Consider the following 72,089-nt stretch of genomic DNA (forward strand, 5'->3'; position numbering starts at 1 on the left):
AACAGATTAAAATTAAATACAACAAAAACTGAATTAATTTAATTATCCACAGTACCAGACTCCACTCACCAACCTCCCAAAACGTTCACATTCGACGGTCAATGTATATCCATAAAACCCCATGCAAGAAACCTAGGTATAACTATTGATTCAAAGCTATCACTGTCCAAACACATTTCAGAAATTGTCAAGAAATCTTTCTTTAAACTATATATGCTCAAAAATCTTAAACCATTACTACTATCATCCGATTTTTGAACAGTCACACAAGCTTTAATACTATCGAACTTAGATTACTGTAACGCACTATATATAGGACTACCTTTATCCACATTACACCCGTTACAACTTATCCAAAATACAACTGCAAGAATGATTTTTAACTTACCACGAAAAGAACATATCACCCCCATACTGCAACACCTTCACTGGCTTCCCATAACTCATAGCATTAGATATAAAATCCTGTCTAATATTTACAACCTACTGTACAATCCCAACTCTGTATGGCTTTGTTCCATGTTGAAAATATATAAACCTTCAAGACAACTCCGATCCATGGACAAATGTTTACTAGAAATCCCATCAGTCAGAATTGCCAGTCTAGCTTTAACAAGAAAAAGAACCTTTTCTATTGCAGGTCCGACATTATGGAACTCCCTCCCTGAATATATATGACTAATATCTAACCGTAAAGAATTCAAAAAAATGTTAAAAACTTACTTGTTCAACGACGCTTACAGAATACAATAATCAGTATTACTACTCGTATCACTCTGAAGATAAACCCTTTACACATTTTTATTATTTGTCTTACTAAATTTGTTTTAAATTATGCCTGTATGATTGTAAACTGCCTAGATGGACATGTAAATGCCTTAATGTGCGGTATATAAAAACGTTTAAATAAATAAATAAATAAATAAATAAATAAATAAAATTGCTCCAGATATGGCATGGCTCCTGGTCAGTAGGAGACTACACAGTCCACTTTTACATGCTGGCATTAGCACCCCAATGGAGTGATGACAGTTTGATCACCATTTTCAAGATGAGTGATGGTGGTCATTGCCCCTCTTTTAATGCAAACTGGCCTTATCCACAATGAATAGATCAGCCTTTATGTTCTACCGGTACGATAAGACCTGGTCTTGAGCATCGGTATATTAAAAGAATTTAAATAAATAAATACCCAAGACTGTTAATGAGGCTATTCTAGGCCTACAGTGGCTCATGCAGCATCAACTTTTCTGAGATGCTTATTAGACACGAACAAAGGTGGATTTTTTCCCCCTTCAGAGAATGTATCCTCAAGGCCTCAACAAGGAAATCAAATTAGCTTACTTTTATTAGGTCATCTTTTGGCTAATTTTTACTTTTACTTCATTTCCAATCAGTGCTTTAAGTCACTGGACCCATTATATAAAAAGTCTATTGTATTTTTCATGACATTTTGTCACACTTTCTTTTACTTATTATTAAACATTTTTCACCTTCACAGTCTAATTTAAGTAGGGCTGTCATCCTGGTCAACGATTTTGAGTTTTTTTGGCTCTTATGCGGTTGATCATGCGGTAGTGATACTTACCTGCAGCCTACGTGATACGATCCATGTAGATCATCAATGGTGCTTCAACTCCGCACTGCTATCTGATTCAGACTTTTTAGATCTGCTTAAACTTAAAATTTTGGAATGCTTCCAATTTAATATCACCTCTGACATTACAGCCCCTACTCTCTGGGCGGCTTTTAAAGCTACAATTTGGGGTAAAGTGATCAGTTACTCTATCCGTCAGGTTTCAGTTCAGTTAGAGTCAAGATTTTTATTATTATTATTATTATTATTATTATTTGTTACACCCATATCACCCTTTGGTTCATGTTGTTCTAGGCATTTGTCTATTTTACTAAATTGAAATTTAATTAATTGAAATGTTTTAACTCTTGTTGTTATATTTTTGCTCCTGAGTTCGTGAAAACATTGTGTTTCTAACATTTTATCTGCTCCAAGATGACTCCATTGCAGACATATTATTAGTTCTGGCTGTGATCAGCCTTTGTATAGTTCCTTGTCATGTCCTCTTTTCCATTTACAGTCTATGCTGTATTTTTTCTCATTGTCAATTTTCTCTTTCAAGTCCTATTCTTCCTAAAGCTTTTGACTGGTTACTCATTGTAACTTACTGTGCTGTTTTGATTGGTTAGTCCTTTTGGCGCCTTTTTTGACTTTAAATGTTGGCAAGAATAGTCAGTTTGCTTGCACTCCATGTTATAATGCCTTCATCCAGTTGAAGAAGTGTGTCATATTTCTGTTTAGTAGTAATTTTCACGTGTCATGCTTCTTATTTTGTAATATTGTTTCCTCTTATTTGTAGTGTTCACTATTAATGGTGCTATCCCTCCCAACGCAGTCTTCGGGTGAAACACGGGGTCCATGACAGGGGACCTTGGCAAGAGACTGTTAACCTTGTTTGTTTGTACATAAGGAGCTGCCTATTTAATACATTGATTAGAAATATCTTCCAAGTGGGGGGCGCTCTTGAGCAGCGACCAAGATGGCTGCCTGAACTCCTAGCCCCGTGAGACCTTCTCTTCCATTTAATTAAAAAAAAACCTATTGGTGGATGTCTATCGTGGGGAAAATCATCTGAACTTCTCTTATTATTGCTACTTCCAAATCCAGGAAAATTAAAGCCGCTTTCGCAGCCACTGCTGGCATAAAAAGAGCGAAACAAGATCCTCCCTCGCCGGACAAGGCCCCGTTGCCGAAATCGATGGCGTCGGCAGAATTAGTTCTGACTGAGCTGAAGCAGCTGAAAGAAATGATTCAGCTAAATATAGATGCTACTGCCGCTATTCGGGGAGACCTACAGTCTATGGCTACTCAAATGAGCAACTTTCAAACAAGACTTGATGACATGGAAAATCAAACTTCCTCTTTATTAATAGCAACTGTGCCACTTCCCCGCTTAGCTAGAGAGGTTGAAAAGTTACAGCAAGATGTAGAGGATATCTCAAATAGGAACTACTGGATTAACATCAGGATCCTAGGCATCCTGGAAGGAGCAGAGGGATCTGATATCCTGGACTTTGTATTTAAGCTAATTCTCTCCAGTTTGCAGGTAACTTTTGATCAACCTTTTGAGGTGGAAAGGACTCACAGGGTCCCCTCTAAGCCTCGCCGTAATCCCAAATTTCCTCGGCCTATAATATTTAAAGTTTTACATTATCCTCAAGCTCTTATGATCTTGGCGACAGCTTGGAGCAAAGACCCAGTTCACTATCAGGGCCACTCGATTCTCTTCATTCTGGACTTAGCAAAAATGATGGTGGACAGACAGAAGGCTTTTTTAGTGCTGCGGCCCCAGTAGCAGGCCCTAGAACCGAAATACGGTAGCCTTTACCCTGCTCAGATGAAGGTGACCTGCCACAACCAGATCAAACTCTTTTAATATCCGAAGGACTTGGAGGAATTTTTGCTTGGAGGAATGATTACTTGAGTGGCACTTCGTTCGGATAGCAATCTCATTACCCTCCACAATGCCGGAGCTTCTCATTACTGAATGAGTGTTACTTACAGAATTGATGATAATTCCTATCTTTTTTGCATTTTTTTCTACCAGGAAGTAATTCACACACCGCGATGGCTTCTTTTTTTTTTTTTTGCCAGCTTTTACCTCTGCTAAACTAAACTAACTTTCAAATTCAGTAAATTTATCTGATAATTACGATGGGTTTTTTTTTTCTATTGTCAGGTTTACCAGCACATAATTCTCATGGAAGCTGAGAGTTAGGAGCCACTGGTCCGCCTTGATGCTCTTTATTTTTTCTTCTGACCTATAGGGCTTGCACTACTTGGTCTTGGTATCTTCAAGCTTTTTTATCTACTTGACCCTGAACTCTGACATGTATGTTTATGGTTTATTCTTTCTCTCCTTCCCCCTCCTGAGTTCCCCTGAATTTCCCCTGGGCATCAACATCTCTGCTGGAGAATGAGACTCATCTATGAACAACAATATCTTCTACGACTTTCTTATGGCGGCCACCATCTCTACTTTTACATTAGTCTCTCTAAATGTTAATGGGTTTTCACACCCCATCAAATGGAAGAAAGTGCTGATGTATTTGCAATCCCTGCATGCAGATATTGCTCTTCTCCAAGAGACCCACTTGAGTGCCCCAAAGTCATTAAAACTGCAACAATGGGTTAGTCAGGTTTTCTTCAGTTCAGCAGTACAGAAAAAGAGAGGAACAGCTATTTTACTACACAAACATTTAGGAGCGCAGATTCTACAGCAATTGGCAGGTGTTGATGGCCGCTGGAATCTTATACTGCTTCTTATACATAACAAAAAGTTCACTATTCATAACTTGTATGCAACGAATCAAGATGAGCCATTCAGCATTTGCACAATTGCTATCTCTAGATTCCTCAAAATGCATTATAGGGGGTGACTTTAATCAACCTTTGGACCCTATCTTAGACAAGAAGTCTTCCGCTAAACCCACTATTTCTAAATCTACTACAGCTTTGTGACATCTCACCACTACTGTTGGGCTCTCGGACCCTTGGAGATTATTATATCCTACTGACCTGGACTATACTTTTTACTCTTTTCCTCATTCTTCGTATTCTCAGATTGACTACTTCCTAACATCAAATAATCTGATCCCCAGGATATAGTCAGCAAAGATCTGCCCAATTTTACTCTCGGATCAGGCAAAAGTGATACTTACCTGCAGGCTACGTGATATGATCCCTGTAGGTCATCAATGGTGCTTCAACTCCACACTACTATCTGATTCAGCCTTTTTAGATCTGCTTAAACTTAAAATTTTGGAATACTTCCAATTTAATACATAGAAACACAGAAACATAGAAATGACGGCAGAAGAAGACTAAACGACCCATCCAGTCTGCCCAGCAAGTTTTGCACTTTTTTTTTCTCATACTTATCTGTTACTCTTGGCTCTTAGTAACCTTTTGATTCTATTTCCCTTCCACCCCCACCATTAATGTAGAGAGCAGTGTTGGAACTGCCTCTAAGTGAAATATCTAGCTTAATTAGTTTGGGGTAGTAACCACCGCAATAAGCAAGCATTACCCATGCTTATTAGTTTACCCAGTCTAAATAATTCAGACCTTGTTGGTTGTTGTCTGTATCTAGATCCACTTTTCTTCATTCCCCCTGCCGTTGAAGCAGAGAGTTATGCTGAATATGCATTGAAAGTGAAGTATCAGACTTTCTCCCCTGCCGTTGAAGCAGAGAGCTATGCTGGATATGTGTGAAGTATCTGACTTTCTCCTCTGCCGTTGAAGCAGAGAGTTATGCTGAATATGCATTGAAAGTGAAGTATCAGACTTTCTCCCCTGCCGTTGAAGCAGAGAGCTATGCTGGATATGTGTGAAGTATCTGACTTTCTCCCCTGCTGTAGAAGCAGAGAGTTATGCTGGATATGCATTGAAAGTTAACTATGAGACTTTCTTCCCTGCCGTTGAAGCAGAGAGCTATACTGGATATGCGTGATGTATCAGTCTCTCCCCTGCCGTTGAAGCAGAGAGCTATGCTGGATATGCATTGAAAGTGAAGTATCAGGCTTATTTGATTTGGGGTAGTAACTGCCGTAACAAGCAAGCTACTCCCCGCTTTTTTGTGAATGCAAATCTTTTTCCATGTTTCTTCTTGCCGTTGAAGTTTAGAGCAATGTTGGAGTTGCATTAACCGTGTGTATGTTTATTGAATAAAGGTATTATCTCCAGGCAGTAGCCGTTATTCCCGCGAGCCACCCACTACTACCTCTGACATTACAACCCCTACTCTCTGGGCAACCTTTAAAGCTATAATTCGGGGTGAAGTGATCAGTTACTCTATCCGGTACAAGACTTAGATTGTAAGCCCTCTGGGGATAGGGAAATACCTGCAGTACCTGAATGTAAACCGATGTGATATCTCAGATCGAATGTTGATATATAAAAAAAATAATAAATAAAATAAATAAAATCTGTCAGAAGAAATCCCAAAGGGTGACATTACAAGCGTTTCATCAAGACGATTCCTTGGAACAAGCACACATCTGTGTTCCCACTTCTTTGTCTTTCAATGCTCTATTAAAAGATCGTGTTATCAATATAACACCTGTTAAGTTCCCAAGTGAAGCTGAATCTCTTCTGGACCAAAGCTCTTTACTACGCAGAAAACAATAAATGTGGTCATTTGTTGTCCTCTTTACTCAAGAAGAAAGTGGAAAAGATATGAATTGTAAAAGTTCATTACTCTTCCAATCATGCGTTGACATCGGATGCCAAGATTCTGCAAGTGTTTCGGGATTTCTATGCTTCTCTCTACAAATCTGAAACTTCCCTATCATCAGATGAGATTCAATGTTATTTGTCTACTTTGCCCCATGTTACCCTTTTGGCTGCCCAGGCGGCCCAGTTGGACAACCCAATCACAGCAACTGAACTTACCTCAGCTATATCCTCTCTTCCTTCTGGTAAAGCTCCTGGACCTGATGAATATACAACTGATTTTTACCAAACCTTTAAGAAGGGCCTTATTCCCCATCTCCAGGACTACTACTCGTCCTTTCTTCAGCAACCTGATGCTTCTTCTGCTTTCACGGAGGCTTGTATAGTGGTGATTCCAAAGCCAGGTAGAGATGACACTCATATTGCAAATTATCATCCTATATCTCTCCTTAACATAGATTATAAGATGTTTGCAAAAATCTTGGCCACTAGATTATCTCGCCTTATGCCCCTCTTATACATCTAGATCAATCCGGTTTTATTAAGAATCGGCTAATTACCAATAATCCCCGTCTCTTTTTTCATATCCATAATATAATGTTTTCTGCTCATTCTCCAGCAATAGCAGTATCATTAGACGTGGAGAAGGCCTTCGACCGTGTTGAATGGTCCTTCTTATTTAGTGTACTACAATGGTTTGGAATTGGTCCTACATTTTTATCATGGATATAGCACTTATATCACTCCCCATCCGCCTTTCTTTACATTGATAATCAGATCTCCACACACTTTCCCTTGTTTAGAGGTACCCGTCAAGGATGTCCTCTCTCCATGCTACTTTTTAACCTCGCTCTGGAATCACTACTGTCTACCATGCAGAATGATTCCTCTATTGAAGGTATTACTATTGGCTCTGACATGTTCAAACTGTCTACATATGCTGATGATGTTCTCCTTTTCCTTTTGAATCTTGATACCTCCCTCCCAAACCTTTTCTCACTGATCTCAACTAATTCCTCCCTTTCCGGATACAAAATTAACTGGCTCAAAACGGAACTCATTCCCTTAAACTATCTTGGATCTATGGTTGATCTCTCCCATTTTCAGATACAAAAGGTTCTCGAAGGACTTAAATATTTAGGTATATATTTTTATATAAGCCCAAATGATACAATAACATGCAGTGAATTAGTGATCTTGCATCAACATTAAGATGGTCCCCACTACATCTTACATGGTGGGGAAGGCTAGAAACTATTATAATGGTTCTAGCTCCTAAGATTACTTATATTCTTTCTATGATTCCCATTTTTTTCTCAACAGATTTTTATACTCACGTGGACACATTGTTAATGAGAATCCTTTGGCACAACAAAGATCCCAAGATAGTGCTAAAGAAATTGAAAGCCAGTAAACAACATGGGGGAGTTAATTTTCCAGATTTTTATGCATACCATCAGGCTTTCATTTTGCAGCAAGGATATCAATACTTTGCTCCCAAGGAAGTAGTAATAGACCAACTGAGGTGTTTATGCATAGAACGGAGCCTTTTATCCCCTTATCCTTTGGAAGGTTTTCCAGGTATGTCTGTACTATCCAAACATGCTTCTAACCTGATTCTCCACTCTCTTCACCGAGCTTTTTTGGAATTGAAAGCCTCAAAAGTGGGCCCCTTATGGCATAATCCCTTAATTAGTATTGGAGATCAGCCCTTTAATTGGCCTATTTGGTAGACCAAGAATATCTGGCTAGTATCTTCCATACTTCATAATAATACTTTACTACCTTTTCCTTTGCTACAAAAACAATTTGACTTACCCCACTCTCAGTTCTATGCCTGGTTACAACTTCGCAATGCTTTCAATTCCTCTGTGGACCACAAACCTTTCCCTGCTAAATCCCCATATCTTTTAACTTTATATTTAGAATATGGGACCAAGGGCCATATAACATCCCGCCTATACAAACTTCTTAAACATCTATCTCAAGGTGCCACTTTACAATCATTATATCAAATTTGGTCCTCTGATATAGCAGAAACACCATCCATAGAGGAATGGGCTTATGTCTGGAACACTTCTGTGCGTATATCCCTAACTTCTAGTTTAACACAGATGCCCTTCTTTATTATACAAAGAGTGTTGTAGACCCCATGGAAACTGCACAGAGCAGGTCTAATCCAGTCACATGCTTGCTGGTCATGTTCCTCCGCTAATGCTACCTTACACCACATGTTATATTCCTGCCCTTATACACGCATCTTTTGGCAACAAGTTTGGTCGACTATTTCTGATATTTAATCTCATACTCCATAGTTATTCTTAAAGGGGCTTATACCCCAGTAACGCTTTCCATTCCTCAATGTAAATTGTTGGATTTTTTTTTTCAATTTTTTATTTATGCTTATTCAAAACCAAATACAACTATTTGTTTACAACATACAGATGTGCTTATTATAAACTAATACAGAGTAAGACAAAATTAATAGGAAAATAATATACATCTGATACTTTCCCTAAACATTCTGCTTTAAAGTCCTCGTATTAAGGGAGAGAGTCCTTTACTCAACCTCATGAATAATCATTTTACAATACTGAATTACGGGATTCCATATACAGGAGAATTCCTTATTGCGGGTCCAACTGAGGGATAATAGTACTTAGCCTTCCATTACAGGAGAGGAGGTTGTATTTCTAAGGAATACTTTTCAGAAAATTCTCCAGCTGCTCTGGTTGAAAACATATACGAAATATTTTTATATTTTACATAACATTTACACGGATATTTAAGGATATACATAGCCCCCATTTTTTGTACTAGTGGTCTCAAACTCAAAAATAATTTTCTCCCGGAGCTGAGTACTTCTCGCTAAATCAGGGAATATACCAACATTCAAACCTAGAAAAGTCTCAGTCCTATGTCGAAAGTATGATCTCCAAATCCAATCTCTATCCGATTCAAGTAAAAACGTCACTATAAGAGTAGCGGGCTTTACTTGTTCACTCTGTGTTGTTTCCAATAAATTGTTATATCCAAAGCTGGTGTTTCCCTTTTATTTGATATCATAGGAGTTATAATTTGAAATTCTTTTTCTCCTTCCTTCTCCACTTTTTTAAATGGTGGTATGTAATACATCTTAGCTGTAGGAGGAATCATTTCCTCTGAAATCTTCAATACTGAAGCAAATATTTCCTCCAACATATCACGTGGGGTCACCATCGGGTCTCTAGAAAGTTATTAAACGTAAGTTTCTCCCCTTTATTTGATTTTCCATGTTTCTAAACGATTCGTTAACACACAATTTCTTTTATAACATACATTGAAGTTTTTTCATGTCTTTAAATTCTTTCTCGATTTTTTCAGATTTTTCCTTTTGCCAGTCATATCTTTTTCTAGTCTTCCCATTCTCTCCATTGTTGTATTTACCACAGTAACTAAAGGATTTATCTGACTAAAAAGATATCGTTTACAATTTGTATTGCCTCCCAGATTTTCTCCAAAGAGAAGGTATCTGGTTTAGTTAATTCTTTCTTTTTAGGTAAAGAAAAAACTACTTCCCTCTCTGTTGGAGGCTGTATCGTACAGCCCTCAGCGTCTCCCAAGGCGTTCTCTTCGGGAAACAATGATCTCTGTATTTCCTCTTCCCCACCGTCTTTATCGTGCAGCCACGAGTCTCCGGTGGTTTCGCTGGCGCCATTGAGATCGCTCCCGTTTGCCCCTCGCAGGGTTGCAGGGTTTCTTGGGGGAATCCGCATTACCGGGGATAAGGTCGTCTGGAGCTCTTGTGATATTAGGAAAATCAGAAGGATAATAACGAAATTAATGAGCGGAAACAAGGAAAACAAAGAAGGTATTTATTTCCTCCTTTAAACAATTGAAAAAAAGAGTGTCATCTAGATTTCTCTACTTGCATCAAGCCCTATTGCTGCGGATTTTAGGGGATGGGATTCAAGAAAAGCTCTAAGTTGTGATGTTTCAAAAAATATATACTTTTGATTATTATAGAATATTTCACACCTACAAGGAAATTTAAGCAAACTTTTTCCATCCTTGGATTCTACCTCAACTCTCATATCGAGAAATTTTCTTCTTCTATCTTGTGTCATTCTACTAAAATCTGGATAAATTCATATTTTATCACTGTGGAACATAACAAAGTGATTTCTCATATATAGCCTTAATACTGTCTCTCTGTCTGAAGCAAAGGTAAATGTTACATGTAAAGTAGATCTATTCAATATTAATGTTTCAACAGAGGATTCTATTAATTCAGATAAATTTAACTGTCCTTCAACTGATTTACTCTTATCAACTATCCTATCTCTTGGCAATACATAATACATTTTTGATAAGACAGGCAATGATTGTTCTGGCATTTTCAATATTTGTACAAGATATTCTTTAAACATATCATATGCTGAGATCATATCATGTCTTGGAAAATTAAGAATTCTTAAATTTAAATATTTTAATGCGTTCTCAATGCCCTCAAATTTCTTATCATATGTTATCTCTGCTTTGGCAAATTTTTGCTGCCAAGTTTCTAATTTTTCCATTTTGATCCCCATTTGGTTAATCTTATCTTCATTTTTACCAAGAGATACTTCAATGTTTTTAAAACGTTGATTGGAATCAACAGTTAATTTAGTTAAATTCATAATAGCTCCTTCTAATGATTTTATGGCAGTCCAAAGTGAATCCATCGTGATTTCAGTGGGTTTGTCCAAGGGGAGTATAAAACCTTGAGCAAATCCTGTGTCCAACTTCCCCTCTGCCACACTAGTTTCCTCTACCACTCCTCCGGGTTGTGGTCTTAATTTAAGGAAGTCCTCTTGTAATATTTGAGGGGGATGAGGAGTGCTTGGTGCCCCAGGACTCAAAGATATTTCGGCCATGGGGTCTGATACCCGCTCCATGTCAAGACCCCCAGCGGCCATCTCCTTTGGTGTTTTTCCAGATGCAGGGTGAAAAAAGTTGATATCTGCGTTTGCGCAGGCTCTAACAAGGGAGAGGATGAAGCCATCTCCCTTATTTTTGCCTTGCGTTTTGTGTGGGGCATTCATTTATAACACAAACTTCCCACTCCTCACTCTTAGATTTTTTTTTGTTCTTTTATCCTTCTGAATGAAGGCCGAAGGACATTAAAAGAGGATAAATTTTAAATTTTACTCACAATCAACAGGAGGTCCCGAAATAGTAAATTTTCCGACCGGCTTTTAAAACACCGGCGGGTCCCTCCCCTATGACGTGGCCCAATCAGGAAGCGTTATCGCCAGAGTCCACCGGGGCAGGCGAAACTCCACCTTACCCCGATTTTCCAGGTAATTAAAAAAACGCTGTTGACCAGATCCGCCGGGCCAGGCAAGACTCCACCTTACCCCGATACAGGTAATTTGTAGAAGAAAATAGTCTCTCACGCGTCCCTCAGCCTCCAAATTGTTGGATTTTTTACTTATTGTCACACAACATAATATTCTGTCCAACTGGAAGCATAGTGATATGCTCTCGGAGCATTTATGGTGGAATTCTGTTTGTCTGTATTGCAAATATGAAAAGGCTATGGCTATAAAATTTAACAGATTAGCTACTTGGTTACAGGTGTGGAAGCCATTAGACACCTATCTTACTTCTAAATAACTAAATGATTTGTGTAGCTGACCTCTCTCTGTGTGTGCTAGCTAGGTATCCCCCCCCCCCCATCCTCCTCCCCTTTCTACCCCCTCCTTTCCTTCCTTCCTCTCCCTTTCCTTTTTTTCCTTCCACGCCCTTCTTTCAGCTTTTTCCTCTCTCTTCCTCTTTCTCCTTTTCGTCTTCTACTCTCTCTTTTCATACTGCAAAAGTGCTTAGTTGTATCATGTTTTATCTGCTGGTTGTTAACTTGGACGGTTGTTCAAATCTACTGTAATTTATGTTTCTAGTTAAACCGATGTTAATGTTCCTGTATTTTCTTGACTTTCTCAATAAAAAGATTTAAATACACACACACACACACACAAATAAATATCTTCCAAGTGTTGAAGAACCTTCATTCTTTCCATACTTCTCCACTCCAATTACTGTGTCATGCAACATCATGCCAGCATCGATTGGGGAACATTAAAAATCCCCCAGTGGGCCTCCCACTGCCATGAACAGTGCCTTTCACCTGAGCCATAATCTCAGAATTGACTGGTCTGCCGCCACAATACACTGACTATGCAGATTAGGAGTCATACATTTTTTTTTTTATTTTGTTTCAGGTAGGGTCATTTTGGTGCCCATTTTGTGGCTACAGTGGGTCAGGAGGGGGTTTTTCCCCCAAAATGTTGTTGTTTCACATTCATTCAAACAACATCGTACCGATGCCTTCTTATAAACAGGTTGCCTGGGATGCCAACTCAACAGCGGCCGTGTTTCGCAAGCCTGCCGGCTGCTTCTCAGGAGTCTAATTTCTAAACGATAAATAACCATAACAAAAAATCAGCATGTATAACTTCGTAAAGCTAGTACTTAACTGACAACGGTTGCGGTCACCTATTAGAAGTAGGACCGGAAGTCTCAAGTCATCCTCCCAACAAAAACGCCGAGCTAGAGACCGCATCCAACTAGTCTGACTAATTAAATAGCCCGCTCTTTAGCGGACGTCATGACGTCATACAAGACGTGTGCGATCGTCAGAACTGGGATGTGAAGGCGAGGAACTCATCATAAAAAGACATTCAACTCCAATTGCATTATTGAGACCCTGAGGATGGACAGTGTTTTAATCGGTGAATCCATTTTTGTTCAGCTTGAAGCAGCTTCTTGTCAAAGTCTCCGCCTCGCAGGAGGGAATCAAGCTCGTTGTCCATACATGTGTGGCAGGGCTATTTTATTCCATGTGCACATGTATGTATGAATGTTATAAAATGGACACTTCTCTTGATGCAAACTGGCATATTTGCGCATATGTGCACCCATGTACAGCCCTTCCCACCCTTTCCCACCCTGGTAACCCTTCCAGCACACCCCTGCCTCCCCCTTAACTCCCCCCCCTCCACTCCCCACCCCCCCCCCCCCCGCCTCTTAGCCTCTTCAGCCTCCCCCCCCCGCCTTCTTTACCATATCAATCTCTCCTTTACCTTTACCTCCCCTCTCGCATATTTTCTCCCCCCCTTTCCCTCTCCCCTCACCCCTCCCCCCAACGTTGTAAATAAGTTCACATATGTAATATGTAATTTTAAACCCATATCTTTCCAATTAAGTTATCCATACAATTAAGTTAACCATCCAATTAAGTTAACCATCCAATTAATCCATCCAATTAAGTTAACCTCCATACAGCCCTTCCCACCTTTCCCACCCTGGTAACCCTTCCAGCACACCCCATGCTCCCCCTAACTCCCCCCCTCCACTCCCCCCCCCCCCGCCTCTTAGCCTCTTCAGCCTCCCCCCCCCCCCGCCTTCTTTACCATATCAATCTCTCCTTTACCTTTACCTCCCCTCTCGCATATTTTCTCCCCCCTTTCCCTCTCCCCTCACCCCTCCCCCCAACGTTGTAAATAAGTTCACATATGTAATATGTAATTTTAAACCCATATCTTTCCAATTAAGTTATCCATGCTTGCTTTCTCTTTTCTCTCGTTCTTCGCTTTTTACCTTGTTCCTTTTATCCAATTATTATCCAATTCTCCCAGTTAAACCCCCCTTGTTCAATGTAATTTCCTTTCTCAGTTAATTGTGAACCGACATGATGTGTCCTACAAATGCCGGTATATAAAAATGTCAAATAAATAAATAAATAAATGTACCAATATTAAAATTACCGTCATTATGTGCAAAATACCAGGGCCCCTTTCCTAAAATTAACTTAGATTGGCGAATTTAAAAAATGTACTTGCGGAGCTTGTTTTTACTTATGCTGCTGCTGACTTCTTGACCTTATTATGTATTATCCCTTGTAAACATTAATGAGGCAATGCGACACGTAGCTCTCCATCCCCCAACACATACCACCTTGCCATTTTGGCAACACAAAACCATATTTAAGGAGACAGCCAATGGGAATGCCAAATCTTAGCCTAGCTAATGAACTGATCCCCAATATGACACCTTTTAACCTAAATTCTAAAATGTACTGTTTCTGTGTGGTAATTCCCATTACCCCACAATATCACAAGGCATCAGTTACGGCGCGGTTATAGTGTTTCTGCACAGTAATATGAAATATGGATTTATAATGAACGTTCAGAGATTTTTCCTTCATTTTCTGGGTCCCCTGAAATGAGACAAAATAGACAATTTTGTTGCAATTATCTATTCATAAAATAAAACTGCCCATACCTAATGCAGATGTCTTTAGCAATGTGCAGAAACCCTTCCTCCGCATCACTCCTATGACTTCCCTATTGATCTTCTCCTGGGGAAGATGCTCCCCAAGGGTAGGATTTACCCTCTTTCAACCTCAGAAACCAAGGCAATGTCAAAGTACATAACAGAGAATCTAGAAAAAGGGTCCATCATCTTCCCTCTCCGGGGCTGATTTCTTTCTTTGTCGGGAAAAAAGATAGCTCACTCCTCCATTGCATTGATTATAGAGGACTCAATGAAATCACAAAGAAAAATTGATACCCTCTACCTATCATCAAAGAACTCTTTGATTGCCTTAGAAAAGCCCAAATATTCACAAAACTGAATCTCCATGAGGTATATAACCTGATCCAAATAAGAGAGAGTGATGAGTGGAAGAACACTTTTAACAACTTTGGCTTCTACAATTCCCCTATGGTCTTTCATTTTACAGTCAATGAAATTTTCCACAACTTCCTCTATTCTCATATTGTGGTTTATATTGCGTAACATTTTATAAATGGATACTAAAGTTAGGTGTATGACTGTTCCTAAACATGTGAGGTGTCTCTTCACCTATTAAAAGGTAACACATTCTTCAATTTACCAAAAGAAACATGATTGATATTTTGGTTTTGCAGGAGCTCCACCTATTAGCCGTTGATCATGGAAAGTAGTGAAGGGGATGGGTGGGTCAGGTACATTATTCCACATACAATACAAAAAGCAGGGGATCCCAAAGGGAGGTATGCTTTTCTGGATTTCTCCCTTTATCAGCAGACCTTTGTTTTGGGTAATGTTTATGGTCCCAACTAAGATCAGTGTGAGTTTTACAGTATGCTCAGAACTACTCTGGTAAACTGGGGGACTAATCATGTACGTATTGGGGGAGGGGGATATTGGAACATTTTCCCTGATCACCAATTGTATAAAACCTCTTCTTCAAAACAGCACATTGGAAAGGTCTAGGGAAATACAAGATTTAGTGGCAACTTTCAATTTGGTCGATGTGTGCAGACAAAGCCGCCCCAATGACAGAGACCTTACACTTTATTCACCAAGACATGCTATGACAGTAGGTTGGATATTTTCTGTGTACACCTCAATTTTCATCGCAGGTAATCAGTAGCAGGATCATGGAAAGTGCTGTGTCAGACCACCACTCAGTGGAGCTGGTTCTGGATTTTGCTCACAGCAGGCCACAGTGCTCTGCCTGGAGACTTAATGTTTCCCTGTTGGGAGACAAGTGTTTCTCTGATTTATTGAAGGAAATGTTGGAGGAGTTTAATGCCAATAACCCAGTAGCTGATTATGCGCCAATATTGAGATGGGAAATCTTTAAGGGATTTTTGCAGGGTAAAATAATTTCCTATGCTAGCCACTTGCAAAGAGTGCTCAGGTGAGAAATTGAGGACCTCTGGCTGCAAATTCATGAGTTGGAAGTAAAGCACAAAAAAGACTGCTTCTAAAGAGCTTTAAAGGAGCTAGAGAAATGCAGAAAGGACTTGCAGATGCTCAAAACAGGGAAAGTTGAGAGTAGAGATGTGAATCATGTGCTGGATCATCTTAACGATCAGATTCGGCTGGGGGGGGGGAAATCTGATCGTTAAGATATGTGAATTGGAATCATTTCCGATTCCAATTCACATCGCTAATTTTTTTTTTAGGGAGGCCCGTGCCGCTAAAAAAAACAAACCCACCCGACCCTTTAAATCTACCCCCCCTCCCGACCCCCCCAAAACCTTTTAAAATTACCTGGTGGTCCAGGGGGGCCTCGGGGGGCCTCGGGGAGAGATCCAGGGGGGCCTCGGGGAGAGGAGAGATCCAGGGGGGCCTTGGGGATAGATTTCCCGTTCCCAGGCATCAGCTGTTCTAAAAAAAAAAATGGCGCCGATGCCCCTTTGCCCTTACCATGTGACAGGGTATCCGTGCCATTGGCCGGCCCCTGTCACATGGTAGGAGCACTGGCGCCGGCCATCCAGTGCTCCCTAAAAAAAAAGGGTCGGGAGGGTGGGGAGGCTAAAGGGGGGCTCGATTTAAAGGGTCGGGTTGTTTTTTTTTTTCTATCGGGCCATCGGCGCCATTTTAATTAGTGGCAGCCAAAATGGCGCTGATGGCCCGAGAGCGGGAGATCGCGCCAGGACACCCCCCTACTGGACCACCAGGTAACTTAACATTTTGGGGGGGTTCGAAGGGTGGGGGAGGGTAAGGAATTGGTTTTAAAGGGTCGGGGTGGGTTTAGGGGTTGTTTTGGTGTGCCGGTTTTCCCGCCCTCCCCCAAATAATTCCCGTGCCCTATTTAACGATACAATACAAATGCCCCTGACGATAAATCGGGGGCATTTGTATTGTATCGTGCACTCTAACGACTTAGAATGATTTTAAAATTATCTGACGATAATTTTAATCGTTCAAAAACGATTCACATCCCTAGTTGAGAGGGCCATGAAATATCTTAAAGCAAAATCTATTGAGCACGGTGATAAACCTAGCTCTTATTTGGGGAGGATGGTTAAAAAGCAGGTTAGTAAGGCGATGAATATCACAGTTAGGGAACCTGCTGGGGGAACTTCCCATGACTTTAAAGAAATAGGGGAGCAATTTCTCAGTTACATGCTGGGCTTTATAGGAAGGATCCTGCAATAAGTTGGGATGATATTAGTGGTTTTCTAAACTCCCTGCATTTGCCTAAGCTCAATGGGGTACAGTGAGGTCAGCTAGACACTCCTATTTCTTGTTTAGAGGTTCAGGAGGCGGTTAAGGTGCTGTCGGGGGTAAATGCCCTGGTCCAGAAGTATATCTTTTTGTGAAAAATTATACCCCTGTGATAGAAAAAATCAGGCAACATTTCAAAGATTAGGCTGATATACTGGTGTCCTGGACTGGTCACATTAATTTGGTTAAAATGGTGATACTCCCAAAGTTGGGTTGGTCCTTGTGGCGCAGTTGTGGGATGAGGAGGGATTTCTGTCTTATCAGGATTTAGTGGAAGAATATGAGTTGGATGATGAGTCACAAACTGCTTATTTTCAGTTCAATTGAGCATTGGGAGGTAGATTGAATTTATTAGCTCCCTTATGTCAGCTTAATAGAATGGAAAATTATGTGTATGCTTTAAAAGTGCGGTCCAAAGGAATAACAAATAGGTATTGGGGAATTTTGTTGCACATGTTTGGAGCTGAGACTTTGGCCCTGTTCATAACTGGAAGGATGATTGAGGGATGGAACTTGACACAAAAGCATGGAAAATGATTTGTGCTGAGATGCATCAGATTTCCATATGTGGCAGAAGGGTTGCGTTGACGAATAGACTCCTCCACCAGACATACCGGACTCAGTATATTATACAAAGATGTTTTCAATATATATGATACCTATTGCTGGAGTGGCTGAGGGTAACAGAGCACTTAAGTTCATATGTGGTGGCACTTCCCTAGGATATTCTGGTTTGGGGGGGAGGTTCCACAGGAGATGTCTAATATTTTGGACAACCTAGTTAATGTATGTCCAATTTGGGGTCTGTTGAGTGTCTGGCAGGAGTTGCTTATCCCTTGGTTTCTCTGACCATTAGTGAGTCAATTAATTTTGGCTGCTGGATTCACCATTGCCCATTTTTGGAAGTCACATCCATCCATGGACCACTGTGTGGGGCAAGTGGCAAATATAGCAGCCATAGAAAAGCTACAATATAAATTGATAAATAAGGGCTTCAAGTATCAACAGAATGGGGTAGATATCTTCACTTTATTGATGCAAAATGTAAGATGTAAGAATTATTGGTTTGCCTGAACTATTTTGTTTAATTGCGGTAGCATTTCCAATTGTATTACAAGATCGTATGCCAAGAATGTACACTTTCATTGCACGTATAGTTGTATATTTTGATGTTTTGACTTTCTTGTATGCCTGAAAATTGTTAAATAAACGGTGTAAAAAAAAAGCATCAAGGCTTATTTGTTAAAGGCAGCCTTGATGCTGCCTTTAACTCCCGTTAGTGCACACTGACCCAAAAACCAAATTTTCCCGAAATTTTGGGAAAATTTGGTTTAGTTTTCAGGTTCCCCGAATCAGGCCGCATTAGGCAATTTCATTGAGATTGCCTAATTCGTCCTAAACGATTGCACATCCCTATTATTCACTGCCCTTCCCCTCTCTTGTGCCAGTCACCGGCATCTCTGTCATGTCATGGCTCTCATGATGAAGGCAATTCTCTCCCTCTTCCTTCCCCTTGTATTGGGGATGTCAGATTGGCATAGCATTGCTGGTTTGATATGTTTCTTCGCATTGTGGCTGCCTTTTTTTTTTTAATCGCAGCTCTCTTATCACAGCCTCAGAGGTTTGGTCAGCTGTCTACTTCTTTGTTTTGTGTTTGGTTACCTTAGGATTTTCTTTCAGATTACATTCAATGTTTATTGCTCCTCTCTTCTTGCTCTGGGAGTTTCTTTGATTTGTAATTTTTTTAATAGTCTTTGTTTTTAATTCTTTGTCTTTTCATTTCATTTGCAGGTTTCTGTGCTTCATTAGAATAGCTCTGTGTCCGTCCCCCCCCCCTGCTCTGGCAGTCCCTCACAGAATAGAAGAGCACTGCCTTCAGCCCCTGCTCTGCTTCTGTCACTGCCCCTTGCTCTCTCAATGCAACCACCTTGGATCCCTCTGTTCCTCACAGCAGACCTCCAGGATTAAGTAAGTCTTTATTTAAAAAAAATATATATAGGTACCCCCTTTACACTTGCGTCATCCTAGCCTTGTCCAGTCTAGTCTGGACCTTGTCTTGCCCTCACTTGTCATCTCTTCAGCTTGATCTTCTAGTGTTGACCTCTTGGATCTGACCATGCTTGCCTGCTGCCTGGACATGACCTCAGCCTTGGACCTGAACACGCTCGCTTGCCACCTGCCCTGCCCTTTAGCCTATTTCCAGTAACTCTGGTCTGCTGTCTGCCCTGATCCCAGCTTGTTCCTGGACCCTAACTTACCGACTGGCCTTGGGACCATCCTGCCACCCATCAGAACCCAAGGGCTCTACCTGTGGGGGAGGAAGCTGGTATAGGTGAATCTCCAGCCTTTCCCACTCTAGGTCATGTTCTCCATCTGTCAGCTTGGGCATCATATGTCCGCCTAGGAGGGGCTCACCACACTCATCACACCCCTCCATATATCATATCAATTGAACACTTGGCACTATGACTATCTCCCTCTTTTTTCAAACACATTGTGTTCACAGTGCTCCATAAAAAAAACATTTAGTGGATGCAAACAGCCCTGCTTTTGACCCATCTCCCTCCTCCCTTTCACATTCAAACTGCTTGAACATGCTGTTCATATTCACTGTCTTGACTTGCTTTCATTTTAAGCCACTCTGGATCCACTTCAACTTAGATTTCACACTCTACATTCCACAGATATTGTTCTTGCCAGAGTCTCCAATGTCTTCTTTTTGGCCAAGACCAAGGGCCTTTACTCTATCCTCATCCTCCTCTACTTATCCACTGTATTTTAACACCATTGATCACTATGTACTCTTTGATATGCTTTACGTGATTAGATTTAATGACTTTGCTCTATCATATTACCTCTCCCATCATACTTTTCTTGTTTTCTCTGGTGGTTCTTCCTCCACCACTATTCTGCTATCAATCTGTTTACCTTAAAGCTCTTCCCTTTTCCTTTTTTTCTCTATACTTCTTCACTCATTGCTCTGATCTCCTTCCATGGCTTTCAAAACCGCTTTTATGCTGATTACTCTCAGATCTACCTCTCTACACCAGAAATTACAAGGAGAATCCAGTCCCAAATCTCAGTCTTGCTACAACCTTAAATGTAACATAGTAACATACTAATGACTGCTGAAAAAGACCAAATAGTCCATCCAGTCTGCCCAGCAAGTTTCTTATGGTAGTAACCATGGCATCATTCAGGTTATCTCATCATTCTGTTAAAGCTAGTAGCTGCTACGGATGTGCATTTGTTTAAAATGAAAATGCAAAACGTAACAAATAAGGCAAATTTGTTTCATTTGGGGGGCCCCAAACAGAATCAGAGGCCCCACAAATGAAATGAATCTTATTAATTTGTTTCATTTAAAACAAATGCATCACACCTAGGATTAGGCCCGAAGCTGGGGTCCACACCTAGGGCATAGGCCAAGACCCAAAGCAGGGAACATGGCCTATGCCCTAGGTGAGGCCCTGTCTTTGGGCCTAAGTTGTGGCACCAGCTGCGTGCTCAGGCATAAGCTGAGGCCCAAAGTAGGGACTGTAGCCAAGGCCCGAGCACAATGCTGGGGTCTCAGCAGAGGCACGGACTAATGACAGGGCCTCATCCAAGACTGCCGAAAAGTAAAAAAAATCCCAAACTTACCTGATTCATCAGGGATCTGTCAAAAGCCGTATCCTAATGCCGGGGCCCAGGCTGGATGCAGGGATCTGACCTGGAAGATGGGTCCTGACCCTGGATCCTCAGCCTGACCCACACCCGATGTTGTGACCTTACCCAGAGGCCAAATCCAAATGCAGGACCTTGACCCAGACCCCAGCCTGACACTGGGACCTGATGAAGAGGCTAGGTCCTGATGCCTGGGCCTCGGCCTAGGCCGGTGCTAAGCCGAGGCCTGATGTCATGACCCAACTGGGAGACTAGGTTCCAACACCTAGGTCTTGTCCTAGGCCAGGGCCTGAGCCTAGGCCTGATGCTGTGACCTGACCCAGAGAACGGGTCTTTATGCCAGGGCTTCAGCCCAGACCCAGGCCTGATGCCAAAATGTGGTCAGGAGGCCAGATTTCAATGCCAGAACCTTGGCTTGGACTCAGGCCGAATGCTGGGGCCCTTGGCCAGGAGGCTGGTTCCTGATGCCTATGCCTTGGGACAGGGTCAGAACCTGGCCACAGAGTCCATGCCTGGGAGCTCTGAGGTTCACGATCTTCCTTCTTCAGCTCTTTAATGCCAAATGATGGGCATCCGCTGGATCATGCCAGAGTTAATTCTCCACTATAGAATAAACCTATAACTGTTAGAAAATCTCAATTACTCTAAACATAAACACATTTCTCACTTAATCGTGGACTATGGAATATTTACTGTGTTTGTCCAGCAACCATCATACGGCACAGGGTCCCTGGATTTGAGCTTAAAAGCTTCTTGTACTATGAGCTTAATCATCGGTTGCTTTGGAACAAAATGTTAAGTCTCTTATAAAGCTAGTTATGGAACTTAGCTTGTATGCTAGTGAAATACTTAGCTTGTAACATTGACAGAGATACCACATTTCTGTAGTGAATGCCGCGTTGTACTATTGCCGTGTTTAAAGTTTCCTTTCAGGTACGTTCTTGAGTCTCCCGTAAAGGATTGTTAAATGGACCTCGTGTGTAAAGGTCCCTTTCAGGTATTCTTTATGTGCTCGTTGCCAAATCGCCCGACTCTGCAAGGTTTAAGAGTATTCTCCTTCTTTAGGTGTCCAGCAAGCTTGTTGTTGCAAAGAGTTTATAAATATGCCATATTGATATATGTGTAGTATTGATAATGTGCGGCTTCCAAATAGTTATCTGTGATCAGCGCTGTTTTGAAGATGCTTCCTGACAATGCAGGAGCTGACAATGCAGGTCAGACGCTATCACAGCTATCACAGCTATCACAACAAATGTTGAGGCCCCAGGAAAGAGAAGGAAGGCTAGAAGACTGAACTGTGAATTATATTGCTGTCTTTGCTTTAACAACTGCTAAAGTAAACAACTGTAAAGTAAACAAACTGCTAAAGTAAACAACTGCAAAGTAGAAGCTGCTTCTGTTTTGATTTCTTATCATTAATAAAAGGTTTATGATAGAACAGAGTCCAGACTGAATCTGTTCTCTGGCAAGACTGCTCACGGTGCGATGACTAGAATTGCATACAGTACTCAAGGTGTGCTCTCACCATGGCATGATACAGAGGCATTATGGTATGCTTTGTTTATTCTTCATTCCTTTTCTAAAAATTCACAGCATTCTATTTGCTTTCTTGTCTGCACCGTACATTGAGTAGAGAATTTCAACATATTATCCATGATGATGTCTAGTTTCTCCCATCATGTAGTTATTATTTGTTAGAGATGTGCAAAGCCCGGACCGCCACAGAAATTTCGTATTTCCCATGGTTCGGGTCTTTGAAATTCGGGGGACCCGAATTTCAGGTTAGTGCACGCTAACATTTTAACATTAGCCCACACTAACCCAAAAAACAAATTTTCCCAAAATTTCAGGAACATTTGGTTCTGTTTTCAGGTTCCCTGAACCATGATGAATTAGGCAATTTTGTTGAAATTGCCTAATTCGTCCTAAACAATTGCACATCCCTATTATTTGGGTAGCTTTTTCCTACGTACATCACTTTGCACTTTTTCAAATTAAATGTTATCTGCCATTTAGATGCCCAGACTCACAGTCAATTGAATTTCTCACAATCGTGTTCTGGTTTATCAACTTTGAATAATTTTGCATCACCCTCAAATTTGATCTTCTCACTGCCTGTTCCCATCACTAGGTCATTTATAAATATGTTAAAAAGCAGCAGTCCAGTATTCACTTTTCTCTCTTGAGAAAATTGACCATTTATGCTTAATTTTTGTTGTTAATCTTACAATTAGTTGTTCATCCTGAATTGACTATTGCTTTCTATCCCATGACATTTTAATTTCTTCAAGAGTCTTTCATGAGGTAACTATGTCAAACATGAGGAACTTTGTTCAAAATCCCCCATTTTATTATGCATTAAATTTACTAGTTTTGTAAACTGTATAGGAAAGATATTTAGGTATGAAGTATAGGTAGCAAGCAAAGCAAGTGTTTGAGAATGTATTATTAATTGTTGCATATCTGATAGTGGCAACAGTCTAGGAAAGATATGTCAGCTGCGCATTAGAAGCCACTGTCTTCCATGAAGGAGATCCATTCCAGGATTTAAGGGCTTACTCTATGTGTTAAGCATTATTCCATAGACACAAAATGGAAAAACATTTAGTACATCAAGCATTTAGATTTGATTATGGGTGTTACCTCACAAATCAGCAGTACTCATGACCTGCTGGGAAGCAGCTTGAAAATCAGCTTGTTTTCTAAACCAGGATTTCTGAGCTAGAGAAGAGCAGCTAGAGTGGAAGCTGCTGACAGAAGCTGTTATTAAAAGACTAAAGTTTCAGGGACAAGGTCAGTTTAAGGGAAATTAATTTGCTTGAAAGGTAAGGGAGGGGGGTGTTATATGTGGAGGGGAGGGGTTGCATTATTTTTAGTGGCTCACCTATGAGCCATAAACTTTACAGAAGGTTTAACAGAAAGCCCAGTGTGGATTAAGCTTTTGTTTGTTATGTTACTTGAATGGAAAGTATATAGTGGGGCAGATGGTCCAGTGTGCTTATTTGTATTCCTTAGGACGCAGTTAATAGTATTGGCAGTGAATAAAAATGTATTTTCTATACCTTTCTGCCCAAACCAAATTATTCACTAGTCTGGATGGAGCAAACCTGAGTGATAGTAGACAACCCCTGGCAGAAACAAAACCTGCTTGTGGAAAAGAACTATCTAGAAAGTGCCCGAAGAAGACAGTGAGAAGAGTTCAGATGACAGTTTCCTCACATCTCTAGTAAGTGCAGCAGGGGAGAGTAATGTCCACTTATAAAGAGTCATGCAAGAAACATTTTCCTTCCAAGATTTTCCTTTCTCTTACATTATGGAATAGAGACTAGGACCTGAGGGTGATTGAGACAAAATTCAGCTATGGGTAACTTATAATTTCAGTGCAGTTTCTGTCAGAAGTAGCATTGGAAGTGCAGAGAATGGTAAGAACTGTACAGTGCTGCGGCCAGTGACTTTTTGGGAATCAGAGGGAAGTAAGGATTGTACTGGCACATGACTTTGAGATTAAGAGTAAGAGTGGGTAAGAGTATGAGGCAGGTGTGTGGCCTGCTTGTTATAGAGGTTGCTACCCCTAATTGAGCTAGACGTCCACTTGGATGCAGATATGGCGCTGCTCTCTACATTGGTGGTGGGGTGGAGGGGAATTAGGGCTGGAGGGTACTGGAAGCCAATAGTAACAGGTGGGAGAGAGAAAAAGGGAAATAAAAAAATGGATAAAGTGCATAGCTTGCTGGGCAGACTGGATGGGCCGTTTGGTCTTCTTCTGCCATTGTTTCTATGTTTCTATGTAAGAGTAGGTGAGGGGAAGGTTCGGGCTGGGATACAGCCTTATTGTATTTAAGAAAACAAAGGAAGGAGAGGTTGGGGGGGGGGGGGGAGCTTTGATCTGTTGACAAGAAACTATGTAAACATTTAGGAGGGGATATGGGGGTGGGAGCTGCATGGGACAACAGGACCATTGATAAAATATGGAGGAGGTAAGAGAAGAAATTATGTCAAAAGCCTCTTTCCTTATCTTTTTTTGTATTTGTCAGTGCTACTTAACCTTTTTGAAATTATTCGGTTAAGTAGGAAGTTATATGGCTTACCAAAGCCAGATAATGTCAAACCTGCTCTGAAGCATGGTCTAAAGCTATTCATCTAACCTAGTAGGATAGCACTGAAAATCAGCTAAGTTAGCCTGATAACTTCAACCTGAAATGCCTGCAGAATGCCTCTTTTTTATCCTGATAAAATCTGTTCATATCAATATCAGGAATGTGCATTTCTTTTGTGCACAACTGAAAAACATAACAAATGATTTGTACGAATGGTACAAACTTAAAATAGACTTCAGATAAATATAAACAACACATTTTGTTGTATATTCATTTTCTTAAAAAGAAAAAGCCATGCATGGGCCTCTGGCAGGACCAGGCCTTGGTCTACTCTCTGGGGCCCAGCCTCTGGACAGGTCCCATTGCCAAGGCCCAGGCATGAGCCTAGGAGTTATCTCAATGCTGAAGCCTGGCCTAAGACCAGTCCTGGGTCCAAGGAGAAGTTTGGGTTGTCAAGGCTTGGGCCTAAGTCGAAGACCAAAGCTGGGTCCATCTGAGACTGGGTTCTGGTTGTTATGACCCAAGTCTAGAACCTAGGACTAGACCTAGGCCAACACCGCAGCCTAGCTGAGACAAGGTCCAAGTTATTGAGGACCATGCCAGGGTCTAGACCCAAGCCCAATACTGGGTCCCAGCTCAGGATGGGTCCCAGTTGCCAAGGTATGGGCCAAGACCCAATGACAGGGGCCTGGCTAAGGCCAGGTCCAGGTCTTTAAGACCTGGCCCTTTGGCCTATGTCCAGAACCGACACCACGGCCTTATGCCTGGGGACCAGCTGAGGCCAAATCCCCTTGCAAATAAAACCTTTAAGAGCTCTAAATGTTCATGGTCCAACCTACTTTCATGATCAACTCTCTCTTTATTTTCCAAATCACAGGATGAATGTTTACTAGTCATAAGGATGTCCTCCAGGAGCAGGACCTCGTAAAATGAACACAAATAAGATTAGAAATAAGGTAAACCTCAATCAATTTTTGGCACAGTGTGTTTGTGAGAAGCTAACTAAACAAACTAGATAAGGCATTGAGGCTGGATGGGATACATCCCAGGATACTAAGGGAACTTAGAGATGTTCTGGCAACTCTGCTGGCTGACCTTTTCAATGCTTCTTTACAGGTTTGAGTAGTTCTGGAGGACTTGAAAAGTGTGGATGTGGGCCAAATTCATAAAAGGGGAAGTAAGAAGGAAGCTGGGAACTACAGGCCAATCAGTCTGACATCTGTGGTGAGCAAATGGACTCATGCCTAAAATAGATTGCAAGATCCAAGGCAGCATAATTTTACCAGAGGTAAATATTGTCAGCTGAATTTGATCAATTACTTTGATGAGGTGACCAAAGAATTGGTTCAAGGAAGAGCGTTAGGCATAGTATACTTGGATCTCAGCAAGGCCTTTGATACGGTTCTACACAGAAGATTTATAAATAAATTATGCATCCTTGGTATGGATCCTAGAGTGATTGACTAGGTTAGAAACTGTCTCAGTGGAGGTGACAAAAGGTAGTTGTAAATGAAATTTTCGCTAAGGAGGGGATTGTTACTAGTGGTATGCCTCAAGGATTGGTCTTTGGACCAATTATTTTCAAAATTTTTGTGAGCAACAGAACAGAAGTGTTATCAAGAAAGGTTTGTATTTTTTCAAATGATACCAAAATCTGTAACAGGTTAGGCAGCCAGGAAGGAGTGGAAAATATGGGGAGGGACAGTCTAATGTTTGGCAGCTAAGATTTAATGTTAAAGAATGCAGAGTAATGCATTTAGGATGCAAAAACCCGAGGGAAATAAATATATTGAAGATTACATTTTTCTAAGTAGAAAGAAAGATTGGGATCTGGGAGTAATTGTATCTGATAATCTTAAAGTGGCCAAACAGGTGGAAAAATTGAAGGTAAAAGCCAGAAAGATACTTGGTTGTACAGGGAGAGGAATGGTGAGCAGAAAAAAAGGAGGCAATATTGCCCCTGATAGGTCCCTGGTGAGATCTCACCTGGAATACTGTGTACAAATCTGGAGACCATACTTTCAAAAGAATATAAACAGGATGGAGTCAGTCCAGAAGGTGGCTACAAAAATGGTCAGTGGTCTTTGCTATACAGTATATGGGGATATACTTAAAGATCTAAACATGTGAACCCTAGAAGAAAGGTGAAATAGGGGAGTTATGATAGAGACATTTAAATATCTTAGTTTCCAGTCACATGAGGTGAGCCTTTTTCAATGAAAATGAGGTTTTAGAATGAGGGGACATGTGATGAGGTTGAAAGGGGGTAGACTCAGGAGTAATCTTACTAAATATTTCTTTAGAGAAAGGATGGTGGATGTGTGGAACAGTCTCCCACTGGAAGTGGTGGAGACAAAAACAGTATCTGAATTCAAGAAAGCATAGCGGTAGATTTTAAAAATTTGTGCGTGGGTGTATATGTGTGTGCACTACCCGGCGCACACACATGTACACCCGATTTTATAACTTGCACGCGCAGGCACGCACAAGTCATAAAATCAGGGGCCGGTGTGCGCAAGGGGTGCAATTGTGCACCCCTTTGCGTGCGCTGAACCGCGCTGCCTTCCCCTGTTTCCTCGCCCTAACCTGACCTTCCCACCCTTCCCCTAACCTTTCCTCCCCTAGCCCTACTCTAACCCCCCTCAAATTTTTATTTTACATTTTGTGCCTGCTTCCGGGCAGGAGCAAGTTGAGCACACCGACAGGCTGCCAGCACGCGATCCTTCGACACAGTGGCAATGGCTGCTGTGTCGGAGGCCTCTTGCCCTGTCCCCACCCCTGGACCGCCCCTTTAGTAAAGCCTCGGGACTTACACACATCCTGGGGCTTTACGCACATTGCCGGGCCTTTTTAAAATAGGCCCGGCGTGCATAAGACTGGTTACATGCGTAAATCCTCTGGATTTATGCACTTAACCTTTTTAAAATCCGGCACATAGTGTATTAAGATTAATTTAGGGAGTTAGTTTCCTAGAAGAGAATTGTATGTGGTGATTGTTTTGATAGTGGATCAAAACAATCACCAATAATTGATAAATCTGGATCAATATGTGTACCTTGAACATAGCTTAAACATTAGGATTGTTAAGGTCTGGAACTGTAGCATGCTGTCTTTTGTTTTTCTTTAAAGACTGCATGGTACTAATAAACTGAAGATAAAGCATGAGACTGTTGTTCCTATCATCTGTTTTCTAAGCGATAAAATCTAGTGATAAGACCAGTGCTTACTTAGGTAGTACAAGCTTCTTTAATTAACCATAGCTTAATGAGCTATAACTGGCTATTGACAGAGTTATGAGTGCAAGTCAGAACACCTAACAGTTGCAGATGCTGGATTAAAGCCAGAAAATGAGAACAGAAGAAACTGTATTTGGCAATGTTCTTTGGATAGCCCATGGACAAAGGAGAAGTAGCTGGTTTTTAGAATCCCTGAGCTCGTACAGTCTTCCATTTTTGAGAATATACTACCTCATAGAAAGGAAGACCTATGAGGAAAGTATTTCCTATATAAACTCTTTTCTTTATTTTTCTCTTTGTTATTGCATTAGCTATTTGTCTTTATTGATTTATGCAATATTGCTGTACTGCTGTGTGATATTGTGTTTGCTGATTATACAATTTTCTACCATATTTTACCATATTTAATAAATTGAGTTTTGCTTTTATAAGATTGTGCATTTGTATTCTATGGCATAATATAACACCATTTATGCCCCCTTTCACACATAGAATAAATACAGGGGATCTCAAAGAGATTGATGGGAATTATAATGCTAAATTAATTGCAAGGATGGGCAGACTGGATAGGCCATACAGTCTCTTTCTGCTGTCATGTTTCTTTGGTTTTTATGCTTTGTCTGATCTTTTTGAGAAAAATTTCTAAAATAAATTAATTCTCCATCAGATTACTCAGTTTTTCACTAATGCCTGAAGATATGATTGTTTCACATTTATGTTTTATTCAGTTTTGATTTATGATCTAGTGATAGTATATTAATGGGTAACAGGTTATTTATTATTAATAAATAGTAGCTGTGGAAGATTTCATTTTAATTTATGTTATTTATTCATTTTTGTATCTAGGCATGAGATAAAATAGGAGGATATATTAGCTTAGATTTATTATATAGTGCAGGGGTTTTCAACCCATTTGTTGGGACAAAGCCAACCAGTCTATAGATGATAAAGATTTGCATGTGGTATCTCTATTATATACACATTTATCATGCATATCCTTTGTGGATATCCTTAAAATCTGACTGGCTGGGTATATTCTAAGGTGTGGGTTGAGAATGACCTAGGGCATGTTTTCTTTTAATTGTTATATTACATATTTTTATTGCTTTAGAATTTTAGGTATTACATTGACTTATTTGCTTTTTGTCTTATGTTGTGCTTTGTTTCAAACACTTGGTGATTAGGTGAGTAATCAGTTGGTAAATAAACAGATACATATACAAAACTATGTGGGATCATTATTCAAAGCTGGCTGGTAAAGTAACATATAGGGTCATTCTTTATTGTGTGATGTGCTGGTATCGTGGTGGTATTATTAAAGTTAGGGGAAGAGGAGGAATGTGGGTGGGGTTTGGGTAGAGTTATCTCCCGACAGCGCTGTGGGTGATTGCTGGCATCACTGCAGGAAATAACTACACCTTTTCCCATGGTGCTATTGGGGCGATAGTATGCACTGCCATGATGTGGCTGGCTGCCCACTATCACCCCGCCCCTTTTTTTTTTCATTAAACATCATTCTGCTATAAATATAGGAGAATGATGAATCTACGGGTTAGCTGGTTAGAACGTATCTGGCTAAGTTACTATGTATATTCAGGGGCAGGGCTATGTTCCTGAATATACACGTATAACTGAGCACTTATCTGTATATGTCCAACCGGGTAAGTTCAGACCGCTTTATCGCACATCTAGCTTAGCCAAACAACTTACGTAACTAAGTCAAAATATCAGCATTTAGCCGCATAAGTTGTATGGCTAAGTTGCTCTGCCCTGATCCACCCACTTTATGCCTACATCTTATGTGGCTAATTTTTTAACATTATAAGGAACTTATATAGCTATGCAGCAGCCGCCAATTGTGGGTGTATGTTCAGTGGCACTACTTCCCTGCATTAGTTCTGCTTATCTGGTTAAATAGCGCTGTAAAAATGAATGACTATGTCCAGTTTAAAATGAGGTCTTTGGAAGGGCTTGGGCTATTGTCATATGAGCCCATGCTATCAAGCATGAAGATATTATGGAAAGCAGCTAGTATAATTATAACTATGCCCTGAGAGAAACATGCTGAAATGATTCATAGAGGTCTGGAGTTTTGACCATTTTCTCTGGTTCTTGCTATCTAGCCTAAGGTAATGTATTGTACAAGGAGATCCAAAATGTTGAGATGAGATAAATGTCCTGGTATTTGCTGCTACCAGAGAACTCAATAAATCTTCCTTACCAGAATGCCATAGTCTCTTGGAATACATAAAAGCCCAAGGTGCTGAGCCCAAGGTCCTGGTATAGTCATATAGCAAGCTATCATGGAAGAATGTTCAACATCATTAAAAGGACACTAGGATATAGGAGTCCAGAAACAAGCTCATAGAATAGTATCTCTCAGCATTCACTATTTTCTATGTAGAGACTTTGGATGCTATGTTGAGTACTCTCAAAACCTCTAAGAACCTATAGACTGGAACCTGGAGGGAGTAATTTGTAGGCATGTGCATTTTGGAGTGGACTGGGAGGGAACTTCCCAACCCCTACACTAACTTCCCTCCTCCTTCCCCTAACCTACCTGTCCCCTAGCCCTAACCTAATCTTTATTTTACCTTTTGCGCCTGCCTTGGGGCAGGCGTAGGTTGCGCACACCAGCACCTTGCTGGCATGTGATCCCCCGACACAGCGTCCCAGGGCTTTACACATGTGGCCGGGCCTTTGAAAATAGGCCCGGTGTGCGTAGGGCCATCTACACACATACATCCCTAGGATTTACGTGTGTAAGGTTTTTAAAATATGGCCCTTAGTGCATACTAACACGAAAGTCAGGATCCATGAAAAAAAAAACGAACTGTGGGAATAACGATATTTCCTGCGGGGGCCCGAAAATGAAGCTCGAACCAAAAAAAAAAAACAAAACAATGCACATCTCTAGTTATTTGTAATGTGGAACAGTTTGAGGGGAGATTGACAACTGTTTTAATGGACTCTGAAAATGCTTGACTCTGTAATTTAGGCTCATTGCCAGGAAATTAAATATGGGTTGCGTATTAACTATGAACATTGCTATGTTGGTCATGTTGTGCTATAAAAATGTTAAGAAGTAAAATGTAAAGTAGTATTATGTGCATGCTAAATTACTATACCACTGCAAAAATATAGTAAGAGGTGCACTGTTTAGGTAACAATTGGAGTAGTCTTCTGGTTGTGAATCATGTTATATTTGAAAGGGATTTCCTCGAATTTGATATACTAATCAGTTGAAAGAAACAACGAACTGAGACTGGAGTTATACAGGGACTTGTTAAATTTGTTTCCCTTGACAGATCCTGATCTACTCAGTGATAAAAGATAATGTTCTAAGTCTAGAAGATACTGATGGCAGAATAAATATGAGGAGGAGGCAAGGAAGTGTATAAAGATAGAATTCAAAGGTTATAATAGGTAAGAATATCGTATAGCCAGGATAGAATGTGCTTAACCAATAAAATGTTCCGTACAAAGAGGACCAAGTTTGGAAAATGGAACAGAATTGTTGTGGGGAAAGTAATCTCAAGAACATAAATACCATGATTTCTAGTCTCTAGAATGCAAAAAAAAGCAATGCAAAATATTTAATGGAACAATTATTGGTCAACATAGAAGTTGCAAAATGGGATGATTATTTAACATCTAGAATGTTGTAAATATGGTAAAGACCCTGGAACACTGTTAGATAATTTCCTAGAATGTGATAAAAAAAATATATATATTTATTTTTTTTTGGAAAGAGGTCATCCAGGCCTTATATACAGTGGTGGCATACAGACTTTCTTTTGATAAATTGTTATTGCTTCTGGGTAACAAAGAAAAAGCAATTAGACTGGAAAAAAAATAAAAATAAATTATTATTACTATAGTAAGTTTTGTGATGGCTAGAAAAGTAGTTCTCATTCACTGGATTGAGAAAAACCAGCAGATATAACATTTTGGATAACAATGATTTATATATTGGAAATGGAGTGTTTAGATGCATGGTTCACTAAGAACAAAGAAATTCAATCTTTTATTGCAGTTTGGGCAAATTTGATAGATTAGGTACTAACAGAATTGAGAAAACCAATATATGGAATCTTAGCAGAAGGAAACAAGAATAATAAGTGAGAAATAGCAATAGATAAATGTTTAATGCTGCATAAAATAGCAGAACCCATGTCAAATTGGAGTGTGAATGCATGAGTTAATGGGTGATTGTCTTTAATGAGAGTGCTTCTATTAAACAAAAATGTGAAAATAAAGTTTGATTTAATTATACTTATATCTAATTTCTGAGTATATTATCAGGAAAAAGCCAGAAACTCGTATTGTTATATTCAGATTTAAGTAGAATTGTGAGTTCATGAGAAATATTTAATGCTAATAAAAATAAATTTCAAAAATCCCATGATTCTTATCTTTGGCAGATGAGCTGACTATATATACTATGTCACAAAATGTTTGAACAGAGGTTGTACAAATAAATGGGAAATGTGTTAAATGACAAACTATATGTAATAGTTCATAGGGAGGATAATGTTCAAAGCAATCTAGGCGCATTAAAAAGAATATACCTACAATGGATTAGAGATGTGAATCGTGTCCTCGATCGTCTTAACGATCAATTTCGGCTGGGAGGGGGAGGGAATCATATTGTTGCCGTTTGGGTGTGTAAAGTATCGTGAAAATCGTTAAAAATTGTGAGCCGGCACACTAAAACCCCCTAAAACCCACCCCCGACCTTTTAAATTAAATCCCCCACCCTCCCGAACCCCCCCCAAATGCCTTAAATTACCTGGGGGTCCAGCGGCACACTAAAACAGGGCACACTAAAACCCCCTAAAACCCACCCCGACCCTTTAAATTAAATCCCCCACCCTCCCGAACCCCCCCCCCCAATGCCTTAAATTACCTGGGGGTCCGTAGCGGCGGTCCGTAGCTTAAATTACCTCCGTAGCCTTAAATTACCTCCGTAGCGGCGGTCCGTAGCTAAATCGGGGGAAGGGGGAGAGCAGGAAAACCGGCACACTAAATCATGTAGTCTTCAGCCGGCGCCATTTTGCAAAATGGCCGCCGCAAAATGGCGGCGGCCATAGACCAAAACGATTCGACGCAGGAGGTCGTTCCGGACCCCCGCTGGACTTTTGGCAAGTCTTGTGGGGGTCAGGAGGCCCCCCCAAGCTGGCCAAAAGTTCCTGGGGGTCCAGCGGGGGTCCGGGAGCGATCTCCTGCCGCGAATCGTTTTCCGTACGGAAAATGGTGCCGGCTGAAGACTACACGATTTAGTGTGCCGGTTTTCCTGCTCTCCCCCTTCCGCCGATTTAGCTACGGACCGCCGCTACGGAGGTAATTTAAGCTACGGACCGCCGCTACGGACCCCCAGGTAATTTAAGGCATTTGGGGGGGGGGATTTAATTTAAAGGGTCGGGGTGGGTTTTAGGGGGTTTTAGTGTGCCGTGTTTTAGTGTGCCGCTGGACCCCCAGGTAATTTAAGGCATTTGGGGGGGGGGGTTCGGGAGGGTGGGGGATTTTATTTAAAGGGTCGGGGGTGGGTTTTAGGGTGTTTTAGTGTGCCGGTTTTCCTGCCCTCCCCCTTCCCCCGATTTACAATTTTTTGATGATAAATCGGGGGAATTGGTATTGTATCGTGGCCCTAACGATTTTTGACGATTTAAAATATATCGGATGATATTTTAAATCGTCAAAAAATGATTCACATCCCTACAATGGATTGCCCTGTGTCATGATCAGGCAGGCTGGGATCAGGAATTATCCCTACATGAGCAGCACAGGACTGCAGGACAGGACTGGAGCTGCTTGGACCTGCCACCTCCCTGCAAGTTGTCCTTAGGTTCTGATAGCCAGCAGGTCTTAGCTGGAACAGTAATCACAGTTGGTCATGGAAGCAGACAAGGCTAAATATAGGCAGGGCTGGAGACACGGACCAGAACCAAGGGCAAGGCTCGGGCTGGAGACAAGGCTAGTACAGAAGGCAGTGCAAACAAGGACTTCAACAGGGCAAGGCCTAGACTGGAAAGAGGGACTGGATTGGACAGGAAAGGACAAGACTGGACAGGACAGGACAAGGCTAAACAAGGACAAGACTAGAACAAGCAAACAATAAACAAGATAGCTGAAACAGGCCACAAGGCTGGGCTAGGCTAACCAGGAAGGCCGAAAGGTCACAAGGCAAGACAGGAAGGCTAAGGAGTTACTGAGCAAACCAGGAAGTCAGAGAACCACAAAGAAAGGCAGGAAGGCCACAGAGCAGGGTTGGAGGCCAAAAAAGCCATATGGCAGGAAAGCAAGGCAGGGAGGGCAAATGCAAAGAGTCAGGGTGATGGGATGAACAGACAAAGAGTGCATGGAAAGGCTGGGCTAAATAGATCTGGAACTGCCACATCATGTGATCAGCAAGGAGGCAGCTAGAGCAACTATGAGTATGACCCACTGAGGACTTTTGCTGGTGGGGCGACTACGTAGCAGGCAGAATCGTAATACCCTATTTAAAAATTATCCACCTTAATAGGTATAAGTGTATGTGTTTTGTTTCACAATGAGGGGTCTTTAAATCACTTTTAGGGAAAGCATGTTTTGGATGGGTTGGAAAAGAACAAGCATAAATATGACTTTTCAATCAGGTACATTATTTCTCAGCCCAAATCTGCCCACAACAAAAGCATGTGCAAAATTTTTAAGTTCTTTGTACCTGTTGACAATTTTAATTTCCGTGGATTTTAGAAGTCCTCCCTGTCTAGTTTCTCTTCTTATCTCTCCATTCACACTTTTAGTGTGTCTTTGGAGTATTCTTCACTATCCCACTATCCCACTTGGTATGCTTCAGTGTTCTGTCCTAGGTCCCTCTTCTATCTCTATATTAATTTCCTTGGTACTTTGATCTCTTGTAATGGCTTTTAATTCCATCTTTATGCTGATGATTCCCATATTTATTTCCCTACACCAGAAAATTCATCAGAAATCCAGTTCCAAATCTATGCTTACTTGGATATTCCACTACTACCTTAAACTCAACCATGCCAAAACAGACTTTATGTTATGGTTTTGTAAGTATGTGACCTCTGGACTGAGATGAGAGATGTCTCCACCCACAGGGAGGGTCCCTGTGAGCCTCACTGTCAGTGGGCATGGTCTCAGTGACGTAAGAGACAGCTGTGAGAGAGACTTTATTAAGGAGAAAGATAAGGCATAACCCGCGGAGCGGAGAATGCAAATAAACACAGTTCTTGAGCAATAGGATATACTCAAGGTGATACCACTGATGAGAAGATCTGGTAGTGGCCCACAGAGTGGGGTACACCAGGAGATTCCTGCAGGCTGGTGGAGATACCTCAGAAGTGCAGATCCGGTAGTGGCCCGAAGTACGGGGTACGCCGAGGATGACTGTACTGTAGATGAAGATGTAGATAGGGTCTGAGGTGCAGGAACCTGGATGTAGATCTTGTAGCAGAAGCAACAATACCCTGTAGCTCAGGATGTGCTGAAGCGATAAGTGCTGAAGAACGGTAGTGGCTCAAAGCTTGGGGTACACTGTGGAGGCTTCAGCAATGTTGGTATTGTAGGAAACTGATGAAGGTACTCACACGAGGAAGTTCCAGGAAAGAGTCCCAAGAAGCGGGTCAGGAGTAGTCCAAGGCAGGAAGGCCCTCCGAGGAATGCAGAAGGGCCCCTGTGGAGCGGTTACCCAGAGCGTCCAAATGCCACGAGGAGAAACTGGAACAGGAGATCCAAGGGTAGAGTGGATTCATCAATGAGAGAACTCCTTGCTAACTCATATTAGCAATGGGCTGGTCAGCTTAAGTACAGCAGGGGATGCCTCCGAGGTTCCCGTGATGATGTGTACAAAAGGAGGCCCTTGCACGCGCGCGTCTAGGTGATTCCGGAAGTAAGATGGCGGTCGGCAGCGTCCACACCGTCCCCGGGACACCGAGGAGGTCAGCGTTGGTTGGCAGAGGCCACCATTCTTCCCATGATTGACGGTGCAAGGAAAAAAGAGGTGAGCATGAGCATGGTTCTTCTACCACAGCCTGATGGTTCCGCTCTTCTCTCTGCATTTGCTGGAACAGCTGCACTTTCTCTGCAGTGCTAGTATGCATTGTTAAGAGTTGAGCCTCTTGGGGATTCACAGAATCCCTAGAAAGCCCTCACTACATGCTCTAATCAGTGCTGCTGTTATGTTCCATGTGATTTTTCCAGTGCTACCTCAGTTCATGGTTAATGATGTGCTTTTTGTTTAGTTTGGTTTATTAATTTGTAATACTGCCTTTCATAAATAATCAAAGTAGTTTAAAATATAAAACAAATACACAATTTACAAAATATAGATAAAACAAAAATGTAAAAACAGAAGGTTATCGGTGTCTTGGTTTAAATATCTGATGAATGAATTAGTGCAGGTGATTTTTAAGCTGTTTCAAGGTGGCAGATGAGACTGAAACATTTCTAGCTGAAAAAATTAAGTATAGCTCTATTGCAGTTTCTTCAGATTTACCATGATATTCCATATTGAAAAAATCAGTGAGATGGTCTAGTACTTAAGAAAATGCCATACTGGGTCAGACCAAGGGTCCATTAAGCCCAGCATCCTGTTTCCAACAGTGGCCAATCCAGGCCATAAGAACCTGGCAAGTACCCAAAAACTAAGTCTATTCCATGTTACCATTGCTAATGGCAGTGGCTATTCTCTAAGTGAACTTAATAGCAGGTAATGGACTTCTCCTCCAAGAACTTATCCAATCCTTTTTTAAACACAGCTATACTAACTGCACTAACCACATCCTCTGGCAACAAATTCCAGAGTTTAATTGTGCATTGATTAAAAAAGAACTTTCTCCGATTAGTTTTAAATGTGCCCCATGCCAACTTCATGGAGTGCCCCCCAGTCTTTCTACTATCCAAAAGAGTAAATAACCGATTCACATCCACCCGTTCCAGACCTCTCATGATCCTAAACACCTCTATCATATCCCCCCTCAGTCGTCTCCTCTCCAAGCTGAAAAGTCCCAACCTCTCTATTCCTTCCCCATAGGGGAGTTGTTCCCTTCCCCCCATCATTTTTGTAGCCCCACTCTGTACCTTCTCCATCGCAATTATATCTTTTTTGAGATGCGGCGACCAGAACTGCACACAGTATTCAAGGTGCAGTCTCACCATGGAGCAACACAGAGGCATTATGACACTCTCCATTCCATTCATCATTCCCTCTCCAACAATTCCCAACATTCCGTTTGCCCTTTTGACTGCCGCAGCACACTGAACCGACAATTTCAATGTGTTATCCACTATGACACCTAGATCTCTTTCCTGGGTTGTAGCACCCAATATGGAACCCAACATTCTGTAATTATAGCATGGGTTACCTTTCCCCATATGTATCACCTTGCACTTATCCACATCAAACTTCATCTGCCATTTGGATGCCCAATCTTCCAGTCTCACAAGGTCCTCCTGCAATTTATCACAATCCGCCTGTGATCCAACTACTCTGAACAACTTTGTATCATCTGCAAATCTGATCATCTCACTCGTCATATTTCTTTCCAGATCATTTATAAATATATTGAAAAGTAAGGGTCCCAATACAGATCCCTGAGGCACTCCACTGTCCACTCCCTTCCACTGAGAAAATTGTCCACTTAATCCCACTCTCTGTTTCCTGTCTTCTAGCCAGCCTGCAATCCACGAAAGGACATCGCCACCTATCCCATAACTTTCCACTTTTCCCAGAAGCCTCTCATGAGGAACTTGTCAAACGCCCTCTGAAAATCCAAGTATACTACATCCACCGGTTCACCTCCATCCACATGTTTATCAACTCCCTCAAAAAGGTGAAGCAGATTTGTGTGGCAAGACTTGCCCTGGGCAAAGCCATGCTGACTCTGTTCCATCAAACCATGTCTCTCGACGTGTTCTGCGATTTTGATGTCAAGAACACTTTCCACCATTTTTCCTGGCACCAAAGTCAGGCTAACCGGTCTGTAGTTTCACGGATCGCCCCTGGAGCCTCTTCAAATATTGGAGTCACATTTGTCATCCTCCAGTCTTCAGGTACAATGGATGACCCCAATGATAAGTTACACATTTTTACTAATAGGTCTGAAATTTCATTTTTTAGTTCCTTCAGAACTCTGGGGCGTATACCATCTGGTCCAGATGATTTACTACTCTTCAGTTTGTCAATCAGGCCTACCACATCTTCTAGGTTCACCGTGATTTGATTCAGGCCATCTGAATCATTACCCATAAAAACCTTCTCCATTACGGGTACCTCCCCAACATCCTCTTCAGTAAACACCGAAGCAAAGAAATCATTCAGAAACAGTTGATGATTTGTAGACTTTTAATAGTCCTGCATGCTATTGATTGAGACAAGAAATGTGTACAGATTGATAACTCATAGGAGCTGCTGTGCAAACAGCTTCATAAATAGTACCACAAAAATAGTTGTATGCGTATTCCATAAATATATTTTGCACGGGTTTTGCTGCAATGCTATGGTCCATGATCTTACTGCGCTATGACCAGTACACTTTTCAGAAGTCCCATCTCTTATTCTTTACACTGTTGATGATAACTGCATGACAAAGACCAATGAGTATAAGCCTATATTGACTATGAGGGAAATCATCCTAGACTAGCCATTGTGTTGGTTGAGGATGGACATCATAAGAACTGATGCAGCACAGATTAAGTGGGTAGCTTCAACCCCATCTGGATGAATGGAATGGTCCTCATTGCTTAGAGTTATGCAGCAGAAAAATATAATTTCTTGAGGCCAAGCCTACAAGCAGTTCATCAGCACTGACGTTTGATGAGTATCCCGCGTCTGCATGATGGCTTATGAAGTTTCCACATATAGATAGTTGAGTGCTGCTATCTTGCAAAAGCTGCTGTTCCCAACAGGCTCTTGGTAGCTTGTATACATTTGCTAAGTGAAAACTACCGACATGTATACTGCCACAAAACATGTTTGATAACAGAGGGACAGCAGTATTGGAATGGACATAAGTAGCACCTCTGTCCTTAGAATGGAGAGGGGCACACTAATTTGAACTCTTTAATGTAATAGTGACTAGCTTCCACCATTCCAATGTGGGATTCTTGCTGATAAATGAAGACAGTAGCTGGATATTGGGAAATCTAATGGAATTGAGGTTGGTTGGATAAGCCCTCCTTATTGAGTTGAAAGGTAGTAGACACTGAGAAAACCAGACACCCCAAATATCATATTTTGCATCTTAGAACCAATAGCCCACATCATGAAGGAAATTAAGTAATCAAAAATATTAAGAAAGAGAAAAAGAAAGATCTTTTCAGTGAGAATAAACTGCTAATATTCAAATTCTTTTACATGTTCCTTCAAACCTTCAAAATCCATCTCCCAGATTTATCTCAAAAAATTACTCCTAAATGTGATGGATCTATAAACATATTTATTCCCCTGATAGTCAATGATACACTTACAGGGGAATATTAGAAAAGAGGTCCCCTCATTTTAAAAGAAGGTAAAAGTTTGACTAGGCCAATAATCACTTTTTAAGGGACTACCTAAGGCCAGTAATATACAAAGAAGTCCAACAGTTTTCCAACTAATGGACCTCATACAGACATTAAGGCATCACTAATTATACTCCACATAATTGGCATCCCTTTTGAATGTTTCTGTGAACAATTCTAACAAGGCTTTTAAAGGAGCATAATATTTTTTTTCATATCTTAAATTATGCCACCCACTATCTAGTGTAGATTATCTACGATCCAGAGGCAAAGTTACTCCATTATTCAAACACAAAAATAAAAAAAAAACTGCACAAAAATTATTGATCCAAGTATTTTCCTGGATAAGGAAACCTAGAAAGATTCTTACAAGGGCATATTTTTTACTTCAAATATAATGAAGATGTTTTACCAATTTTAAAAGCTGAAACTTTTAAAACATATGTTCACCACCCCAAAGACATGGACTTTAAGATCAGGTCAAGTGAACACTGAAGAATATGCTTACAAAAATGGTCATCAAGGAAAGGAAAAACTAGTATACTCTTTTGTTTTATTTGTTGTTGGTAGAGTAAACCTAATATTCCAGTGGATTCTTCTCATTCAAGACATCTTAGTTTTGACTAAGGAGACAATGGAGAATCCATCTGCATCAGAAAAAAAAAACCCATATTGGACCATATCACTTCAACTGTGACATAGCACATGGATCCAGTCCAGAAGAAACAGAAGACTTACTATAACCACTGAGCTATCTATAGAAAATGCCAAACAAGAGACAAGCTTATTACGGACCTGATTCCTACAGTTAATATTAAGCTATTAGCAAAATGGCAAGGGCCATATTAAATTATTGAAGCAGTTTGTGAGGTTAATTATAATATGCAGCCATGTGAACTTAGTGAGAGTTAGAGGTCCAAGTAGTTACATAAAGAACAAATTATTGCTGAGAGGAGACTGTTTTTTGAAATTTATTTCATTTTGCTTAGGAGTTTTGCCTAATTTTTTTTTGGAGTCAATAATTTTTGCTTAAGTTGTTTGCTTGATTGAAATTTGAATTCATTTTTGCTGGAAAAATTGTGCTTTGAAATTTGCTTTTGCTGAGGAGCTTTGCTTGAATAATTTTACCCTGAAAACTACTCCTTATTTGCATAATTAAATGTGCTTTGAAGTCACTTTATTTCTACTGGAGACTTTCACTTGATTGATTATACTTTAAAGTCTACTATTATTTAAGTGTGAGATAGAGTGGTGTCCTTGTTAGCAGTTGTATAAAGTTTTATTTGTTTCAGATGCAGTGTGAATCATCAGAGGACTTGCTTGGAGTAACTGTTGAAATAACAGATACATAGAAAAGTGAGGGAAGAACAAACCACAGTTTTGAGTGAACTGCTGTTAAAGCTAAAGATGCTGAGAGTAATAGAAACAAGGTTGTGTACTAGTGTGTAGCCACCAGATTTGTAACATTGAATTTGTTTATATGATGCTCCCTTTTTCTTTCCTCCGTCCCCCTCAAAATTCTTATAATTTTGTTGTTGGTCATTATGTATTCAATTCTTATATTTCATTTATCTTGAATTATAATACTTGTATGACAACAACTTCTTTACTGTACAAGTTTGATGTCTTGGGTATATTTTCAAAAATTTGAAAAATAAAGAATTAAAAAAAAAAAAAAAAGATGCTGAGAGTGGGACTTGGCACTGGCAGGAACTGGTGCTTAAAGTCCTTAAAAAGGCACATTGCTTTACTGCATCACAGTCTCAGCAATCTCAGTTGTTTTATCGTGGGAGCAATTGCATTTTTTTCTGCTAAGCAATCTCCGAGGTTCCTTGTTGGAATGTATAACATCCTCTTCCTCTGTTCTGAGAGGAAACCTGGGGTCTGTCTAACTTGTTTAACTAAAACTATTCATTGCTGATAGGAGATTGAACGTGCTTTGAAGCCTTGTTCTTTTTGCTTTGCAGTTTTGTTTGATTCTGCTCTGAAGTCTATAGGGTAATTTTCAAAAGGATTTTACATGCTTAAACCTGGATTTTACACATGTAAATACACTTTATGTATGCAAGTGTACTTTTGAAAATCGGTACAATATATACCATTTAATTGTTAATAGGTTTTACACACATAAATGCCTTTTAAAGACCTGATTTTTAAAAGCATTTACATGCTTGAAATTGGGTTTTACATGTGTAAATGGCTGCACTTCACTGGTATAAGTTGGCTTTTGAAAATTGCTACAGTATATTCTATTGAATTGCCCATTGGATATTCACGTGTAAGTGAACTTATGGGGTTGATTTTAAAACCCATGCTTGCGTCCTTGTGTGCATGGTTCCCAGTGCATGCACATGGATACAGCTATTTTATAACATGCATGCACCTGATTTTAATAGTGGTGCACACATGTGCGGACGGTTTGCGACTCGCGCACGCAGGGGGAATTTTATAAAGTATGTGACTGGGCCTTTGCCCAGTTCCCTCCCAGTCCACTCCCAGTCCCAGTTCCCTCCCAGTTCCCTCCCAGTCCACCTCTACCTACCCTTCCTCCCTTTTCCCCTCTCCTCCCTAACCCTAAACTAACCCTATCTATTCCCAATTTTTTTGTTTACTTACTTACTGCTCCTTTGGAGCAGAAGTAACTTCCAGCTCCTGGAGCACACTTCCCCAGGACAGCATCTAATGGCGCGGTCCCAGCTGGCCCCTGCCCCGCCCCCAGCCTGCCCATATCCTGCCCGTTGCCGGCCCCTTTTTGATCTGCTGGCACTTCTGTGCATACCGGCAGATATACGCGTGGCTGGGCCTTTTTAAAATGCGCTCAGCATGCGCTTGGTCTGGCCACGTGCGTATCTTCTGGGATTTGCATGAAGGTATTTGAAAATTCAGTTGTATATGCAGAAATGGCTTTGAAAATTGCTAGAATAGTATGTTACCTTTACATGTATAACTACTTTTAAAATTACACTATAAAAAGTAAATTTTCAAAGCTGGACATACACTGAAATTGGGATATAGGCGTGGATCTGGCACTTGCGCATGTCCACCCAGTTTTATTAAGTGGCCAGATGTGTGCAAAAGTGCCAATGCATGAATATTTTCCATTTTATCAAAAGAGGTGGAACATGGGCATGGGAGGGGTGTGGGCAGGGCCTGGCCAAGAAATGTGCATCCAAGTAGCTTTGTCTGGATGTGTGCCCAGGGCCAGTGCCACATTTATTTATTTATTTGTTAAACATGTTTATATTCCACAGCTTCCATAACACGCCCAGTGTGGAATACATAACATACAGGTACAATATTATCATAAACACAACAATATGATCACAAAATATACATAAAATGCATCAGTAGATGTAAAAATCCTATCTAAAAGCCATTTTAAAGTAATGAGTCTTAACTATCTTACAAAATAATTTTAGATCCCTCTGAGATCTAATTTCTAAAGGAAGAGTATTCTATAATCTGGGACCAATAGAATAGAAAGCTCTTTTACGAGAGGGCTGCAATTTATTTAATTCCCCAGATGATAAACTTACTAAATACGAACCATCTGACCTCAGATCTCAAGCTGGCACATACCAGCTTAACTGACATCCCAGCATACATCCCAACTTTGCATACAGCAATTTGTGCAAAATCATAACTATCCTAAACTGATTCCTTCAACCTATTGGCAATCAGTGAAGCAAAAGTAGAACTAGTGAAATATGATCAAAATACCCAACCTCACTTATTATTCTGGCAGTTGCCTGCTGCACCAGCTGTAAAGCCCGAAGACGTTTGTTTGGAAGACCAACCAAAAGACTACCACAGTAATCCAAATTCCCCAGAATTAATGTCTGCAAAACCATTCTAAAAAATTCCTTTAAAAAAAAAAAATCTCAATGGCTTAAGCATTTTCAATTTATAAAAAGAACTTTTAGCAAGTTAATGGACATGGGCCTTACATGTTAGCTAAGAATCCAAAATGCATCCAAGTTCCAAACCTCAGTATGTAAAACCAACCACATAACTTTACTTTTGCTATGGAGAAGGTTTAGATCTCAATGAAATAATTCCACATTTCTAGGAAGTTCCTAAGGGGTCTAAGTTAACTTGGGGGAATGCAGGCTAATGAACCAGAAGGGTTTGGAGGGCCTAGTTGAACCCTGGGCTTAACTGGTGGATGAATTGATGAAACTGGCCATTGGCTAGACGCATGTTTGTTATAAAATATCCTCACTTGCACATCCGTAAGACAACTTATACTGGTGGGCATGTACAAGCTTAGAATTAGGCGCACATAAACCTGCACCTAGTCTATTTTATAACATATGTGAGTGCATGTTAGAAAACTGATGCATATCTGAAAGCATCTGTCTGCATAAATGGGCCTTTGTAAATTGCAACAATAGTATGTTACTTTTACACGTACAACTCCTTTGAAAATTACTTCCTATTTGTTTTTGCTCAGGATTGTTTTATGATTGATTTTTTGTGCTTTTGCTGATGAGATTGTGATTTGAAGTCTATTTTTTCTGCTGGGGAGTTTCACCTAGTTGAGTTTGCTTGGAATAATATTATTTTCTGTTTGATCCTGTGAGAGAGCTGGTTCCTTATTTGTTTTGATTACCAACTGTGTCAAATCTACCCTTATAGATTATTGCCAGATTTGGGGTGAGGAATACAATTTACAAATGTATATAATATGAGCCAAATAGTATTATGGCTACAGAAGTACAAAATAAACCCTGCTTAAACTGGGTATATAGAGCACTACCCTTTTAATTGGTTTTAGAAAATAATTGTGCATAATAATAATCATTAGCATCTTCACAAAAATAAATGTAAACTTAACTCTAATCAAAATTTAAAAGAAATATTAAGTCTGTTATAGATCATAGGAAAACAGATTAGAAATAATTGCTTTTCATTGGTTAGGGAAAATACTGCTCTGTACAAGGAAGGGGAGAATACATAAATAATTTAGGTCAAATTTTCATCACCTGCAAACAGAAGAGAAATTAAAGTATATTTCATGGGGAGCTCAATTGGTACATCTTATTAAATTCTTGTGGTAATTATTTCCTGTTGGTTTGGTTTATTTATATAACCTAAGCAACACAATTCTACAAAGATGCCACACTAAACTTAGCACCTCATAAATACATAAACACATAAAATAGATTAAAACAGTAAGATAAACCACTTCATATTTAAAGTAAATAAACAAACAGGACTACAAACTGGAATTCTGAGTGTGGCAGTGAAAGTAAGATTCCACAGGGTAGTTGATTTAAATGTAGAACAGCTGAGGAAAAAGTAGTGACTTTGGTAGATTTTCTCATTTCATTCAAATTGTATCAGTAGATCTAAATAACTGATGGAGACATTACCCCCTGAAGGATGGCTGGTGACAAGTATTAGGGGTGTGCATTCGGATTGACCGCATTAGTAAAACGCAACTCATATTTTTTTTTTACTTAAAAAATTGATTCGACATAAACGATCGGATTTCCCACATATCGAACATAGATATGTTCGATATGTGGGAAATCGCGATTGTTGAGCCAAAATAAAAATATAAACCCCTTCCCCCTCCTTAACCCCCCCCCCCCCCGACTTACCACAACTCCCTGGTGATGGAGCAAGGAGTGAGGACGCCATTTCTGCAATCCTTGGCGAGAAGCATGTGACGTCGGCGGCACGTCGAGTGACGCCGGCGTCACGTGATTCCCGGCTCGTTCGCGCCGGACGGCTCGTTCGGCCCAAAAAGAACTTTTGGCCAGCTTGGGGGGTCAGGAGGCCCCCCCAAGCTGGCCAAAAGTTCTTTTTGGGCCGAACGAGCCGTCCGGCGCGAACGAGCCGGGAATCACGTGGCGCCGCGTCACTGAGACGCGGCGTCACGTGATTCCCGGCAAGTTCGCGCCGGACGGCTCGTTCGGCCCAAAAAGAACTTTTGGCCAGCTTGGGGGGGCCTCCTGACCCCCCCAAGCTGGCCAAAAGTTCTTTTTGGGCCGAACGAGCCGTCCGGCGCGAACGAGCTGGGAATCACGTGACGCCGCGTCACTCGACGTGCCACCGACGTCACATGCTTCTCGCCAAGGATTGCAGAAATGACGTCCTCACTCCTCGCTCGATCACCAGGGAGTTGTGGTAAGTCTGGGGGGGGGATTAAGGAGGGTGAGGGGGTTTAAATTTTTTTTTTGCACATATGTACATATACCCAACTCATTGGATTTTTTTTATGTCCATATTGGCCGCAAGTGGGACCCCCTTTCGGACATAAAAAATATGAACATAAAATTTTGCTCTGCACATCCCTAACAAGTATATTGCCAAAGTTGTAACCTATATTACTTCTGCTGCTGTCCTGACAGATATCCTGATATACAATGAAGAACCAGTTCAGTGTCAAAGTTGTTTTCTTTTTTTTTTTTTCTTTACTGTTTATTGATATTTCAAAGAAAATTTACACAAAGAATCCACTTTGTTTCAAAAACATGATACATGCAATGCACAAAAAATAAAATTAAAGGAACATTTCCAAATCACAATAATTCCCAGTATCCATTAGACCACAACCAGTGGGAGAGGTCAAACAAATATGGAGATATAAAGATAATCTAAGCAAAAGAAAGAAATAGCTTACTACGGCTCCCAAAATATATATTGGACTTCACTTAAATTTCTCTTCTTCCAGATGATAACATTTTTCTAGAATCAATAGAGGTCTTGAGTTGCTCAGGTGAAAAGAAAACAAAGCTATCTCTATTATATTTGACTATACATTTACACGTATATCTCAAAAAGAAGGTTGCCCCTATGTCTAGGGTATCCTGATGCAATGCCAGGAATCCCTTCCTTTTTTCTTGTGTAACCTTAGCCAAATCTGGAAATATCCTTACAAGTTGACCCATAAAAGGTACAGTATATTTCCTGAAGTATTTCTTCATTACTGAACTTAAATCACTATTGGAGAAAGATGATATCAATAGTGTAGCTCATTCTACCACTTCATAGTTAGATGACTCAAGATATTCCATCAAATTTGCCATATCAACAGCAGGTGATTGAGTTCGAGAGCCTGGGCTAGACAGTAAAAAATAAACTTTGTCCAAGGGGGGAGTTGTATCAGAAGGAAACTCCAAAATTTCAAGAAAAGACTTCTGAAGGGTTAAATGTGGTAACTCTCTCACAACCCTTGAAAAGTTCAGCAAACGGTTTAAATGCCTCAGTCTGTTCTCTAAAAATTCTACTCTTGTATTCAATGAGCTGTCGTCTTGAATTTAAAAATTCTGTACTCCTCTAATAGTATGAATTTCTTCTTCTACTTATATGAATTTTTGATGAAACTCCTGTTGTTGAGATATATTGTTTCTACAAAGAGAGTCAACTTGCTGAGATACTGCATTAATCTTAGAGGAGCACTCTGAAAAAGCTTTGCCCATCATAGATACAAGGTCCCACAATGATTCCAGCATTACCACCGTATGTTTCTGGATCAAAAAAGGAGCTCCTTCCGAGGACTGAGATCCAACCACTATCTCCTTACCTTCAGTCCCCTCTTGGGATTCTCACCAAGCAGGAGAGAGTCCAAACCACCAGCATAGGTCGTAGGAGCTCTCAGCACAGGGGAATATTTATTTTATTTATTTATTTACATCTTTTTGCTATACTGATGTTCAGGACAAAGTCTTATCACACCGGTTTACATCAAACTGAACTTGGGGAAAGTTACATATAACAAGGGAGTAGTCAAATAAATTCAGGATAACTTAGACAGAATAGATTAGAACTTAACTCCAGACTTAACTTAGTTCTTAAGGAAGGACAGGGTTGACTGGGTAGGATCTATGTGAGGTAGGGAGGGAGGATAGGAAAACTAAGAAGGGGGGGAGGTAAGAATAGGGATGGCGGAGGTGATTGCAGCCTAATTATAGCAAGATTAAATCATAGTAGCAGCAAAATTACAGCATGAAAACAGCATGTTTCTGAACCGAGGACAGTATCGTGAGTCAGTATTTGTGCCGCTACAGATTAAGGGAAGGCTTGTTTGAATAGCCAAGTCTTCAAATTCATCCTAAATGTAAGCGGGCATTGTTCCTGACATAATTCTGGTGGTAATGCATTCTAGGGATGTGCAGACCAAAAGTTTATGTTCATAAGTCCATAAGTCGAAAGGGGGGGGTCAATTTCGGTCAATATGGACATATGGAGAATTCCATAAGTTGAGTCTATGTCCATATGTGCACCGATTCCCTAAATAAAAATTTAAACCCCTCACCCTCCTTAATCCTCCCCCCCAAGACTTACCAAAACTCCCTGGTAGTCTAGCGGGGAGTCAGGACGCCATTTCTGTACTCCTTTGCGAAGAGCACGTGACGTCGGCGTCACGTGATTCCCCGCGCGTTCGCTCCGGGACCCTCGTTGGACCCAAAAGGAACGTTTGGCCAGCTTGGGGGGGTCAGGAGGCCCCCCCCCCAAGCTGGCCAAAAGTTCCTATTTTCCCCTTTGAATTATTTCACTGAGAGAGAGAAAGGTACACCGCTGTGGAGGGCTTTAAAGTGTACAACTATTTATCTATTTATCTTTCTATAGGAAGGCCATCTAATAGGTGAAGGTGAGGTGCTTTAGGATTTAGGGGCCAGTTTCTGATGTGGGGTCGTGGGGTCCCCAGGACCCCACAACGTCAGGTTTCAGGATATCCACAATAAATATGCATGAGATACATTTGCATACCATGGAAACTCAGTATATGCAAATATATCTCACGCATATTCATTGTGGATGTCCTGAAAACCCGACTGGCTGTGGGGTCCCCAGGACAGGTTTGGGAAGCCCTGTCTTAGACTGATACCTGGGGGCTGAAATGCTTAAATCCCATCTTAGCTATGACAAAACAAAACCATCCCCAATTAATCACTTATCCAAATAACAAACCCTGACTACTCAAAAAGAAAATAAACTAGGAGGGAAAGAGAGAAGGCCAACAGCAATAAAACCAGTAAGTCTTTATAGTGGTCCTCGAGTCATTGAGGTGATAAATAATGTTGTGTGATGACGTCCGTTGTGCCATTACCCAATGCAGGAATGAGCTAAAGAGCTCGAAGTAATCGCATGAGACTGAACAGCCTATGGGCATACATTTGTCAAAGAAATAGAGGTCATTGAATTTGAAACCCAGCAACGGAAAACTGTTAGGGTGTACTGGTAGTAATCTGAATGCAGATTCGATGTCCGCTTTAGCCATTAGGGCCCCATAGCCACATGTTTGCACCAATGCTACAGTGGAATCAAATGAAGCATATTGCACTGAGCACTCCTCCTGTGGCAAATGGTCATTCACTGACCGACCTGGTGGGCAAGATAGATTCTGTATCAGTCGATATTTCCCTTTTTCTTTTTTAGGAATGACAACCAATGGTGAGACAAACATGCGCAGAAAAGGTTGTTTAGTGAACGGACCAGCTATTTGACCCTGTGCGATTTCGGCCTCCAACTTGGCTTGAACAATATCTTTGTGGTATGTTGCCGAAGATGCGTTTTCGGTATGAATTTCCTCAATGCAGCCTTCGAAAAGTATAACGCAACCATGACGAAAACCTTGGGCTAATTTATGGGCCTTTTGATGAAATGGTTATAAATCCAGCCTTTTGATGAAATGGTTATAAATCCACCCATTAGATTGCATTGCTTCCAATCTAATGGGTGAGGGTGCTTTTTTAAAGTGGTCCGGTTGTAGTCGCTTTAGGCTTACTCCCCGAAGCCTGTTTTTTGGGACATTTAGTGAAAGGGTGAGGTGCTGCACATCCTATGCATATATGTTTAAATTTGCAGTCCGGAAAGGTACAGACTGTCTTGTTATACCTCCAGCAGGTATTATCTTGCCCCAGCGGTTGTCTTGCCGTGAACCTAGCAGGCGATGTCCTCCTTGTAAGCTTTGACCTTGTTCCTTGTTCCGTAGATTTTTGGGTCATCTGGTTAATCCATAAACTAATGTCTTGGGTTCCCCAAGTCATGAATCTATTCTCCTCCATCTTGTCCCGGAATTGCTCATCATAGTTGAGCCATGCCCAACCGTCGTGCTGCTGGTATGCCCGTAAAATGTTGACAGCATAGCTCAACATGGGACTGTATTGCGATGGATCTCGATGCCCTACCACACTCGTCATGTGCATGAAAGCCATGATCCAGTTGACAATGGTTTTTGGTATTTTCAACTCTTTGCCAAGGGTTGCTGATCCGGCTCTCCGCTTCTTCCTCTCTTCGGGTTTTCGCCGCCCATGAAGGATGGAAAAAATGTCAATGTACTTTTGTTTTTTGATTTTCTTTCTCAGTCTCTTTGGCACACCCTCCCATAGTTCAGACAGCGTGGTTAACGCTGGTGGACCTCTGGAATCCATGTTCACGATGTTAGCACTTGTGTGCTGGTCACTGTCAGTAGAGGAGTCAGAGGATGAAGATGAGGAAGAGGTGCTAGAGCTAGAACTAGATCTGTGCCTGCGCTTAGACCTGTGTTTAGACTTTTTTATTACCGCAACTTGCACCGAATCAGGCTTTTGCCCATTTATCCCAGACTCACCCAGATCGCATCATCTTTTTTCCACTTGAGAGCTGGTAGAAGGCCTTTCATCATCATTTCTGTTGTCATGCATGGGTATGACATCTCCGTGCCTGGTGATGCCTTCTGCGGCCTCAACTGCAGGGGTACGGATGAAAGATTCCTCAATTTCGCCGGTGATGCCCTCTGCTGTTCCGTGTAATGAGTAGTGATCAGTAGTGGGTGTAGGCCGCCAGGTCGGCTCCCTCTCCTGATCACGAGATGTAGCCTTCGGTGTTTGCCAATACCACCAAGGAGGTCATCTGCCTCGTCGGTGGCTTCCTTCCCACCGCCTGTCTTCATGATCCCAATCAGCAAGAGTGTAAGGGATGTCGCTATCCCATGGAGGTCTGGTATACCAGCCGTCATCTTCTTCGGCCCATGGAGGATATCTTCTGTATCTCTATCCTTGTGTAGCTGGATCTGAACTAGACTCCATTTGTGCCAGGAAGGAATCGCCACAGGAAGCGCTGAGTTCTTCACTTCTGCCAGCAGGAGGTCGATTTGGTTTGCGAGCGCCGTGCCCTGTAGCATTCGCTGTACCAGATCCGGCGGTGAGAGGCTGCGGCACCGAGAAAGTGGTCTATTCGGCAGTGACGGATGTTGGTGACTCCCCTGTACCTTGTTGCAGCGCTGTACCGGCCAACTGCCTCTCCGCCGTGTTCCTATTCATTCCCCTGCCAGCTCGGCTTCTTCCTCTACTTCAGCTTCTTCCTGTACTTCTGGTATGTATACCGCATTGCGTGGTTCCATTCTGTTCTGCTTGTAAGGCGTGAGCATCCCCAGCAGCACCAGTAGTGTTGCCGGCTCTTCCCCTAGGATGGCTTGCTTGCCTTTTTCTTCCAGATCTTCTTGTCACCATTCTAAATAGTTGAATGTGTGGAGTAATCTGCACCTGTCTGGTCCACCTGCTAGAGCTGTGAAATGTAAGTAGAATTAATGCGCACAATAATTCAGAAAGACAGCTCCTGTAGCCTTATAAAATAAAGTTGTAACGGTTCTCCATTAAATTATAAAGTGACTTGCCAAAAGGTCACAAAGAGCAACAATGGGACTCAAACCATGGTCTCCTGGCCTGTAGCACACAGCTCCAATCACTAAGCTACACTTCCACTCTAATTTTTTTTTTTTTTTTTATATAGTGTGTGCTAATGAGTTTAGAGATAATCGAGTGAAGATAAAGGGCTTTAGCCCAGCTGCCCGGCCTCTCATCCCAGCGGTATCAAAGGCAAGAGAAAACAGCGCACCCCGGAAATAACAATATATGCAAAAGGTTAATGAGTAAAGGCAAAGGCATAAGAAGAAAAAAAAAAAAAGCAGTCAGACAAGAATTAACTTTTAACTTCCCTCTCTATATCCCAAAGCAGGATTCAAACTCACAACCCCTGATACTGTAAACATCTTTACTGCCAGGCCAGGCCAGGCCACAGCCCCAGGCACCTCCTGCAAAGCAGGGCCTATGTCCCATGGAAACCCTTCTCCCCCCCCCCTCCCCCCATGTGGGAGGCATGTGCTAAAAACCTTTCAAGCCGATGGCCATGTCAGCCCACCAAGTGCTCACATCCAAAGGGCACCTCCCCATAAGGGTTCAGAGCCGCCTTCCTGGGGGGGGGGGAGGGTTAAGGGGGTAGGAGCGAACATAGTCACAGGGCCGCAGCCCCAGGCACCTCCTGCAAGGCAGGGCCTATGTCCCAGGGAAACCCTCCCCCCCTTCCCCTCTCGATCCAAAAAGGATCGCTTGGAGCTTGCTGCAGCCCTTTAAGGGGCTGCAAACGTCATCACAGGGCACCGTCAGCGCTGCCTCGTTACGTCGAGGCTCCAGGGCGGGGCCATGTCGGCGGACCATCAGCGTGCCTCCTTCTGGGCGGCCAGGTATTGGGGGGGGGGGGTTGTTTTGTGTCCCTCACCTTTTTTCACTGTTGCCATCCCCCCCCCCCCTTCCTCCGTCCTAGTTGCGGCACGCTGCCATCAGGGGTGGGCTCCAGGCTATCGGCACGGGCCCACCTTTGTATATTTTGTATATGCTCAGAGTCAGTGCTTCCATTAGGCAAACTGGTGGTCATCTAGAGTGCCAAAATTTTGGGGGCAGTAAAATCCTGCCCCAAATATTTTTGCATCAATACACAAAATAAAGAATCCACGAAAAACAGGAAATAAATGATATCGACTGATAATAAACAATTCCTGAAACACATAGGAAGTGGGTAAGCTCAGAGAGACCTCATAATTAGGTGCCCAAAGGCTAAACTGGTGTAAGCTTTTAATAGCGCAAGCTTTTCTTTAGTTCTTTTAATCATTGGTCTTAATGAGCTATTTATGAAAGGCGCTATGCAATATATAGCTGCCCCGATGTATTTAAAGTCTCTAAATGTACTTCAAAATCGTACTTAATTTACAACTTTATGTCCATCGTCAAGCCACAAAGTAATGATGGTGAAATGGTAAAGTCCGACGTTGTTCCGACACGGCGTGTTTCAGAGGAAACCTCCTTCCTCAGGGGGTCGGGTACCACTATTACCGGCTTTATCGCTGTCCAAAGGTACTTGACATTGCTGAGGATAAGATGAGTGCGAGAGAATAAGTGCATAATTGATCCCACTAAAATTAAAGTGATGGCATATGAATTTGAAGGAACACTTACTGGTGCAAAAGTTGTTACTTATATGGCTGCGCCCAAAGTCGTCTCGATATGGCTCTGTAAATAAAGCAATATGTAATGCATAATAAAAGGCCAACATAATTTTATGCTGAAATAAATACCTGGTCCCCACATATTACTAACTTGCAACGATGCTGGAACGTAGTTAATCGCTGGGCCGTGAGTCATCTATCAGCAGCGAAAGACGCAAAGACACTGACATTTAAAGATGAAAAAAGAGCGCCAAACCGGTGAGTGTGTCAAAAAATGGGCACTTACGTCATGGTCGGCGCCATTTTGAGATTGTGGACTATCCATAAAAGGAAAATGACGTCGTCGGAGGCCATCTTGGATATTCTCGAACAAGGGACCGCCCCAAAACTATCCTTGTACAGGCAAATACGTCACTGTCTGCCATCTTTGAAGGGAGGGAGATCGGTATCTTCAAAAAGTTAAAAACCTGCGGTAAGGGGAAACGTAATATGAGGGCAGAATACGAAGATTGTTAACTTTGTGGACCCTTGGACCGATCGGAACCGATGGATGGATGGAGGCTGAGAGGGTTCTCAGCACTGGTGCCGATCGGAAGGCGGCAGAGACGGACTCGGAGATGGCTGGCGGGAGGAAACACAGAAGGCCCTATGCGACCAAGGGTTTGGCAGGGAGTTGAAGAGAAGGTGAGAGTGGCCTGGTGGTAGAAGGTCTTCGCCCTGGAAGCCGGTACTCCCCCGAGAGGAGCTCGTAAGAGTCCGGCCGCTGGGACTTAGGAGATTCACCCTGGAAGCCGGTGTCCCCCCAGGAGGAGCCCGTAGGGACCCGGCCGCTGGGAGTTAGGAGATACCTCGGAGACGGAGTCCTGAAGAAGTCAAAGGTCGAGAGCCAGAAGGACGTCACTCACCAGGCCAAGTCAAATACCAGAGAATCACCGCTAGCCGAACCGAGTCAGGAACCAAGGAATCACCGAAGCCAATCCGAGTCAGGAACCAGAGAATCGTCGAAAGCCAAACCGAGTCAGGAACCAGAGAATCACCAAAGCCAATCCGAGTCAGGAACCAGGGAATCAATAGACGAAGCAGGAACACAGCAACTGGAAGCAGGAAGAACCTGGGAACCTCGTTGCAAGGCGATGGGTCCTGGAACTGCAGGGCTTAAGTAGCCCTGCAGCATCTGACGTCAGCTGTAGGAGGAACCTGACTTTCCCGCGCTGGTCCCTTTAAATTCGGAGCCAGGATGCGCGCGCGCGTCTAGGGGGCGGGGCCAGCCGCAGAGAGACGCCGGCAGCTCTGACGGAGCGAGAACGCGGCGGCAGAGGAGCCTGCAGGCCCGGGCGAGGCAGGCCGACGTCGGGCCTGCAGCGGCCGAGGTCCCCAGAGGCCCGGGGAAGGTGGACTGGAACCGGGGCTGCGACGGGGTAGGTGCCGATCCCGGGGCCGACCCGGGATCGCAACAGTACTCCCCCTCCTACGCCCCCTCCCGGGGGGCCGCGGCTTGTCCGGGTGCCTGGAATGAAACTGGCGAAGGAGGTCCTTATCCAGGATATGGGAAGAGGGCTCCCAGGAATTCTCTTCGGGGCCATACCCCTCCCACGACAGAAGATACTCCCACCGGCGGCAGCGGAAATGGACATCCAGCACCTCTTTCACCGTGTATGTGTCAGCCTGATCGGAGGAGGTAACGGTGGGCTCTGGCGGGGGAGCTCGAAATCTGGAGAGAACCAGTGGCTTGAGCAGGGAGACATGGAAGACATCATGGATCTTGAGGGTAGAAGGCAGACGTAGGCGGTAGGACACTGCTCCTATACGTTCAGCCACCGGAAAGCGGCCGATATACCGGGGTGCCAATCTCATGGATGGAGTTCGCAACTGAATGTGTTTGGTACTTAACCATACCCTAGTCCCGGGTAGAAAGACCGGAGCGGGCCGCCGAGAGCGGTCCGCGTACTCCTTGAAGCGGACCGTGGTCCTACGGAGCTTCTCCTGGGTGGTGTGCCAGAGGTGGTGGAGCTGGTCTGCCATTAATTGCGCTGCAGGAGAGGAGACCTGCACTGGCAGTGGTAGTGGAGGCTTGGGAACTTTCCCATACACCAGCTGGAAGGGGGGTTGTAAAGTAGCGGAGTGCTTATGGCGATTATACGAGAACTCGGCCCAGGGTAAGAGGGTGACCCAGTTGTCTTGGAGCTCTCCTACGAAGGCTCAGAGGAAGGCTTTCAGAGTGCGGTTTGTCCGTTCAACTTGTCAGTTACCCTGAGGATGGAACGCCGTGGTAAGGTCTAGTTGTATCCCGAATTTTCTGCACAATGCCCTCCAGTATTTGGCTGTGAATTGAGGACCCCGGTCCGAAGTAATATGCGAAGGCAATCCATGTAGTCGGAATATATGATGAACGAATAGCTCGGCCAGTTCTGGAGCTGTAGGAAGCTTGGCAAGAGGCACAAAATGAGCCATTTTTGAGAACCGGTCAACCGTGACCCAAATCACGGTTTTACCCTCTGACGGGGGCAATTCCACTACAAAATCTGTGGATATGTGCGTCCACGGTTCCGTGGGAACGGGAAGCGGCTGTAGCAGACCCCAGGGGCGGCCAGGGTAGCGGCTTCTGCTGCGCACACGTGGGAAATGATTGTACATACAGCCAGACATCCTCCCTCACCCACGGCCACCAATAGAATTCCGTCAAGAGCTCAAGGGTCCGGGCAATCCCTGGGTGACCAGCCGTCAGTGAATTGTGTGCCCACGCTAGGACCCTCCTCCTCGAGCGAGCCGGAACCACCGTCTTCCCAGCCGGTCCAAGTTCAGTAACAGCCAAGTGAATCTTAGCCGGGTCCAGAATGTGTTGAGGAGGTTCCGAGACATCTTCGATCTCCGTGGCACGGGAGAGGGCATCCGCCCTAACATTCTTGGCTGCGGGCCGGTAATGAAGAGAGAAGTTAAACCGGCTGAAAAAGAGGGACCAGCGTGCCTGCCTGGGGTTGAGCCTCTGAGCGCGAGATAAGTACTCCAAGTTTTTGTGGTCGGTGTACACTACGATAGGATGCTGAGCTCCCTCCAGCCACTGGCGCCACTCCTCGAAAGCCAGCTTGATGGCCAGTAACTCCTTGTCGCCGATACCATAATTCTTCTCCACAGGCGAAAACTTGCGGGAGAAGTAAGAACATGGCCATGATTTGCAGTTCTTGGAGATTTGAGCCAGCACAGCTCCCACCGCGACGTCCGAAGCATCCACCTCTACAATGAACTAGCGCTGAGGATCAGGATGCCGGAGGCAGGTGTCCTGTAGGAAAGCCTCCTTGAGATCCTGGAAGGCCTGCACAGCGGTAGGAGTCCACCTTCGGGCATCCGCACCTTTACGTGTGAGTGCTGTCAGGGGCGCCACCAGACTGGAATACTGAGGTATAAACTGACGATAGAAATTGGCGAAGCCTAAAAAGCGCTGGAGTGCCTTTACTCCCAGCGGCTGCGGCCAGTTCTTGATGGCGGTCAATTTATCCGGGTCCATGCGGAAGCCGGTAGAGGAGATGATGTAACCCAGAAAAGGCAGTGATTCTTGTTCAAATTGACACTTTTCCAATTTGGCATACAACCGATTCTCCCTTAGTTTCAAGAGAACTTGGCGCACATGTTGACGGTGCGTCTCAAGGTCCTTGGAGTATATCAAGACGTCGTCAAGGTAGACGATAACTGAGGTGTATAACAGGTCGCGAAGCACCTTGTTCATAAGATTTTGGAACACCGCCGGGGCGTTACAGAGTCCAAACGGCATGACAAGATACTCGTAATGACCATCCCGGGTATTGAAAGCGGTCTTCCACTCGTCTCCCGGACGGATCCTTACGAGATTGTAGGCCCCTCTGAGGTCCAGTTTGGTGAATACTCGGGCCCCTTGAAGACGATCCAAGAGCTCCGGGATCAAGGGCAACGGGTAGCGATCTCGATGGGTGATCTGGTTTAGACCCCGATAATCGATACAGGGGCGAAGGGACCCGTCCTTTTTCCCTACGAAAAAGAAGCCAGCTCCCGCTGGAGAGTTGGAAGGTCTGATGAAGCCTCGTTCCAAGTTCTCCTTAATATAGGCTGACATGGCCTGAGTCTCCGGCAGGGACAAAGGGTAGACTCTCCCACGGGGCGGTGTGGCTACTGGCAGCAGATTGATTGCGCAATCGAAGGGTCGGTGCTCCGGGAGTAGTTCCGCTTTTTCTTTAGAAAAAACGTCCTTGAAGGCGTGATACTGCGGTGGTACCATCAACGGGGTTGTGAGGAGAGGAAGTGTTTGCAGAGGACGAGCGGTCAGACAATGTTGGATACATGTGGGTCCCCAGGACGTGATCTGAAGTGTACTCCAATCTATCACTGGCGAGTGTTCCCGGAGCCAGGGTAGACCCAGGATGACTGGATGGATAGACTTCTCCAGAATGAGGAACAAAATCTCCTCTGTATGCAGGACGCCGACCTGAAGCTTCAGAGGACACGTGCGCGTTGAGCTGGTACCAGGAAGCGGAGTCCCATGGATGGAAGAGACTCGCACGGGCGGTTCTTGGGACTGGACCCCGAGCTGAAGTTGCTGCACCAAGTCTCAAAGGATAAAATTCCCCCCGGACCCAGAGTCAAGCAGGGCTAAAGCGTAAAATCCTCCCTCCGGGAGACACAACCTTACCTGTACGGTACATGGGGAGTGGGGTGACATACTGCCTAGAATCAACTCCCTGCTAGACTCTAGGTTCGGGCATTTCCCGGTTGCTCGGTACAGCGGGCCAGGAAGTGCCCGTTGCCCCCGCAGTAGAGACACAGTCCCTGAGAACGACGGCGCCTCCGTTCTTCGGAAGACAGGGGACCCCGGCCCAATTGCATGGGTTCCTCTGCCGAAGCGGTCGAGGATGCGGGCGGTGAGGGCCGGAGACGGGGCGGAGTGGTCCTGCGGGCGGTTTGCCCCTGAGTGGGCCTTCACTTCAGGAATCGACGTTGAATTTGTCGGTCTACCCGGCCGGCCAGCTCGATGAGGTCTTGAAGGTCATCTGGAAGGTCCCGACCTGCGAGCTCGTCCTGGAGACGTGGGGAAAGGCCCTCCAGAAAGATGCCGTGCAAGCTGTCCGCTCCCCACGCCAATTCTGTGGCCAGAGTCTGGAACTCCATGGCATACTCCTCCAGTGGCCGGTTCCCTTGCCTTAGCTGAAGCAGTTCTGAGGCGGCCGTGGCGGACCGAGAGGGTTCATCGAAGACTCGGCGGAAGGATTGGATGAACTGTACCAAATTGTTTAGTCGGGAATCCTGGCGTTCCCAGAGGGCCGACGCCCAAGACAACGGCCTCCCATCCAGGAGGGAGATTATGTACGTCGTCTTGACCCGATCGGACGGGAACTGTGCTGGCAGCAAGTTGAAGCGGATGTAGCACTGATTGAGGAAGCCGCGGCACGCCTTAGGATCCCCTGAATACCGGGCTGGAGCCGGCATCTGTATGGGAGCGGAAGGTCCGGTACTAGCCTGGGAAGTGGATGCCGCAGCGCTGGCAGCCGAGGCCCCCTCCACGCGGTCCGCAAGCCGTTGTACTGTGGACATCAGGGTGTCGAGGCAAATCTGTTGCTGCTGTAGCTTCTGGGCGATTCCTGGAATAGCCTTCAAGCCGGCAAGGTCCGCCGGGTCCATGGCCTTGCAATTTGTTAACTTCGTGGACCCTTGGACCGATCGGAACCGATGGATGGATGGAAGCTGAGAGGGTTCTCAGCACTGGTGCCGATCGGAAGGCGGCAGAGACGGACTCGGGGATGGCTGGCGGGAGGAAACACAGAAGGCTCTATGCGACCAAGGGCTTGGCAGGGAGTTGAAGAGAAGGTGAGACTGGCCTGGTGGTAGAAGGTCTTCGCCCTGGAAGCCGGTACTCCCCCGAGAGGAGCTCGTAAGAGTCCGGCCGCTGGGACTTAGGAGATTCACCCTGGAAGCCGGTGTCCCCCCAGGAGGAGCCCGTAGGGACCCGGCCGCTGGGAGTTAGGAGATACCTCGGAGACGGAGTCCTGAAGAAGTCAAAGGTCGAGAGCCAGAAGGACGTCACTCACCAGGCCAAGTCAAATACCAGAGAATCACCGCTAGCCGAACCGAGTCAGGAACCAAGGAATCACCGAAGCCAATCTGAGTCAAGAACCAGAGAATCGTCGAAAGCCAAACCGAGTCAGGAACCAGAGAATCACCAAAGCCAATCCGAGTCAGGAACCAGGGAATCAATAGACGAATCAGGAACACAGCAACTGGAAGCAGGAAGAACCTGGGAACCTCGTTGCAAGGCGATGGGTCCTGGAACTGCAGGGCTTAAGTAGCCCTGCAGCATCTGACGTCAGCCGGAGGAGGAACCTGACTTTCCCGCGCTGGTCCCTTTAAATTCGGAGCCAGGATGCGCGCGTGCATCTAGGGGGCGGGGCCAGCCGCAGAGAAACGCCGGCAGCTCCGACGGAGTGAGAGCGCGGCAGCAGAGGAGCCTGCAGGCCCGGGCGAGGCAGGCCGATGTCGGGCCTGCAGCGGCCGAGGTCCCCGGAGGCCCGGGGAAGGCGGACTGGAACCGGGGCTGCGACGGGGTAGGTGCCGATCCCGGGGCTGACCCGGGATCGCAACAAAGATAATCTAAATGAGGGTGTACCACTCGATCTTTTCATTAAGGCCCCGTGGTTCCACAGATTGAAGGCGGTAAATCCATTGATGTTCCTTTAAATTTAAGGCTGAAAGTCTGTCCCCCCCTCTCCATGATTGTATGACCTGTTCGATAATAAGCCACTGGAATTGCTCAAACGTGTGTTGATACGTAACACAATGTTGCACCATGGGGGCCTTAAGGTCCAAATTCTTGATCCTGCTCCTATGTTCAATAAGACGGACTCTGATTTTGCGTTTGGTTCTGCCCACGTATATTTTATGACATGGGCATATGAGTCCATATACAACGAAGTCAGAATTGCAGTGAACGGAGTGTCGCCGTATAATTTGCACCTGAGTATTAGGATCTTGCCATTCGATACCTGTAATTGCTTGGGTACAAAAACTGCAATTACCACCTTGTGTCTGACCCGGAGGACCGGGAGCATGATCAAGATCTTGAGTGGTACGAACCACTTGCTGTTTAATATTAGTGCCCCGACTATATGCGAACATGGGTGAGGTACAAAAAATCTGGTGGGGGCTAAGGACATGCCAATTACGCTGTATGGACTGCCTAATTTGTTGAGTAAGATCCGTGTGTTCCAACACACACACTATCTGAGACATCTGTTTCTTGCTCTTATATTGTAAGAGGGATTCACGAGGGGAAAATTTGGCTCTTTTGTAAACCCTCTTTATCGTGGCAGTCGGATATCCCCTTTCCTTAAACCTGTCACTCAGGGCTGCACTTTGTTGAAAAAAATCTTGTTGGTCAGAGCAAATCCTGTGAATGCGGAAAAACTGTCCCACAGGAAGACCCTCCTTAAACCTTCACGGATGATGACTTTCAAATTTTAAAAAATTGTTGCGATCGGTAGGTTTCCTAAAGAGGGTTGTCTGAATTATGCCTGCTCTTTTGGAGATGAGAATATCCAAGAAGGATAATTGTTCTCTATCAAATGACATGGTAAATTTGAGATGAGGATTTACAGAATTTAACCATGAGAGAAATTCAGATAATTGATGTTCAGAGTCATTCCAGATAAAAAATATGTCGTCTATGTATCTTGACCATTGGGTAATAGATTTAAAAAAAGGCGAAGGATATATTACTGTTTCTTCAAATTGGGAGACATATAAGTTGGCGATGTCAGGGGCTACCGGAGACCCCATCGCTACCCCATGGATCTGTAGAAAATACTCCCGTTGTTAAGAGAAATAATTTTTAAAGAGGACGAGTTCAAATAAAGACACCAAAAATTCTGTGGGTATGCGTTGGGGACATGTCCACTTACTTAAAATATCTTTGCCCAACAGTAGTGCTTCCTCTTGAGGTACGTTGGTGTAGAGCGATTCTACATCTAAGCTGACTAATAAGGCTTCTTCCAATACTGTGGGTATGTCCTTGAGTAGTCTTAACATGTGGGATGTGTCTTGTATGTATGATTTGGAAGTGCTAACGGCAGGTTGAAGAAAATGATCCAAAAATGTAGCTAATGGTTCCAAGAGGGAACCATTAGCAGGTACAATAGGACGACATATTTTTGCACCAGCCCTTTATATACATATATGCATATGTGGAATAGAGGTTAATTTGTGCATAGGATTTCAGCTATTGCAAAGTAGAGATGTGCATTCATTTTTTTTTTTAATAGGAAATCCAAATTGAAATGGCCCATTTTCATTTGAGTTCATTTTTCCCAAAATTAATTCACAGTGCCTCTTGAAAAACCCCAAAATGTTTTAGTTATACATTTTGGCAACTAGTGCAAACTATTTGCAAATAGTACTCATTATTTGCAAATAGTGTTCTCTATTTGCCAACACAAATACCACTCCCCCCCAAAAAAAAAACAAATAAATAAATAAAAAAAACCCAAAAAACAAATAAAGAAAGCTCCTCAAAATAAAATCTGGTCAAAAATTGAGCTGAAAACAAATCAAGCATAAAAACTAATTGAACTGAAATAAATTTGCCTGCATATCCTTATTGCAAACTAAAGAAACAGATGTTGTATTTTGGTAAAATATAATGTAAGGGCATCCCACTTTCTAGTCCGCTTCCATATTTTGCTTAATTTCTTTGTTAATACTTCATGTCTGTAAAGTTGCTGAATTACCAATGGCAGCTCTTAAAAGCAATGTTATCATTATTCATATGGATGTAAATGATCAAAACTGGAAAAGCCTTAATCCCATTTAAATTTGCCTGTCAGATCCACTGAAGCAATTGACTCCATCTCTTCATCCTCATTTTAAATTAAAATTAAATTATTAAGAAAAAGGTGTTTCACTTGTAGCATATCACCAAATGTCTGTTAGAGTCAGAAAAGCTTTTTCCACATTGTCTCTAGCTGTCCCTGTGGCATTATGTCATCACATCAGATTCAATGTTCTTCCATGTCAAAAGATGGATATTCTTATGTAGTTAAACCCATCGGCTCTGCTCATGCAAAAATATATGCTTTGAATTGTCTTTTTAGATTTTAAAAACATAAATATATTTTAAATGTATCATATCAATCTGGTTGTTTTTTGTTTTTCCCTGTTCTGTTTTCTCTCCTTCATAATGATCTGTGCACTGGTTATGGAATTCATCTGACCAGTTAAAAGGTCATTCAACTGATTATGGTTGCCTGCCAGTGTTATATGTGACATAAGGACTACTGTAATGCCTTGCAGTTTACATGCATTTACAGTATACTAGCTATGCTAATATACTGTTGTTCTGAAATAATAACCATAATAATAAAAATCGATAAAATGTATGAATTAAGACATGCTGATGGGTTATATAGTCCTGCTCAATTTGGACAAGTAGTCTTTATACAGATGGTCATATGCAAATAATGAGGGCGTATTAATTACATTGCTATCTGCTCATAAGTGATGGGCATTAGTCAGTGAACCTGTGGGCAGTACTATAGTAATTTAATGAAATAAATGTGGATTGCAATGACTTCCCATGGGGTCTCACAGATGCACTGTAGATAACTCTCCTTACCTGGTACATCTTCCTAGCTGCCAGCTGTCCTTTAATGTCTAATGCTCATGGAGAAAATTGGATGCAATTATATATAAAAAAAAAAATTGGATATTAAATTGATCATGATAATGCTAATTTGCCTTTATATAGCACCCATGTTCCAAATTGGATCCCAATGTGTTTTTCAACTGCAATACTTTATAAGCATTCATTCAACCATCTTTTGGGTAGAAAGTTTGGCTACTAATTTTGATGCCTGAATCTGCTTAACAGTTTCCAAAGGGGAGAAGGGGCAATGTTAGTATTATTACCTGCAAAAGAAAACAATAGGATAAAGCCATTTTCATCCCCTCAAAAATAATCTCTGATGAAGAATATTGACAAAACAAAGGTAAATATCAAGTGACAGCATAAAGGTAAATAGTAAGCAAGGAAGAATTTCTAATATATGGAAAAGGAATGTGTAGGATGAGTATCAGTTTCCTTTTTCCATCACTGGTACTTTTCATCCTGCAGGTGGCATATGCAATAGAAATATTTTTTTTTCTTCCTTCCTTGCTTAAAATGTGTGTAACATAGGCGTTAAAGAAAACTGCTGTGCTGAAGTGGTTTGCACTTGGAGTTTGTTAGATTTGCTGCAGATGGCATTTTTGTATTTGCTATAACAGGGAGAAAGAAGATCCGCACACAGTGCAATGTTTCGAAGTTCAAAATGCTAATTTGTCCTGGAGAGCACAAAACAAAACAAAAAGAAAAAAAAAAAAACCAGGGAAAAAATTTCTCACTGAACCTAACAAAATCAGTTTCATGTTTCTCCTCTCATTTGCTTCAGCCAAGATCAACTGTTATAAGCAAAAAATGAAACTGTTGCAAAGGAATATATTTCATAAATGCAGATGCTTATTTTTAGGTTTAATAACAGGGAACTATTTTCTGTGTAGTGCTTTAGTAGTTAGTTAATTATGTATGTTTGTGACATTGCTGGAGGAAAATCTTTCAAACTGCTGGAACCAAAGCTAAAAGTAGTTCTCTGTACGTACCAGGATCAGTCCAGACCACTGGGTTGTGTCTCCTTTCCAGCAGAGGGTGTCAGAGAAAAAAAAAAAAAAGTGAAAAGGCACCCCTCTTAACCTGTGTGCCACCTGCGATCCCTCAGTATTTTCTCTGACTCTCAGCAGAAGGGTTGACAGAACTTGCGGTCCTGATTTTTCAATTTCTTTAAATTTAGTTACATCTTTTTTTTTTACAGAGTTCTAAGGCTCTGGATGATTTAGTTAACACCTTTGGCTACAGCAAGTTGGTTGCATTAAAAAAAAAAAAAGCTCAGTGCGGTTTTATTTTCCCAGGCTTTTCACTCAGCAGCGGTAGAGGTAAGGCAGGGGCTGGCAGCTCTAAAAGCCTTGTTCCCGGAGGGCCGTCTATCTCTGGAGGGGGATTAACTGGTGGGCTGGTCCCTCCCCTCGGCGCCCCGAGACGGGTTTCCTCGGGTGCTGCAGCGTTCCCAGAGCTCCGGAAGGCCGCGAGTCAGCAGGGTATTTTAAGTTCTTCTTTTTTCTTTCCTACTGTGCTGTTTGGAACCACCGCCCCAGGATGCCACGAGGGCTATCGTGCTCAGCATGTGGGGAGGGGGGGTTGCACCTCTCACGGGTCGGGGTTTGTGCCCGCTGCCTCCACGGGGGGGGAGGGCTCGTCCTGGGGTGATTTTGGGCCCATTTTGCCTCAAGGCGCGGAACGGCAATCCGATTTCTCCTCCCAGTCTGAGTCCCATTCGACCGCACGATCCGGGGCCCGCCCCCTCGGGGAGCCCGGTCTTCTCCTCTCCTCCTCCTCCTTCCCCTCACCTATTGGATCCCTTAAAGGGCCAGTCAGTTTTTTCTTCAAAATGTATTTTATTCATGCATAGGACTTTTTTGGAGGCGGAAACTCATCAGCAGGATGAACAGCCCCCTCCCACGAAGATTGCGCGGCGGGACATGTCTCTGGATGCCCTTTCGGCCCCTGGGGGGCTCTGGATCCTGCTCCCTTGGAATCTTTTCTGGATCCTCTCCTCCAAAACCTAGATGGGGGTGTTGATGAGTCCACTCCAGTAGAGAGGGATGACCCCAGGGTTTCTCGCTGTTTTGCCAGGAGGAGTTGGATCCCTTGATCTCCTATGTCCTGGAGGAACTGGAAGTGGAAGCACCAGTCCCCAGTTCGGAGCCAGTTAAGGGGAAACCAGTACTCTCTGGGCTGCGTGCCCTGCCCCAAATATTTCTTTTCCACCCAATGCTTAAGCAATTGGTCACTCGGGAGTGGGAATCTCTGGACGCACCCCTGTGGATGGGATGGGCGATGGAAAACTCTACCCTTTACCTGAGGAAGCCTTGGATATCCTCAGGATTCCCAAGGTGGATGCGTCGGTTACTGCGGTGACCAAGTGGACCACCATTCCTGTTACGGGAGCGACGGCTCTTAAGGACTTACAGGATAGGCGGCTAGAAGTCCTCCTCAAGTGCATTTTTGAGGTGTCAGCGCTATGTGTTAGAGCGGCGGTCTGCAGTAGCCTCATGCAGCGAGCGACCCTCGGGTGGGTCCAGCAAATGCTCACATCACAGGTGTTGCCGCCAGAGGAAGCAGATCAGATGAAAAGGATGGAGTCCACGGTAGCTTACACAGCGGATGCATTATATGATCTGTTGTGGGCATCTTCACGCAACATGCCACTGCAGTTTCGGCTAGACGGCTTCTCTGGCTCCGGAACTGGTCCGCGGACGTTTCTTCCAAAACTTAGTTGGGCAATCTTCCTTTTAATGGAAAATTGTTGTTTGGGGAGGAACTTGCCACCCTTATTAAGTCTCTTGGGGAGAATAAGGTGTATAAATTGCCAGAAGACAAGCCTAAGTCTTCCAGGCCCCTTGGCACAGCGCGTTACCATTTCCGAGGACAGCACAGATTTCAGCAGTTGCGGCCACCCGCTTTTCCCGCCAGACAAGAGACTCAGAGGGCTCAGTCTTGGCCTACTTCCTTTCATGTTCGGAAGCCATTTCGGGAGGGAGGCTCTCAAGGGGCCACTGGAGGTAAGCAGTCCCAATGAAGGTGTTCCGACCCTCTCCCCGGTAACAGTGGTGGGAGGTAGTCTCTCCCTGTTTCTCGAGGAGTGGGTCAGGATCACGCCGGACCAGTGGGTCCTCAATATCATCACCCACAGTTACGAGTTGTATTTTTCCCGCCCGTTAAGGGATATTTTTCTGATTTCTCCCGCCGGCTCTCTGGCCAAGCAAGAGGTAGTCGGGCAAACCTTGAGTTGCTTGAAATCCCTGGGGGCTATTGTTCCGGTCCCTCCAGAGGAGCGCAGGGCTGGCAGGTACTCCATCTATTTTGTAGTCCCGAAGAAGGAGGGGTCCTTCTTCCTTAGATCTCAAGGCAGTCAACCGAGCACTTTGGGTTCCCCGATTTCGCATGGAGACTCTACGGTCAGTCATTGTGGCTGTCCACTCAGGAGAATATTTGGCCTCTTTGGACCTGACCGAGGCATATCTTCACATCGGGATACGTGAGCGCCATCAGCGGTTTCTCCGGTTCATTGTCCTGGGGGAGCATTATCAGTTCTAAGCTCTTCCGTTTGGCTTAGCGACAGCGCCTCTGGTCTCACCAAGGTAATGGTAGTTGTAGCAGTGGCCCTCCGGTGGGAGGGGATCTTGGTTCACCCATACCTGAATGATTGGCTCATCCGGGCCAAATCGGAGAGCCTCTGTCGGGAAGCAGTGAGCAAGGTTCTACTCCAGCTCCAGTCCCTTGGTTGGGTGGTCAACTTTGCCAAGAGCCAGTTGGTTAACTTCCTGGGAGCACGCTTCGATAACTCGGTAGGCAAGGTCTTCCTCACTCGGGAGAGGAGGCTCAAGTTAGTGGCGCAGATCCATCGGCTCATGTCCTTACCCCTGCCCATAGTATGGTATTATTTGCAGGTACTTGGTTCCATGGCGTCTACTCTGGAGGAGGTTTCCTGGGCTTGGGCACATATGAGACCATTATAACGTGCATTGCTTTCTCGGTGGGATCCGAAATCAGAGGAGTTTCACCTGCCTTTGCCACTGATGGAACCAGCCAGGACCAGTCTCGATTGGTGGTTGATTCCGGCCCACTTGTTACAGGGGATGGACCTGGAGGAGCTGCAGTGGGTAATAGTCATGACGGATGCCAGCTTCACTGTTTGGGGAGCAGTTTGCCAGTCACAATCCTCTCAGGGTCGTTGGACAAGTTATCAGGCAACGTGGTCAATCAATCGATTGGAAACCAGGGTGGTACGCCTGGCGTAACGTGTTTTTCTCCCTCTGGTAGCCCAGTGTGCGGTGCGAGTCTTGTCAGACAACGCGACGACGGTAGCCTACATCAACCACCAAGGGGGAACCAGGAGCCGGTCGGTGTCCTGGGAGGCCAAAAGTCTCATGATGTGGGCAGAGCGACATCTAGTCTGGTTGGCGGCCTCACACATAACCGGGGTGGACAATGTGCAGGCAGACTTTCTCAGCCGCCAGCATCTAGATCCCGGCGAGTGGGAAATGTCCGACGCAGCTTTCTGGCTGATCACTCGTTGTTGGGGGGGGGGGGTTCCACACCTCGACCTGATGGCAACTCAGACAAATGCAAAGGCGCCCCAGTTTTTCAGTCATCTGAGAGACCATGGGTCGGAAGAAGTGGATGCTCTTGTTCTTCCATGGCCTCGCGGCGTACTACTATATGTGTTTCCGCCTTGGCCACTAGTGGGCAAGATCATACTTCGGATAGAGAACCACGTGGGGTCTGTCATTCTGGTAGCCCCAGAGTGGCCCCGAAGGCCATGGTTTGCGGATCTGATCTTGTTGGCGGTCGACAATCCGGTGCATCTCACCAACCTTCCAAATCTTCTTTGACAAGGTCCAGTATTTTTAGATCGAGCGGATCTCTTTTGTCTAGCGGCCTGGCTTATGAGAGGAGGCAATTGAGGAAGAGGGGATATTCGGATTCAGTTATTTCTACCCTCTTGCAAGCACGGAAATCGTCCACGTCGTTGGCCTATATTCGTGTTTGGAGAGTTTTCGACTCTTGGTGCCAAGGTTTGAATGTCCCCCCGCATCTGGCTTCGGTGGCACACATCCTATCCTTCCTGCAGGAGGGACTGAAGAAAGGTCTAGCTTGCAGTTCTCTCCGGGTGCAGGTCGCGGCACTGGGTTGCCTGCAGGGCAAGATTGATGGCTTTTCACTGGCAGCTCATCCAGATGTGTCCCGTTTTTGAAGGGGGCCAAGCATTTGCACCCGCTGGTACGACAAATTTGTCCTGCCTGGAGCTTGAATTTAGTTCTTAAGGGCTCATGTGGTCTTCCTTTTGAGCCTCTCCGGTGGGCTACGTTGAAGGATTTGACACTCAAGACTGTTTTTTTTGGTAGCCATTACCTCCATACGGCTAATTTCAGAGCGTCAAGCTTTGTCATATCAGAATCCATATCTTCGTATTTCGGATTCCAGAGTTTCGCTGTGGACCGTTTCCTCCTTCTTGCCCAAGGTGGTATCGGCTTTTCTTGTCAATGAGATGGTAGAGTTACCGGTCTTCCCAAATTTTGATCCGACTTCTGTGACGAATAAGGATCTGCATAAGTTGGATGTGCGCCGGGTTCTCCTTCGCTATCTAGAGGTGACCAATGCTTTTCAATTATCGGATCATTTGTTTGTCTTATTGACTGGTCCTAGACGGGGACACAAGGCATCCAAAACTACGGTTGCTAGGTGGTTGAAGGCAGCCATTTCCTCCACTTATCTTTGCGCTGGGCGGGTCATACCAGAAGGCTTGAAAGCACACTCTATCAGGTCTCAAGTGGCCTCTTGGGCGGAGAGCCAGTCGGTCTCGCCGTAGGAGATTTGTAGAGCAGCCACTTGGAAATCCTTGCATACTTTTGCGAAACATTATCGGGTGGACGTCTGGGATCTGGAGGTTGACTGTTTAGGCAGCAGTGTTCTTCGTGCGGGACTCTCCAGATCCCACCCCAATTAGGGCAGCTCTGGTACATCCCAGTGGCCTGGACTGATCCTGGTACGTACAGGGAAAGGAAAATTGGTTCTTACCTGCTAATTCTCATTTCTGTAGTACCAAGGATCAGTCCAGACGCCCGCCCTTGGGTTTTTTGCAGAGTCCATTTTTTTTCTGTATGTTTTCTTCCTTCTTCTTACCTCGGCAGAGTTCTTTACAGGCATGGGAAGGAATCTTCTTGATTGATATGTTATGTGGCGGTACGGTTTGTTTCTTTTACCACGTGTATTGTTGTAGCCACTGGTTGTTATGTTTGGGGATTTGTTCTCCTTTATTGGTTATTCTGCTTTGATATCATATATTCTGAGGGATCGCAGGTGGCACAACAGGTTAAGAGGGGTGCTTTTTCAGTTTTGTTTTTTTTCTCTGACTCCCTCTGCTGGAAGGGAGACACAACCCAGCGGTCTGGACTGATCTTGATACTACAGGAACGAAAATTAGCAGGTAAGAACCAATTTTCCTTTAGAACGATTCTGAAGCTCTGTTAAATCTTTTCATTTATCCTTAAGGTACAACTTGCTGATCCTGCATGTTGGAAAAAAAGAATTGGCTTGATGTATTTCTTTTTGGAAGTTTCAGGTGTTTTACAAAGAACACATGACTATTTATTTTTATTTTTTTTACTAATTTCATCATTAATGTAATAGTATCATATAATACTTATTGGTTTAATGGTTAGAATAAACAGAAATCATTTTCAGCTACTGTAAAGCTTGTGAGTATTTCTTACATTAATTTTAAAAAGTGAAATGAGTGGCATTATTTCTCCTTGAAAATTATCCTGGGAAAACTACACAAACACAATTCTACCTGTAATTTGGTATATACAGTTTTCCACACACCAAAAATTATATACACATAAGATTCAACTCCACCTGCCTCTTCCCCCTAGAATGATTCTCCCCTATGCACGGAAAAGTACCTGCAAATAGAGTAGTACAATTTTCTAAAGGGCTATTTAGTTTATTTTAATTTGGACTTCATATACCACCTTTCCATTTCTGCAGGTAAAGCACATTATCACAGAAGTCCCTTTGAAAAGTACCCTCAATATGTAAAGTTGTGCAAATTCAATAAATGGCTCTGATTTGCTAAAACAAACTAGTCTTATGCTATTCAATCAGTCCCTCCCAATAGTTAGAAGGCTAGAAACAAAAAGTAAATCTTTAAATATGTGTGTGTGTGTGTATGTGTGTGTATGTAGAGTTGTCCAATGTTCTAGATGTGGCGCCCCCCCCCAGTGTCAGCCACTAGATTGCCCTAGGTCCTTGCTTAGAACTCTTACATCTATGAGTAAGGGAAACTACAGACCGGTTAGCCTGATGTCAGTGCCAGAAAGAATAGTGGAAAGTGTTCTAAATAACAAAATCACAGAACATATAGAAAGACATGGTTTAATGGAACAAAGTCAGCATGGCTTTACCCAAGGCAAGTCTGGCCTCACAAATCTGCTTCACTTTTTTGAAGGGATTAATAAACATATGGATAAAGGTGAACCAATAGATGCAGTATATTTGGATTTTCAGAAGGCATTTGACAAAGTTCCTTATGAGAGGCTTCTAGGAAAAGTAAAAAGTCATGGGATAGGTGGCGATCTCCTTTCGTGGATTACAAACTGGCTAAAAGATAGGAAACAGAGAGTAGGATTAAATGGACAATTTTCTCAGTGGAGGGGAGTGGGCAGTGGAGTGCCTCAGCGATCTGTACTGCAACCATTTATAAATGATCTGGAAAGGGATACGACAAGTGAGGTAATCAAATTTGCAGATGATACAAAATGATTCAGAGTAGTTAAATCATAAGCGGTTTGTGATAAATTGTAAGAAACCTTGTGAGACTGGAAAATTGGGCATCCAAATGGTGGATGAAATTTAATGTGGATAAGTGCTATAGTTATACAATGTTAGGTTCCATATTAGGAGCTACCACCCAAGAAAGAGATCTAGGCTTCATAGGGGATAACACATTGAAATCATCGGTCCAGTGTGCTGTGGCAGTCAAGAAAGCAAATAGAATTTTGGGTATTATTAGAAAGGGAATGGTGAACAAAATAGAAAATGTCATAATGCCTCTGTATTGCTCCATGGTGAGACCACACCTTGAATACTGTGTACAATTCTGGTTGCCACATCTCAAAAAAGATATAGTTGTAATGGAGAAGGTACAGAGAAGGGCGACCAAAATGATAAAGGGGATGGAACAGCCTCCCCTATGAAGAAAGTCTAAAGAGGTTAAGACTGTTCAGCTTGGAGAAGAGACGGCTGAGGGGGGATGTGATAGAGGTGTTTAAAATCATGAGAGGTCTAGAATGGGTAAATGTGAATCAGTTATTTACTTTTTCAGATAATAGAAGGATTAGGGGGCACTCCATAAAGTTAGCATGTGGCACTTTTAAAACTAATTGGAGAAAGTTCCTTTTCACTCAGCGCACAACTAAACTCTGGAATTTGTTGCCAGGGGATGTGGTTAGTGCATTTAGGGGTGGATTTTCAAAGGGTTACGAGCATAACACACACGCGTAACCCTTTAAAACCCCTCCTACGTGCGCTGAGCCTATTTTGCATAGGCTAGGTGACGTGCGCAAACCCCGGGACGCACGTATATCCTGGGACTTTGAAAAAGGAATGGGAAGGGGTGGGGTGTCGATCCGGGGGCAGTCCGGAGGTGGGACCAAGGCCTTCAGCACAGCGGCCATGCCGGTGGAATCGCATGCCGGCAGCAAGCTGGCGCACGCAAGTTATGCTGGCAGGCATAAATAGGACAACAAAGGTAGGTGGGGATTTAGATAGGGCTGGGGAGCAGGTTAGATAGGGGAAGGGAGGGGAAAGTGGGGGGAGCAGAGGGAATGGGGAAAGCCATTGGTGCTCCCCTAGGGCTCGGCCCGTGCAAGGTGCACAAGTGTGCACCCCCTTGCATGCGCCGAGCCCAGATTTTATAACATGCGCATGATTGCGTGCACATGTTATAAAATTGGGCATTTGGAGGAGAAGTCCATTACCTACTATTTTATTAAGTTGATTTAGAAAATAGCCACTGCTATTACTAGCATCAGTAACAAGGGATAGACTTAGTTTTTGGGCACTTTCCAGGGTCTTATGGCCTGGATTGGCCACTGTTGGAAACAGGATGCTGGGCTTGATGGACCCTTGGTCTTACCCAGTATGGCATGTTCTTATGAGTCTTCCATCCCTCTCTGCCTCTCCCAATCTGGAGGGCTTGGATTGGATGCCTTATCCTATTTAGTGCAGCCATAGAGTTCTGTTTGATCAGTTTTATGTAGCCTCAGTACAGTGAGAATGTTCCTTTTTTTACTATCTGGTGAGGCCTCCAAGTCTTACCATACTTCTTGTTTTTGAAGAGAACTCTTATCATGCACTCTCTGCCAAAGGGTCCTTCTACTATTAGTTACAGTGAGATTTTTGGCCAGATGATCTTTGGAGACTTTGA

The sequence above is a fragment of the Rhinatrema bivittatum genome, chromosome 3 (genome assembly GCF_901001135.1).
Source record: "Rhinatrema bivittatum chromosome 3, aRhiBiv1.1, whole genome shotgun sequence".
Classification (NCBI taxonomy): Eukaryota; Metazoa; Chordata; class Amphibia; order Gymnophiona; family Rhinatrematidae; genus Rhinatrema; species Rhinatrema bivittatum.